General features: G+C 35.4%; 1 protein-coding gene and 1 long non-coding RNA gene across 3 annotated transcripts; both read right to left on the reverse strand.

The window, feature by feature from the left end:
- Positions 1-33,016: 33,016 nt before the first annotated feature.
- Positions 33,017-35,678, reverse strand: LOC141708081 (uncharacterized). 2 transcript variants are annotated; one of them, XR_012569356.1, is made up of 4 exons: positions 35,579-35,678; positions 34,999-35,445; positions 33,683-34,822; positions 33,017-33,409 (listed from the first exon to the last, which is right to left on the reverse strand). It is a non-coding gene; the product is annotated as an uncharacterized LOC141708081 (long non-coding RNA). The 2 variants fall into 2 exon arrangements; XR_012569355.1 differs by having other exon boundaries at positions 33,017-34,822.
- Positions 35,679-42,966: 7,288 nt separating this feature from the next.
- Positions 42,967-43,947, reverse strand: LOC141696470 (uncharacterized). The gene is made up of 2 exons (XM_074500611.1): positions 43,738-43,947; positions 42,967-43,590 (listed from the first exon to the last, which is right to left on the reverse strand). The coding sequence occupies exons 1-2, from the start codon at positions 43,945-43,947 to the stop codon at positions 42,967-42,969; spliced, it is 834 nt and encodes a 277-aa protein (XP_074356712.1).
- Positions 43,948-72,089: the final 28,142 nt, after the last annotated feature.

The following is a 72,089-nucleotide window of genomic DNA, read 5'->3' on the forward strand; positions in this document are numbered from 1 at the left end:
TCCTTTATTCATAACTTCCTCTTGACATTTTCTTATTCTTTCCATCAATTCTGGCTGAAAAGTAATCTCATATAAATGCTCTTTGTTTCTTTCTGGCATTCGAACTTCAATTTCCGGCTTTTCTAATTCCCTTGCGAGTCCTTCAGAAACTTTAATCTCATTCAATCTGTCCTTCCTGCTTAAGGCATCTGCTACTACATTAGCTTTGCCCGAATGATAGTTGATGGAGCAATCGTAATCCTTGATCAGCTCTAACCATCTCCGTTGTCTCATATTTAAATCCTTCTGGGTGAATATATACTTTAAGCTTTTATGATCGGTGTAGATATCACATTTTTCTCCGTACAAGTAATGCCTCCATAGCTTTAACGCGAACACTATTGCGACTAACTCCAAATCATGCACGGGATACTTCTGCTCATGGGGTTTTAACTACCTGGACGCATACACAATAACCTTATCAAGTTACATTAACACACAACCTAATCCTTTCAGAGAGGCATCACTGTAGATCATAAAATTCCATGTTTCATCCGGTAATGTTAAGACAGGTGTTGTCACTAATCTTTTCTTCAATTCTTGGAAACTTTCTTCACATTTTTCCGTCAAAACAAATCGCTCATTTTTCCTGGTCAACTTGGTTAATGGAGTTGCAATCTTGGAAAAGTCCTTTTATAAATCTTCGATATTAGCCTGCTAATCCAAGAGAACTTCTAACTTCTGTTGGAGTCTTCGGCCGTTCCCATCTGTATACAGCTTCAATCTTCGAGGGATCCACTTTAATAGCGTATTTACCCACTATATGACCCAAAAACTGAACTTCTTCCAACCAAAATTCACATTTTGAAAACTTAGCGTACAATTGCTTTTCCCTCAGCCTTTGCAGAACAATCCTTAAGTGTTTGGCATGGTCGTCTTTGGTCTTTGAATAGATGAGGATGTCATCAATAAATACAATAACAAACTTATCCAGGTACTCCTTATACACCCGGTTCATTAAATCTATAAAAGCTGCTGGTGCATTAGTCAATCCAAATGACATCATTAAGAACTCGTAATGGTCATACCTGGTTCTAAATGTAGTCTTCTCTATATCTTCAGGCTTGATCTTCAGCTGGTGATAACCCGATCTTAAATCTATCTTTGAAAAATAACATGATCCTTTAAGCTGGTCAAATAAATCATCAATCCTGGGTAGGGATACTTATTTTTTATGGTTAACTTGTTCAGTTCCCGATAATCAATACACAATCTCATGCTTCCTTCTTTCTTCTTTACAAATAATACTGGTGCGCCCCACGGGGATACACTTGGTCAAATTACCCCTTTATCCAAAAGTTCCTGAAGTTGTTTAGCTAGTTCCTTCATTTCTACTGGGGCCATACGATAAGGAGCCTTTGAAACTGGTTCTGCTCCCGAAATTAGGTCAATAGAAAACTCCATCTCACGATCGGGTGGTAATTCTTGCAATTCGTTTGAAAAAACATCTGAAATTCACTAACTACTGAAATCTCATCCAAATTGGGTGCCTTTTCTCAATGTCCATGACATGGGCTAAGTATGCCTTACATCCTTGTCTCAACAGTTTTCTTGCTTCTAGTATCGAGAGAAATTTCTTTTCCTGCTTCTGTCCTTGGTAAGTTACTCTAACATTATCTTCTGTATACAACATAATTTTCTTTTTCTTACAATCAATATCTGCCTTATGTTGGGATAACCAATCCATTCCTAGAATCACATCAAATTCTCCTAGTTCAAAGGGTATTAGGTTCACTGGAAAGGAATGCCCACAAATTTCTAATTGACACCTAAGGAAAAATTGGCTTACTGAAACTTTATCTTGGTTGGCCACTTCTATAGTCATGGGCTCAGCTAAATCTTCCAACATCAAATCCATTTACTTACACATTCTTTAGATATAAAAGACTTAGATGCTCCTGAGTCAAACAAAACTTGAACATGCATGGAATTAAGAGAAAGCGTACCTGCAACCACATCCGAATTCTGAGCATTAGATTTCCTGGTCATCTTGAAGGTTCTGGCTCTTACTGTACTAGTTGTCGGTCCTTGAGATACACAACCACCTACATTGCCCTGAGTAGCCATCTTGCAGTTTCTAGCAATGTGCCCAACCTTACCACAGTTAAAGCAGGTGACTCCGAGGTTTCCTGAATTATATTCTGACGCATAATGGCCTTTTTGATCACACTCAAAGCACTGGACATCCTTTCTGCATTGACCACTATGCTTCTTACCACATGACTTACATTCCACAATTGGCTTAGTTGAATGGGCTGGGGCAGAAGCAACTGAAGTGACACCGGAACTTGTCTCGGAAAAACCTTGTCCCTTGAATCTCTTGTTCCTATTCCGACCAAATTTCCTTGGGAACTTCTGACTGGACTCTTCTCAATCCGCCATATTAGCACCACTTTCAAACTTTCTCTTCTTATCACTCCTCTCCTTGGAGGCCAACTTCTGATCTGTAACGCCCCCAAATCCAGGGTCAGGAATCTGGGTCGTCACACCATCCTTCAATCATGTGCCTGGTATTGATTCAATAATCCAACAGACCCCAATCTCATACTCACACACACAAGTTATAGCCTTAGAAATGACGTACAAAATGTAATCTTCTTTTATTACACTCAAATGTACTTTACAGGATCTCAAACAATTATTTATAACCTCTACATGAAGTTACAATAATTACGACTGATATCTTATATCTATCTGATACTCTAGCACACCTGAGACAAAGCTGCCAGGGATCCTCCCCATGACTGCAAGCGACTAAGTCCCATACCGGTATACTGGTTATCTGTTGTGTTGTGTCATTTAAAAGAAAGCAAGAGTGAGCTATAATGCCCAGCATAATAATGTATAGTATGAAAATGATTGTATGATAAACTCACGTAAAACATCATATTTGATAGTTACATTTTATTCGAAAATAGTTTCCCTTGGTGATACACACCTTTTACGAAAACAATTCTTTAGTGGATTTTAATATCCTGTGAATACCTTAATAGTAAACCCAACACCTAGGCTTGGGTTACGGTATTGCATCCCAATTCCAATTGGAAGAATAGGACATTCACTGGAGCCACCGCATACGATGATCAGTCGTACTACGGAAATAGTAACCTATTCTACTAGTAGAAGGACGATTCCCTTTTTATTATTGGTTATCATCCGGGCCGCATTCGGGCCTTTTCTGTGTCCATCTCTCTCAGGTACACTTCGCGTCTATCCCTCTCAAGACACGGTTTTGCGTCCATCCCTCTCAGGTACGCATACTCCACATGTTCATCAGTATATAAGATACCTTCTCATGTGGTAGTAAATTGGTAGTCTCCCCAGTCCACGAAGTACTGGAGTGTACCCCTCCCTATCCTTGTAAAAATCCCCTCATATATCTGGAACTTATATTGTTCCCCAAGCATATTGCTTGTTGATAGGTACACTTTGATTTGTACGTATATATATGTACTTCCAAGAATTTTCAGAGGAAGTACTAAGGATGTGAGTTGACCGTTGTCAACAGATTTATTACATAAGGGGAGTTTCTTTTGAAACTATAATAAAAATATTTAAAATAAGTCAAGATAATATTCTCCGACGATCTGAAATTATTCGAATGATATTCCTAAATTAGAAAGTATGTTTTAAAACATGATCTATGATTTTAAATCAAAATAAACTCTTTCATTAAATAAAAGTTAATTAAATGATAATCGATAAATAATTAAACCTCGAATGAGTTTACTCTTCAAAAGAGTATTTAAAATAATATTCCTCAACTAGTTTAAGTTTACGCAATTAATAATCTTTAATGATTAATCATGTATGAAATAAATAATTGTTGGGGTATACTACTCCCATGATAAAATAATAAGTATATAGTATTTATTATTTGCATCAATAAAATATAGTTGAGGGAATATGAACGTTGGGAAATTGTTTTAATAAAAGTTCGAGGTGTTTTAATGTTTCATAAGTGGACGTTGAGTCCCTTTTAAAACGTACTACTATGGACTTATAATCGCCCTATAATATCACCCGAATGATTCCCGGGTTTTATCTTAAATCCCGACCGACTCTCGGTCTTATAACTTATACATCACGCTCTATTATAGCGTTAGTATTCTAATTAAAACACCTCCGGAATACTTCCGGGTTTTCATCAATCTTTACTGACCGATCCTCGGTCTAAAATACATACATGCCACGCTACTCGCTAGCGTTACGTTCTCAATTATAAACTCCTCTGGGATACCTCCGGGTTTTTATAAGCTTACACTGACCGACTCTCGGTCTAAATATAACATTTCGAACTTGGTATGGACATATACTAGAAAATATCAACAATTGCGTAATGTAATACGTCTCAAATTTCGTAAAACAGTTTAAAGCAATCTTATGCATATATCACAGTTTTGTAAAATATTCACAACACAATAGTTCTTAAAAGGTAGGGTTTGAAAACTTGCTTGGGTATCTCGAGGTGGAGGATGCTCTAGGTTCCGCTCGGAAATCTATGACCATAAACATAATTCATCTCGTTAGGTCCCGTTCTAATTTACGGCGACTCGCACTCATGCGCTATTTATTATGAACCCTCTCAGCTTATAATACCCTTATTATTCCTTTAAGTCATTATTTACATCATGTTCACTTCATTTTTCAAAGTATCTTAAGTCCATTTTCATTTTCGTCATCGGCTCCGCTTATGGATTCTTACGATTTCTACTCGCGCGACCTCGGCTCCGATATTTTTATAAAATTGAGAAATCATTATTTTCACTTGGAAATTTTATGGAAGATAGGAAACTAAATATTTTACTCTCTGTAAAAATTTCATGATTTATGAACACTTTTAAATCGATCCTTTATATTATCAAAGTTCGTAATTCGTAGCAGTTTTTATCGCGTACATCACTTTTAGTAAAATGGCCATAACTTTTGATCCGTAAATCAGAATCAAGCGATTCAAGTGCCTAAATTATCCTTATAACATTATATATCATAAACAAGGGTTATTTTTCAAGAAACTACAGTTTACAACTTGGGGACTTTCTGCAGAAACTTAAAGTTACGATTCATTGGTTTTAACAGAGTTACGTTTACGATCGGGGTTTCGTTTACGCCCTAGCTCTTAACACAACCACCATCAATCATCATTTCATCATCAACACACAAACTCCTAAAAAGAACATCATGTTCTTGAGGCAACAATAATCAACCTTAAATCTACTTAACTTAAACTTCAAGATCTCAACAATACCACTTCTTAAACTAAGTTTTCTACCACATACTAAATGGATCAAAATAATGAATCTTAAATAAAGTTGGGCCAAAGATTTTTACCTTTCTTGAAATCTTGAGATGTGTTCTTGAGAATGGTGGAGGCTTGGAAGTGCTTGGTATGATTTTTAGAACCTAAAACCACCATTGAAATCAAGAAACCAAAGAAAGGTTACTATTCATACTATTCACTAGTGAGTTTCTTGATTTTTATTTCACCCATCAAACCTTGATAAAAAGCGATGAAAGATTTTTCTTATCTTAGTTTAATTGCTAGGAAGCTTGAGAATTAATGGGATGATTTTACCATGGCTAGAACTTGAGATTTTGAATTGGATTTCTTGCTTGGAGAGGAAGGGGCCGAATGGAACAAAGAAGAAGGGGGGGTGTTTATACTTGTTTTTCTTGGTTGCTTAGCTTGATTGCTTTTCTAGGTTGCTTATAGGAAATGGGGTGGAAGATCTTGCACTTGATTTTTATTCTCTAGTATCCTAGGATTTATTCTTGTTGCAAATCTGAAGGACAAATCTTTGGTAGCTTCCTAGAAACTACTTGTGTTAGCTTCCTTAGCACATTATTTGGATAGCTTGCTTGATAATCCTATGGTTAGCTTACTATTTGATAAAGTAACCATGGTTACTTTCTTACCATGGTTTAGTTAGTGCGTTACGTTTATTTAATCGTTTACGCGTTCGCTCGGTTGCTTAAACGTTTTCGTAATACTTACTCGTAAATGGTTCACGATGTAATTCCTTTCGTATTTATTCCTTATATTTTTAATTATCATACTTGAATATAAATCCATAGGGTTTTAATCTTGTAATTATATTGTGATTCCCGTAATCCTCGATGAGTCGTAAATACGGTCGTTTTTCAAAGTTCGTTTTCTTCGAAAACTAATAGCATTTACATACACTCATATAGTACGTATAATCGTGATATCAACTCCGAAACTCATTTTCTCATGCACTACATAGTGTGGGCTCAAAAATTTTTCCCGTCCGTCAGGGTTACTATTCATTAAACATTTTACAAGATCTCAAAAATTCAAGTTATTATATTATCATTCATAAAGGTCTTTTACCGATGTCAAAAATTTGGGTTCTTACAGTCTTCCCCCCTAGTCCCGGAATCAGTTCAAAAATAGGTAGGGATATGCTTCCCGCGTGACAACCTCGAGTTCTCACGTTGACCTTGCAGTATTTGATCTCTTCATAAAATTTCCACTCATCCATCCAATATATTTCCGGGTACTCGTCCTTGTAGTCTTATGACCTCTACACGTTACTCGACATACGCTAAGTCTGGCTACGAGTTTATTAGCTCATTTTGAATCATATGTTTGGTTTTGACGGTTAAATTTCCTAACCTTGATTCGTGGTACTCGTTATAAACTTGGTGACCGTTCAATGATGGTGCTAATTTATAAGTCAACTTTCTTAGTCCTTTAATTCTTCAACTGGTCCAATAAATCTTGGGTTCAACATTCCTTTCCCTTTCGAATCTCATCACTCCCTCCTCGGGAGGTACTTTAAACAATACTTGGTCCGCTACTTCATACTTTCTGTCTTTATAGTTCTGGTCCGCATATCTCTATTGTTCATCCTGGGCTGCCACTAGCCGGGTTCTGATCAGTTCTAAGAATTCCTTTGGTTTGTTGACTCAGCTATAGTGTAGTACCCTTCGCTTACCAATTTCTTCCCAACCTAAGAGAGAACGATTCTTTCCTCCATACAAGCTTTGTAGCCGTTCCAATGCACGCATGATAACTCGTTATTGTCGATAATTCGATTAACGTCAACTGGCTACTTTATTTCCCTTAAAAATTGATAACATGGATGATTAGCGCATTTTCTAGTGTTTGGAATCATCCTTCAACTTATTCGTTTCTCCCTACATCGCTCCTACTAGTGCTAGAGTTTCATTCCTTAACGCTTTCCCATTTTGGGCGCATCATCTCTGTCGATTATTCTATGTAAGAAGTTCTCGTCACATTTTTACAAGCTCGTCTCCTGCTACATGCTTAGCACGAGATTTAACATTTCTTCCCGTAGTAACGTAAAGCACGTTATCGTCCTGTTGCAATCTTGAAGAAAGCACCATTTCATACGTAATTTATTGACACATTTTAGGATCGTGCAACATTCAGCTTCCGTCATCGGTCGGACTTCTTTAATCATTCCCCATATAATATCTATAGTACTACGATACCTTCTGAGCCGTACTTGTTATTCTCGCTAGCGCCTTAGACGTATTCACATTTATTGGTACCTGCTACTAGTGGCCTTTATAGGGCGTGTACGATCTTCTTTGCCTTCTATCCGTTCTGACAATGACATCCTTCATTCTTTCACGTTGCCCTTCGTAAGGGATATCGGCGACTATTTTTCATATGCTAAAGTGGTAAGTACATCTACATGAATTATCTGTCAACAATAGGCGATTCCCCAAACCTTTCCAAATAAAAGATAAGCCGCTAGACATATCTTCAATGATCAAGATAGTCCTCTCGTTCTACTTGTCGATTTGAGAACTCTAAGTCATTCCTCTGTCCGTTCTTTTTCGCAAAATATCTTGGGAAATAGTCCGGTTGTGAAATTAAATCTTGGGTACTTGTGCGACGCAGTCGTCACGGGGTCTCTCTGTCCCAATTATCTCTCCCGCGTTCATATCAATTTTGTAGAGTGGACATCTATCGTTTGTATAATAAAGTAAGCGGTCTTATTTAATCTATCACTCAAAATCCTCAAATAGCACGACGGCTAACTTAGTTCTTGATAATCCTCCTTCAAAATTTATTATAATTAACTCCTAACCCTATTTGGGTCATCTACAAGTTGAAATCGCCAAAATTTTAACCCTCGCCTTTCCGTTTTTATTTTCCAACTATGTCGAATACTTACTTACCTACTCGATGACATCCCCTTTTCATATCCTGTCACGACTAATATCCGTTTACGTTTTTAGGCATCTTTAAGTCTTCTTGTTAAGTAATAAAGCGTTCTTTTCATGCGATCCTTCTCATCAGTTATTCTGAGATTTGTCATCCTCAATATATCTTTTCCTACTTAAAGGGTCAGCCACCACATTGGCCTTTCCTTGATGATAATATATTTCTCAATCATGGCCTTTGATCATTTTGACTATATCCTCTATCTCGTGTTCGGTGTAAAAAAAAATTCCAAAATTTTCTCATAAGTAAACTCCTTGTCCCTTTCAGTCCGAACCTTATCACAATTATTCTAGATTATTATTAGAAAGCCTTATGTCACGACCCTTAAGCTGCGTAGACATATCCTTAGACTTCACGCAACATCCTATTTTTATCATTGAGTAATTCTAGCACGGGATTGCTACTCACTTTGCCTTCAATTCTTAAAAATCTTATTCCTCAAATTCATAAATGCTTGGTCTTTCCCGAATTTATTAACACCTATCCCGATAATGTTTCATAGAAGTGTACCTTACTAATCACGCAGTATCCCTATTTTTGTTCTTCTATAACCATCTTAAAGATACTTACGATAATAACTAAACATGGTATTCCCTTTTTACAACAACATGCTCATCATGATGCTCCGATTGCACTATCATAGCACTGAGCTTTCAGTCTCATATTACAACAATCGGTTCTCAACTATACCTCTCTTTGTTCGGAAGACAATTAGCCTTGGAAAAATGATTTTCACGATATCGATGAAATTTAGATAATCTTAACAAGATTTCAAAATCTAACATCTGAACAATTAGTGAGCTCTGAATAAAAGAGTCACAACACTCAGAAAATTTATAACTCGGAAGGAAGAATGCTACAAGGATTATCCTTCCATGTCCTTAGAATTTTATATTGTGATATTATGGAGAATATCCATTGAAAGCAATGATTGCTGAATAATAACATCACACGAATGATATTTGTAAGATTTTCCCATTGAAAGAATACTTTTCTTCCCGAAAAATGAAAGAAATATCGAATAACATCCTCAACCAAAGGTTAACCATTGAGGTCTCAAAGAGATGTTATTTTGAAAGAAGGAATTCGATCCAATGATTAATAAATAAGGAAGTATATTGTTCTTCAATCACTTTGAAATTTTAATTGGATATTTATTATAAAACGAAAGAATAAAATATTTCATGAACAAAATATTTCATAAAACTGAATGTGAATTCTCGTTTGAGTAGGCGACCTAGTTAGGTCTCAATTAAATCATTCTTTGAAAATTTCATTAACAATTAAATCTGGCATATATAATGCACTATGGAATAATCAAAATTTTATTGGAAGTGGAACTAGCAAAATAATAACTAGTCCATATCAAACAATATTATCAACCGGCTAAGAAAATGGCCAGCACAATTGGTTTGGCCCATAGCAACTAGCTAGGACGATTAGCTAGGCTTTAATCGTATTAATTAAAATTTTGACTAGTTAGGACAATTAACTAGTCATTCATGAGAACATATGCAACTAGGCATATTTCGGTTTGTTTGTAAAAATCTCAACATCGTAACTACTGAAGAAATTGTGGCTACCTGGATGACGATTTTGAAATAAATAGTTTTTAAATTTGGGCTGAGAAAGACAATTATAACTCTGAATCGAGTGGTCTTGGCATCGGAACAATCGATAGCCTCTTATCAAATATTTCTTTTCAAATAAAGGGTACACTCATAGGTGCCCTAGTCCACATACTTTATCAGATCTTTAAATAGAATTGAATCGGAATACCAATATCAAATTGATACCCTTACTATGATTTCAAAGCTCAATATATAATTTCATCCAGATTAGAGAAAAAGGATTCCCGAGGAATATATGGATATTAGATCATCCATGTTTTTAACAATTTGTTAGATATTTACAATCTCGACTAAGAAGAGTAAGTATGAAAGAAGAATCAAATGACGATATTCATTATGAATATTCGTCAATGAATTGAGGAAAAAGAAATTCCTTGGATAATTGAAATAAAGTATAAATAGCTCTGAGCCGAACAAGAAGATCCTAATCTGTGAATGAAAGTTCATTGATCAACTAAAAGAATTGAACAAGTCCTGATGCGGAGAAAAACTATTCAAGATGGTCACATCAGAAGTTCAAAGTAGGGAATGAAAAGGATTGCCTGATATGACTTATCAAGGCATTACGAATGATCAACAATTTGGAGGGAGTAATGTGACAGTGAGTAGGTGCCAAAATAATTCACTGATTATCCTAACTCTCGTTATTATCCATCGGAGGATGATCCCACCTCTTCTTCTTCGTAATTCCATGGTTCAAATAGTTTCTCTTTCAACATCATTTTAAAATCTCTTACTAACTTGACTTTCGCACGTATATCTGTCATTCCAGTGTTTTACCTCGAAGAACTTACTCAAAAATATTCCAAAAACATCTGTTAAGCCGATAGTTGTCTGCTACACGCATCCGTTACTAACTATAAGTGGCCAGTTCCCCCTGGGAACAAATCAAAGAGATCTCTTAGGGATCTTAATGCAGTCCATAAGTCCAGTGGCATGTGTGTGTAATTGAACATACGTTACCGAATATATTAGAGGTCTACATGTATATATACGTAGCCTCTGCCATCATTTTTACCGAATAATTCCGCTCTAGACTCACTGGTCTATCCTTTTAAAAGGTTCTAAGATCAAACCATCGCTCGTTGTAATCTTATGCCATTTAATTATAGGCATGCTATCAATTCTCAATGCTCTCGATTTCTGAGCTAAACAATTATAACCTTACATGTTAAGCACACTAATAATATCACATAGTGTACTCGTCCTATGATGACATTCTTATATTACATTCAAATATTCCGTAATAGAATTAGAATCCTCAAGGGTATATTGGACACTATCTCTGGTGAGTTTGTGATTAATACGGCATTCCCATCCTCATTGGTAAAATGACACTGTCAACTAGTTTGGGCCAATAACCTCAACTGTATACTAATAATTAGACTTCATGATCCTCACATGTGATGCCCCCTTCACGGGCAACCTATAAAGAACTACGAGTATCAAGGCTCGTGTTATCAAAATTTACATATGGTGCTGGTAATATTGTCTTTACCCCGAATGCTCTGGAGACTCAGCTCCAATTTCTACATCCATATCCTTGCCAAATCAAATATGATTCTAATTTTTCTCCTCATCATCTTGATAATCTCCAATGGTCCTATTAGTCACGCTTTAATACCTCAAATATACACTTATCCTAACCTACCCATTGGGGCTACATCTGGTAGTCCAATGATGAACTCTATATGAGCTCTTACGCAATCTCGCATCTAGACAGATTCCTAACACTCTCATCTCTAAGTATTATAACTTAATGCTCTGATACCATTTCTGTAACGCCCCCAAATTCGGGGTCAGGAATCTGGGTCGTCACGCCATCCTTCACTCATGTGTAACCTGGTATTGATTCAATAATCCAACAGACCCCAATCTCATACTCACACATACAAGTTATAGCCTTAGAAACGACGTACAAAATGTAATCTTCTTTTATTACACTCAAATGTACTTTACATGATCTCAAACAATTATTTATAACCTCTACATGAAGTTACAATAATTATGACTGATATCTTATATCTATCTGATACTCTAGCACACCTGAGATAAAGCTGCCAGGGATCCTCCCCATGACTGCAAGCGACTAAGTCCCACACCGGCATACTGGTTATCTGTTGTGTTGTGTCATTTAAAAGAAAGAAAGAGTGAGCTATAATGCCCAACATAATAATGTACAGTATGAAAATGACTGTATGATAAACTCACGTAAAACATCATATTTGATAGTTACGTTTTATTCGAAAATAGTTTCCCTTGGTGATACACACCTTTTACGAAACAATACTTTAGTGGATTTTAATATCCTGTAAATACATTAATAGTAAACCCAACACCCAGGCTTGGGTTACGGTATTGCATCACAATTCCAATTGGAAGAATAGGACATTCACTGGAGCCACCGCATACGATGATCAGTCATACTACAGAAATAGTAACCTTTTCTACTAGTTGAAGGACGATTCCCTTTTTATTATTGGTTATCATCCTGGCCGCATTCGGTCCTTTCTTGTGTCCATCCGTCTCAGGTACACTTCGCGTCTATCCCTCTCAAGACACGGTTTTGCGTCCATCCCTCTCAGGTACGCATACTCCACATGTTCATCAGTATATAAGATACCTTCTCATGTGGTAGTAAATTGGTAGTCTCCCCAGTCCATGAAGTACCGGAGTCTACCCCTCCTTGTCCTTGTAAGAATCCCCTGATATATCTAGAACTTATATTGTTCCTTAAGCATATTGCTTGTTGATAGGTACACTTTGATTTTTACGTATATATATGTACTTCCAAGAATTTTCGGAGGAAGTACTAAGGATGTGCGTTGACCGTTGTCAACAGATTTATTATATAAGGGGGAGTTTCTTTTGAAACTATAATGAAAATATTTAAAATAAGTCAAGATAATATTCTCCGATGATCTGAAATTATTCGAATGATATTCCGAAATCAGAAAGTATGTTTTAAATCATGATCTATGATTTTAAATCAAAATAAACTCTTTAATTAAATAATAGTTAATTAAATGATAATCGATAAATAATTAAACCTCGAATGAGTTTACTCTTCAAAAGAGTATTTAAAATAATATTCCTCAACTAGTTTATGTTTACGCAATTAATAATCTTTAATGATTAATCAGGTTTCAAATAAATAATTGTTGGGGTATACTACTCCCATGATAAAATAATAAGTATATAGTATTTATTATTTGCATCAATAAAATATAGTTGAGTGAATATGATTGTTGGGAAATTGTTTTAATAAAAGTTCGAGGTGTTTTAATGTTTCGTAAGTGGACGTTGAGTCCCTTTTAAAACGTACTACTATGGACTTATAATCGCCCTATAATATCACCGGAATGATTCTCGGGTTTTATCTTAAATCCCGACCGACTCTCATTCTTATAACTTATACATCACGCTCTAATATAGCGTTAATATTCTAATTAAAACACCTCCGGAATACTTCCGGGTTTTTATCAATCTTTATTGACCGATCCTCGGTCTAAAATACATACATGCCACGCTACTCGCTAGCATTATGTTCTCAATTATAAAATCCTCCGGGATACCTCCGGGTTTTTATAAGCTTACACCGACCGACTCTCGGTCTAAATATAACATTTCGAACTTGGTATGGACATATACTAGAAAATATCAACAATTGCGTAATGTAATACGTCTCAAACTTCGTAAAACAGTTTAAAGCAATCTCATGCATATATCACAGTTTTGTAAAATATTCACAACACAACAGTTCTTAAAAGGTAGGGTTTGAAACCTTGCCTGGGTATCTTGAGGTGGAGAATGCTCTAGGTTCCGCTCGGAAATCTATGACCATAAACACAATTCATCTCGTTAGGTCCCGTTCTAATTTACGGAGACTCGCACTCATGCGCTATTTATTATGCACCCTCTCAACTTATAATACCCTTATTATTCCTTAAAGTCCTTATTCACATCATGGTCGCTTCATTTTTCAAAGTATCTTAAGTCCATTTTCATTTTCGTCATCGGCTCCGCTTATGGATTCTTACGGTCTCTACTCGCGCGACCTCGGCTCCGATATTTTTATAAAATTGATAAATCATTATTTTCACTTGAAATATTTATGGAAGATAGGAAACTAAATATCTTACTCACTGTAAAAATTTCATGATTTATGAACACTTTTAAGTTGATCCTTTATATTATCAAAGTTCGTAATTCGTAGCAGTTTTTATCGCGTAAATTACTTTTAGTAAAACGGCCATAACATTTGATCTGTAAATCGGAATCAAGCAATTCAAGCGCCTAAACAATCCTTATAACATTTTCTATCCTAAACAAGGGTTATTTTTCAAGAAACTACAGTTTACGACTTCGGGACTTTCTGCAGAAACTTAAAGTTACGATTCGTCGGTTTTAACGGAGTTACGTTTACGATCGGGGTTTCGTTTACGCCCTAACTCTTAACACAACCACCAACAATCATCATTTCATCATCAACACACAAACTCCTCTCGAGAACATCATGTTCTTGAGGCAACAACAATAAACCTTTAATCTACTTAACTTAAACTTTAAGATCTCAACAATACCACTTCTTAAACTAAGTTTTCTATCACATACTAAATGAATCAAAAAAATGAATCTTAAATAAAGTTGGGCCAAAGATTTTTACCTTTATTGAAAGATTGAGATGTGTTATTGAGAATGGTGGAGGCTTGGAAGTGCTTGGTATGATTTTTAGAACCTAAAACCACCATTGAAATCAAGAAACCAAAGAAAGGTTACTATTCAGACTATTCACTAGTGAGTTTCTTGATTTTTATTTCACCCATCAAACCTTGATAAAAAGAGATGAAAGATTTTTCTTACCTTATTTTAATTGCTAGGAAGCTTGAGAATTAATGGGATGATTTTACCATGGCTAGAACTTAAGATTTTGAATTGGATTTCTTGCTTGGAGAGGAAGGGGCCGAATGGAACAAAGAAGAGGGGGGGGGGTATTTATACTTGCTTCTCTTGGTTTCTTAGCTTGGTTGCTTTGCTAGGTTTCTTCTAGGAAATGGGGTGGAAGATCTTGCACTTGATTTTTATTCTCTAGTATCCTAGGATTTATTCTTGTTGCAAATCTTAGGGACAAATCTTTGGTAGCTTCCTAGAAACTACTCGTGTTAGCTTCCTTAGCACATTATTTTGATAGCTTGCTTGATAATCCTATGTTTAGCTTACTATTTGATAAAGTAACCATGGTTACTTCCTTACCATGGTTTAGTTAGTGCGTTACATTTATTTAATCGTTTACGCGTTCGCTCGGTTGCTTAAACGTTTTCGTAATACTTACTCGTAAATGGTTCGTGACGTAATTCCTTTCGTATTTATTCCTTATATTTTTAATTATCATACTTGAATATAAATCCATAGGGATTTAATCTTGTAATTATATTGTGATTCTCGTAATCCTTGATGAGTCGTAAATACGGTCGTTTTTCAAAGTTTGTTTTCTTCGAAAACTAATAGCATTTACATACACTCATTTAGTACGTATAATCGTGATATCAACTCCGAAACTCATTTTCTCATGCACTACATAGTGTGGGATCAAAAGTTTTTCCCATCCGTCAGGGTTACTATTCATTAAACGTTTTACAAGGTCTCAAAAATTCAAGTTATTATATTATCATTCATAAAGGTCTTTTACCGATATCAAAAATTTGGGTTCTTACATGATCACTTTCAATCACTAGGGCGGCTTGAACTACAGAGGTATACGTCTTGAGCTGCAAAGCCACCACTCCACTATGAACCTTAGGTTTCAATCCTTGTTGAAACCTCCTAGCTTTTTGAATCTCGTTATTCCCATATCCAGGGGCTAATCGGGCCAATTCCGTAAACTTGGCCTCATACTCAGCGACACTCTTCTCTCCTTGCTTCAGTTCCAAAAACTCCACTTCCAACTGACTCTGTAAGCAATCCGGAAAATACTTTTCTAGAAATAACTCTGTAAATCTGGCCCAAGAAACATGGCCCTCTCCTTCTAGTGCACTCGTGGATTCCCACCAAAAAAATTGCTTCACCCTTGAGAAAATAACTAGCATAATCCGACTTAGAATCATCACTGACCTGAATGAGGGTGAAGGCTTTCTCCATTTCCTTAATCTAAACTCTAGCAGCAATCGGGTGTACCTCGCCCTTAAACACTGGGGGTTTGACTGACTGAGGAGACTTGAAACTAACAGTTTGGTTTGGCTCTCTGGGCTGGGGTTGTTGTTGAAGCTGCAACTGTTGTTGGATCTGTTAGTACTGTTGTTGTATGAATTGTTGTTGTTGTTGCTGCTGTTGCAGGAATTGCTGTTGCTACTGCTGGAATTGTTCTTGCTGCTGAGCCATCTGATTAGACTGTTGGTGCAGCAAATCTAGTAATCCATCTATGGTTAGGCCCCCATCAGAGTTCCTGCTAGAGGAATTGGACATGATATTCTTCTTGGAAGGCATTCTCCTAAAACACAATAAAAAGGTTTTATATGAAAATTGTGCCCCCGGGTAGAAACATTTTTATGCATCAGGAGAATGCTGTCACAATAAAATATTCCCTTCCTTGTTTACTTGGGGTCCATCCACGATGCATAACTAAATTTAACAAAACCAGCAAAAAAGACAACAATAACAGTAACAGTAATAAGAACAGTGCAAAGAGAATGAAACCAACAACAACTATATAGTAGAAAGAACTACAGTACAACAACAGTACAAATCCATCCAACAACAACAGTACAACACTAGAAATAAACTGAGTGCACAAAAAAATTGGCTGTCATAGCAGCCTTTGCCTAATACAAGCTACAACAACATAATATACATACATAAAGAAAACACCTACAGAACTCCTACCACCAACTCTGAGCTCTGTATCTCACTGCAGCAACTCTGTTCTAACCACTGCCACTGATAGACCCTAACTCAAATACCAACTAGTTCTCTAGATCCTGTACCTGAATAGCCCTGAACTCTGAGCTAATGAAACGGTCAATGGTCCGGGCTCTCTCTACAGCAGCCTGAGTCAAGGATCGCACTTGCTCCTGAACATTGGGTGAAGGGGCAGGGATGCCCTGAAAAGGTCCAACCAGTATCTGGTCAAGCTGTGCCGCTAACCCCGGGCTCTGCTTTCTGATAAAAGTCTGGTTCATCGCTCGGTGAACATGGTAGGGGATCGGGGAAGATGCACCTGAAGGAACAGATGGTGGGACAGGTGGTCTCGAGGTGGAAGAACTGGGACCGCACCCTGGAGGGAAATCCCTAACAGCAGACACTGACCTTCGTACCCAACGATGACGGGCACTAGGTCCTGACACGCCTCTCAGAGCAAATGGGGGAACTCATGGGGGAGGCATGGGAGTCTCGTCAGCTATGACATCCAGAGTCCTCTCAGAGTCTGAATCATCTGAATCTGACCTGTTCTCCTGAGATGGAGAACTGGAAATCACTATAGGCCACTGCCAACAATATAAATATACAGGGAAGATACAACAAGATTAAGGCAAGTCTGTTAAAATATTAATAGATGCCAGGGTAACGCCGTCAGAACCCTCGACTGAAACTTAGGGTTGCTCCTCTAAATGAGTTGCTGACTCACACTTTAGGACACACTTCTAAACCTTTATGACTCAATCCTTAACCTAATTTAGGGACTTGAACCTGTAGCTCTGATACCAACTGTGACGACCTCAACCCCGGGGTCAGGGGCTGACGTCACCAAGATATAACAAACCATGAATATAAATTACTAATTAAACTTTATTATATAAACACGACCCCAAACCAGGATCCGATACAGGTTCAAGTATTATTTAGGTTACAACACAACATCTAATTTATTTCACAACCCGACACTCTAACTTATTATAGCAACTCATCAGACCTTAGGGTCTGACACAAACTACCACAGAGGAGCCGAGACTGGATGGGGCTGACACTCTATTCTGCCCTGGTCTTCTAGACATATGCAATAAATAGATACAAAACAAGCTGCAAGGGTGAGCAATTATTTGCTCAACAGTACCACTATATAAATAACAAGTAAAACAGTGCATATAAAACGGTATAAGAATAGATATCATAACTCATTTATGAAAAACAAGTAAAACAAGTACAAACTGGATATTAAAACTAGCATGCTCTGAAAAATAATATCATCTGTAGTGTGTTGTGTAAAAATAACAGAGTCCAATTTTAGCATGCTATTTACTTTCCAAAACCACTGTCCCATTACAGGAACCATAAATCATCTGTCCCGTTACGGGGACCACAAAACCGTTTGTTCTATTACGGGAACCACTAAACCAAAATTAGATATATAATTGGACGAATCCTAGGGACAGCTGATCAGTCTATCCCACCACAATACTATTCCAGAACTCAAAGACTAGCTAGGTCTCTGCCACGCTGGACTTAGCGGTTTAAATAGGGCGCACAACCGACTTAGCCTCTTACGCAAACCCGCAGGGCCGTTACGACCCTCTTACGCAACCATCCAATATCTGATCCGTTTTTATCCAGTTTTCAAAATCAATTACACCTATCTCTTTTTAAACAATTATCTCACAACACACATTCTAAAATCTTTCCAATTTAATCACAATCCAGAGATAGGCATTTTCAGAAGTTACGTTTTCCCCAAAACATCAGTTAGTAAAAAATATTTAAATAGGGGGAATACGTAACTTAAAACATTTTGTTCCAGTACGTAATTTAAATCAACAATTATTCATATATACTGAACTGTAAAAGATTTGTTCAGGGGTACTTGCCTTGCGAAGCTTTACACTATCACTGGCTTGACTCTAACCGACTTCAACTACTGGGTTCTTCGAATCGAACCTACAAAATCGGAGCAACCTAGGTTAAACGACCGGTTATGCTTGACCTATCCTCACTAGACTAATTACTAAACGATATGATTCCCGACTCGTACACATTCGAATAATAATAATATACACGTAATAATAGTACACGTAGCAAGCAAGGTTCGATTTGTATTTGTTGAGATATATACACTTGATTCGTAATTAAAAGTAATTTTTAGAAAAATTTGGACAACGACTCCTCTATTTATAGACCTACCCGTTGAAACATCAATCGACGTTAATTCCCAACAAATCAATTCGAGTCGTCACATAAATAGTTACTTAATTCTCAAAATACTTTATACGAATCGTTTTATTTATTTAAAATATTTGGGACTCATAAAAAATCATCACCATCCACCGTCCGCTCGTAATAATTCATCACGGATGGCGGCAAAATTTCGCGGGTACCCGATTAATTCTCGGGTTTCCAATGCAAAACTTCGCCGATTAATCCTTAAAAATAATTTTGTGCGACTAATTAATATCATAAATATTAATCAAAATCCTGCAGAAAATCATTAAAATTATTTTATTAATCCAATTCACAATCTGTAACAAAAACAGAACATGAATAAAACTAAACCAAGCAGCCACACACGCGAACGCGCCACAGAACCACAACCAGGAACACAACACAAACGGCATCGCCGCCTTCCACCGCCACTCACACACCCACACTCGAACACACACACATACACACTAACACACACACACAATACAACACGGATGTATATACATATATATATATATATAAATATAAACCGAAAACAGGGGAGGAATCGAAGGAATCGCCAGAAACAAACTCACCAGAAATTGCTGAGAAAATGGAAAGAAAAGAAGAAAATTCAGGGAATTAGTTGGACATAGATATATGAGGGATTAAAGGGAGAAACAAGGAGGTCGAGAGACAGGGAGAGATCGAGTGAGATGAAGGAGAGGAGAGACTGAGATTCTTAGAAAAAATGAAGTTATAATTTCCTTGGTGTGTACACGTATCCACTGGAACAAATACGTGTCCCATTTGATTTATTAGTTGCAGGACACGTGTAATACTCCTCTGTATAACCCCATTTCCGTAACGATTTATTTGGTATAACGAAGTAAAGTGCGAATAAATATTAACCAAAACAATTTCAAATTAATATTAAAATATTAGAAATATCCCAATCTTAATAAAACATAATTTCCGAAATTTTAAAACAAATTTTGAAAGGCAATCTATATCCGCTTTTGACAATTTAACGAAACAACGCGCATGTAAAATTAATCCCAAAAATCTCCAAATATTTCTAAATTTCTCAGAATATTAAAACTTAATAAAATATAAGTTTCGTAATTTTTGAGAAATTCTTGAATTAAATACTGATTTTTCAATTAAATGAACTCAGAAAATCATTTAAAGGGAAATAATTACTGAAATATTGATTTGTAAATTTTATAAAATCCCAAGAACAATTATTGAAATTATAAAATAATAAAAAAAATTTTAGAGACAATCCAAATATTTTTGAAAATAAATTTGCCATAAAATCACTTTTAACAACGAAACCAAAATAATATGGTGCAACAAAGAATCATACAAACAATCCACTCATCCAAAAATCACATATAAATAATAATAAATAAAACACAGAGATCCCAAATCAATATACAATTCTTTATTTTATTAATTACACAATAATTACACATTTAAATATTATAAAAAATATATGAGTCGTTATATGTCGGACACAAACCAATATGGGTACCAAAATATTGGGTTATTTTTGTTTGTTTTGTAGGTTTGTCTCATGGAAAAATTAACGTCAAATTAATGGATTTTAGACAGTGGTGCAACAAGGCAGATGAGTGGAGACAAATCTCAGTTTCTTAGTCTAAAGATGAAGAAGGGTGGTAGTGTCACAATTGGTGATAGTAAGACTCTTCCTATTCTTGGCAGAGGAAAGATTGGTAACAATATTGCATCTTTAAGTAAAGCTCAATATGTTAAAGGTCTTACTTATAATCTGCTTTGTATAAGTCAATTATTTGATGATGGTCATAAAATAGATTTTGGTCAGCATAATTGTACTATACTTGTTGGTTCTAGCAAAATTCCTCTAGTTGCTAGAAGGGAAGGAAATATATATGTATTGGATTTTGAAGAACATGAACACACATGTTGTTTAGCAGTAGTTGATACAAGTCCTGAAATTTGGCATAGAAGGCTTGAACATGCTCATATGGATTTACTTCAGAAAGCTATCAATAAAATAGTTAGTTCGAGGTTTTCCAAAATTGAAGTATGTCAAAATGGAAACTTGTATTGCTTTTTAACTTGTAAAGCAAATCAGAACATCACACAAGGTCAAGAAAGTGGTATCTACTTCTAAACCTTTAGGGCTTTTACATTTGGATTTATTTGGTCCAGAAGCTTATAAAATAATTGAAGGTAAACGATATGTTTTTGTTATTGTTGATGATTATTCTAGATGTACATGGGTATTGTTTTTATCTACTAAATATTGTGCTTTTACTGATTTTGAGAAGCTAATCAAGTTACTTGAGAACAAGCTTGAAACAAGACTTATAGGTATAGGAAGTGATCGTGGTGGTGAATTTCAAAAGGAATTTATTTCTTATTATGAAGAAAGAGGAATTACACATCAATTTTATGCACCTCGTACACGACAGCAGAATGGAGTGGTAGAATGTAAGAACAAATCTTTGCAAGAAACAACTAGGACATTGCTTCAGAAAAGCAAGCTGCCAAGAAGTTTTTGGGCAGAAGCTGTCAACACAATAAGCTATGTTTATAACAGAGTACTAATTAGGCCATTACTCAACAAGACTCCATATGAATTGCCGAGGAAGAAGAAACCTAATTTTAGTTATTTTAAAGTCTTTGGTTCAAAGTGCTTTGTACTTAAAACTTCTAAAAGGGATGGTAAATTCGATTCTAAATCTTGTGAAGCTATATTTTTGGGTTATTCTTTAACAAATCGTGCTTATAGAGTTTATAATGTATCTAAAAATATTGTTGAAGAATCTATTGATGTTTCATTTTAAGAAACTAATGATGATCTGCCAAGGGAAGAGGAAGAAATTGCAGGTACAGGTACTGACAACGAGCTGGCAGTGAAGAATATTGACTCAAAGCAAACTGACAAGTTAAAAGATGCAACACCAAAAGCTAATAAAGAAGCTGGAACTTCTTCACCTATTGATGAAACTTTGAAACAGTTATCTAGACTGACTCTGGAAGGTCCAAGAGGAAATAGGGTTACTGAAAAGCTTCAAAATATGTTTGATGGTGAATATCTTTCACCTCCTTTTAAGAGTCGAACAAATAAAGAAGTCATAGCTCAACATTCTCTACCAAAGTCATTAAAGACATTGAAGAATCATCCTTCAGAATTGATTATCGGTGATAGATCAGAAGGAATCAAGACAAGAAAAGGAGCAACAAACATTTGTGCTTTTGCAGCTTTTTTAAAAAAGGAAGAACCAAAAAATATCATTGAAGCTCTTAATGATGAAAATTGGACTATGGCAATGCAAGAAGAACTCAACCAATTTGAGAGATATGATGTTTTAGGAACTTGTTGAACCATAAAGGATGTATCTGTCATTGGTACTAAAGGGGTTTTCAAGAACAAAGTTGATGAATTTGGAAATGTCACTAGAAACAAGGCTAGACTTGTGGCACAAGGATACAATTAACAAGAAGGCATTGATTTTGATCAAACATATGTTCCAGTTGCAAGAACAAGTAATCTTGTAACTGGAGCATAAGTTTGATCAAAATGCATTCGATCTTGTTGGGTATAGTGATGCAGATTATGCAGGTTGTGAAACTGATAGAAAAAGTACAAGTTGTGTTTGTGCTTATTTAGGACATAGTTTGTTTTTTGGCTAAGCAAAAAGCAGACATATGTTGCTTTATCTACAGCTGAAGGAGAATATTTGGCAGCTGGTAGTTGTTGCTTTCAAATACTTTGGATGAGACAATAGCTTAAAGATTTTGGAATTTCTTGTGGTCAAACTCCTATTTATTGTGACAACAAAAGTACTATCAGTATTTCTGAAAATCCTGTAAATCATTTAAGAACCAAGCATATTGATGTTAGGCATCATTTCTTAAGAGACAATGTTGCAAATGGGAAGGTTAAGCTGATATTTGTTGCTACTGATGCTCAAATTGCTGATATTTTCATAAAACCTCAAGCTTATAAGCTTCAACCGGGTACTATCAGTTTTATTTTTGTTTGGTTATCCAAATGAGTTATTTTTGGAATATATCTAGGTTATTTAGTATTTTTCCTAAAAATACTCCCTTTAAATTTTAAAAAGAACCTTAAAATAAACAGTCACGACTAGTCTCTTCAGTTTCCACACTTCTACCTCAATTAGATCTAGGGTTTTCTCTCTAGTACTCAACGGATACACTTACTGCACCATAGCGATGATTGGTTTGCGCCTTGCGATGAGGAAGAAATTGAGAGCTAATGATAAGGGTTTAGTCGGTGGTCGCGATGAAGCCACTCCATCAGTTTCTTGAAATAAAAGAAAGTTAATTGATGAAGAATCAGAGAACGAGTATGAGGTGGTTCAGAGTGAGAGTGGTGATGAAGGCTCGGTGATACTTCAGACAACTCCTGATGGAAAAAGACTCGAGGTCGTAGGTCTAATTTCTAAGAATTTTGCCATCCGAAAGGCCATCTATGGTAAACTTGTTTTTGAGAAAATTTTTAATCTTGTGGATTGGTTGATTTGTTTTCGAATTTAGGGCTCCATGCATTTTTATTCAAGATGCCTAAGTTTTGTTACTCTAACTTGATTAAATCATTTTACTCAAACTTGCATGTTGATCAATCTGGTAACTATGTGTCTGTGGTGTCGAATGTAAAAATCACCTTGTCTCCGTTATTTTTGAGTGCTATTCTTGAGATTCAAAACCCGTCTTCTTTATAAATTCATAATAAGAGAGGTCGTACAGATTTGGAGGGTTTTTCTTCTTTAGATCAATTAAAATTGATTACTGATGATTCTTCTCTTGAGTTATTTATTCCTCCTCCTACTTCACAAGTGACGCATATGGCTCATTTATTATTCAATCTTTGTATTGATAATATATATCCTAGGTTAGGAATTAGTTCAAACTTTTCTGCTCAAGATGTGTTGGTTGTGGCTATGATTTTGTCGGGAAGAAATTTTTATTTAGCTGATTTAAACTTGAAGAATATGCTTGATGTATTGTGTGCAAAGGGTGGTACTGGGTTGCCTTATGGTTTGTTGTTGATAAAAGTTTTTAAATGGTATAGAGTTGAGTTAAAAGACAAGGGCTGTGTTCCTGTAAATGACTTGTTTGATGCTAAGACACTTAATCAGTCAAATTTAAAGATTGATGAGGATGGACAAGTGGTCCATATTGAACCTCTTGTGGTTGGTGCTGCTGAGGATGAGGAAAGTTTTCATACTTCCATGCATATGATGGCTCTTATGAAAGTGTTAGTCCTAAAGTATCATTGAAAGGGGGTTAAAAATGATACCTACAATCTTTTTCAATTTGTTACAAGTTCTTCGTTATATATACAGAATCAAAATAGACACAAAAAAATTCGAGGAATATATTATTTTATTAATATAAACCTTGAGGTTGCTACAATCTAATCAATATAATGATTAGCTACAATAAATTTGACATAACAACAGTATGTTTACAAGCTTAAATAAATAGATCCTTCAATGGAGCTTCATAAAAATGCAGTTGGTTGCTGAGGAAGATAACTGAATGAAATAATTTCATTTAGCATCTTTTGTAGACTTTCAAATGAATTGGACAGGTGGCACATTTTTGACCACAAATACAATTCATTTGTTTCTTGATTCATGAATTCACCAAGGGTGTACAGGCGACCAGAGGGAACCTTTTTTACTTCTTTTTTTTTCTCCTTACTTGCGACCGCAGTGTTACAATAGTCTCTTGTACAATCTCCTTGACTTCTTACTGGCGACCACAAGAGACAAGAGTTTCTATGTGTTTACTTGTGACTACAAGGCAATGGAGATGCCTTAGAATTCTTTCTTTTTACTGTCGACCAAAGGAGAATTATTCTCCTTAATCAATTTCTTGACACATTTCCTTATCCAACCATAGGCAAGATAACTTTACCTTAGACTCTATTTTTATCTTGCGATCACTAGAAAGAGTTGGTCTCATGACTTGCGACCACTAGTAAATTGACTTAGAACTATTCACCTTTTGAGCTTTAGAAACTGCATCAACAATAAAACTTATGTATAACTGATGCTTGGTGCACTGGTCTGGTTCACAAACAACTAATATGAATCGATTGAATTCAATTTTCTTTGCAATTTTGAACTGATACATCTTGGTTGATTATTCATTGCTTCATTCACTAAACCCCTGATCTTTAATACTTCAAATTAGATCATTTCACTGGCTTTGAAAGTCCTTTGATATTTTATTCTTTATGGAGGCTTGAACATATTAATGAAGTTCTTCCCATGACCTGGTTACGGACTTAGAGCATTAATTCCATCTTTTAATTCTTTGTATTTATCCAGTCTTCATCTGCATGGTTCCTGTGCTTCACAGTTTAATATTATTTATCTATTTCTGTTTCTTATTGAGTTATATTTCCTCGATTACATATTACGTTACATTATCCTTTACAATCTCCCCCTATTTTTCTGTTAGAGTTTGACAAGCAAATCCCTAAGGATAACTCAACTGACATTAAGAAAAAGTACAATATGAAAATAGAGAATAATATTAAATGCATTCTGGATTACATATACAATTCCAGATTTCTTAAATGCAAATTACAAAGAAGTGTTCCTCTAGCCTGAATAGATAATCTAAGTCTTCTTTATCTTTGTCTTCTTTAACTTCTTGCCTTGACTACCTTCTCCTTCATGAGTAGATAGAGTCTGAACAGACTTTTTCTTGGTAGCTTTCTTCCTGGGATCTGATGTCCTTGTTGATTCTGGAAGATATGTTATTTTGCTTCAATTCAGGAGATCATCCTGTTTTGCTTGCACAGAATCACGAGCTTCTATTTCTAGTGCATTAATTGGAGGTGGATTTTTCAGTTTATTAAGCATCAATTGGAGATATATGACCTTGGAGCATTTGGGAATAAGATCAAACAACGATGTATACCTTCTTTCCATTAAGAAGACAGTTATCCTTTTAGGATGTCCTCGTACCCTCTTGGTATCATTGGCAGATTCTTCTTTCATTACATCTTCAAGAATCTCCATGATTAGAATCAGTGCAACCTTGTCAGTTTTACATGTGGAAGCTTTAACATCCAACAAGGCTTTCTTTATTGAATCTGATTCACTTGCTCTGAAGTCTTTGATCTTGATCTTCGTATTGTTAATTTTAAAGACTAGATCCTCTTCATCATCTGTACTGATAATATGTTCACTATCTTTTAAAAGATCAATTTCTACTTCTCCATTAATAAACACCATCTCATAGTATGCTCTGGTAAGCTTCTTCATGCAATCTCAGGTTCTTCTTCATCCAAAGGATCATCTGAAAGATTTTCAAATTCCAGAGATTCATAATCCTTTTCTCTTTAAAGGCTTGCTATCTTGGTATCATCGAACGTTACATTAAGGCTTTCAATCACCTTTTGATCAGCAATCACATAAACCCTGTAAGATTTAAATTCCAGAGAGTAGGCAAGAAATATTCCTTCTTCTGCCTTAGCATCAAACTTTCCCAGATGCTCATTTCCGTTTTAAGCACAAAATATTTAGCCCCAAACATATGAAATTATTTCAGTGTTGGTCTCTTGTCAGCCATAATCTCATAAGAAGTCTTGTCATGATCTTTATGAATCTGGGTACGATTTTGAGTGTAACACGCTGTGTTGACAGCTTCAGCCCAAAAGTTGGTACGAAGTCTTGATTCACTTAGCATAGTCCTTGCTGCTTCAACCAAGGTACGATTCTTCCTTTCTACTACTCCATTCTATTGTGGAGTCCTTGGTGCTGAATACTATATCGAAATACCTTTCTCTATACATAATTCATTAAGAAATGCATTCTTGAACTCTGATCTATTTAATGATCTGATCATATTGACATATAGTTTCGCTTCCATCTCAATCTTCTTTATGTGATCAACTATCATTTGTGGTGCTTCATCCTTTGATTGTAAAAACAACACCCATGTGTACTTCGAGTGTTACGACCGGTATCTTCGTGTAATATTATTTGTGGATTTGGTGTAATATTAAAGCCGAATGAAAATATATTCAATGATTGTACGTTTGTGTGAGTGAAAATTTCTGCATTATAAATTTGCTTTATGTAGTATATGATTTTTCAAAGCAAGAGTTTATTTAATTTCTTTATTTTTGATTTATAAGGAATACTCTAAGCCTTGGAAAAATTTTCTTTTAAAAGGTATTTTGTTCACAAATTTTGAAAATGATTTTATAAAGTCTGTAAAAATCCAAGTTATTTTATGGTATAAATTTTATAATTTTTGAACTTGTATTTTATTTTATAAAAATAAATCATTATAAATTTTAGTTGTCATATTTAGCAAATTACAAGAAAGCCCTTGCATGCAAACCACCCTCTCATTCTTTTCAAGGACAAAGAGGACAATTCCAACCCCACTAATTCTTATTTCTCTAGCCAATTTCCTTCTTTACCCTTGCATGCAAAATGCACCAAGTATAAGTGGAGGGATAGACTTGTCAAATCTCCTTTCCACTCAAATTTTGTCAAATCAAATACCATAAAAACAAGCAAATGTCATGATCATTCTCATACTCCACCCACACCTCACTCTCTCCTCCCTCCCTTCTCCCTCCTCTCGGCTCTCCCCTCTCACTCTCGGCTAAAAGCCGAAACCCCCCTCCCCATTTTTTTTCTTCAATCCTCAACCAAGCTTCCACTCTTTACACAAGTAAATGTTACTTCCCATACCATGATCACTCATATTTCAAAGAGTTTTGAGTAGAAAGTTTAAGTTTAAAGGTTGCATGTAAAAGTTTTAGTGAAACTCAAAATACAACCTTGATTCTTGTGAGTTTAGGGTTGTTTTTGAGAGGACTACAAGGATTGGATAAGTGCCAAGTCTTGAGAAGGAAACTCTTGATGATTAAATGGCCATTCCCATCCATTTCATTCGGCCATGACTATATGGGAGCCGAATGAATGGTCCTTGAGATCATTCTTGTTATTTTGCTCAAATTTTGCATGTTTATGTGATAATGACTTGAATTTTGTGGTGAAAATTTGATAAAACTCCTTGCATGCTAAGTGATCATCTAGATATAGCTTATTCTAGGCTTGCATGTTAATTTTATGGTAGAATATATGTAGAAAATATGTTGTTTTGGTTTGCAAAACCCGAGGACATGCATGCATGTGGATTTCTATTAGAATGTTATAAGATTTTGATCATTTGGAAAGATTTTTTTAGTGAGCCTTAATTTTAGTAGGAATAATGTGTTAATATTGATTTATGCTTCTTGTTTCATGGTAATAATTCATGGTTATCTTTTATAAAATACATATCTTGTGGTTTCAAAAACTTAATGATTGGTGAGTAGAGAAAAGTGATCTCTTTTGTTTTGCCATAATTGTACCTTAGGTAAGGATGATCTCACCCAAGGTTATTTTGAGAATAAGGGAGTTAATTCAGTAGAATACCATGTATAAGTCTTGGTTTAAGTATTGAGTTGTTGTTAGTTGAGTTTGTCAAGTCAAAACCTTGGAAAATGAGAGTTATAGTTTCTGCAGAAAATCAGTTTAGTACTCTGAGGTTTAGAGTGAGTTTTGACCATGTCATTGATGTGCACTTTGAGGTCCAAGATACCAGAAGTTAGTATTGGGAGTATATAAAAGGTTTTAGGAGTTGGTTGGAGGTTTGCATTTCTTTTGGTTAGGTGCACAAGTAGAATAACAAAATCTGTCCAGCAGGGGACAGTTTTGTTGCAACTTAGAAATAGGAAGATTTGACCATGTCATGGGTAGGCCCTCATTAGGCCCTATTGGGCCTTAGTTAGAGGGAGTGTCAGAGAAGTTTTTCCAACCATATTTTATAGGATATGAGTTAGAACCATGTGTCACAAGTTAATTCAAGTCAGGGCGTTTTCTGCCCAGAAAAAACAGGGGAACCTTGGACTTTTAGCTTAGGCCCAAGAAGGCCCAAGCCAGGCCCTTGAGCCACATCAAGTTTGTGAGATGCCCTTAGGTCAGGAGAGTCTTGTGTAAAAGTTTTGAAGGAAAACTTGTAGTTTAAGAGTGTCTAATGCACTCAAGAAACCATAGTTGTCATTTTGAAATTTGCACCAGTGAGCGCTTTCACTTATCACATAGTTTTAGAACACTTAGAGGTGAGTATTAGGTCGACCACCATAGTTATAAGATGGTATAAGGTCAGTAGAGCTAAAGGCATAAGTGAGGGTCAATAGGTTTTGGATAATTTAGGAAAGGCACATCGAGTTAGGAAGCCAAAATTAGAAGACCTTGTCTAGTTTAGCGACCAAGTGACTTAAGTGGTGAGTCGAGATCATCCAAGCCTAGTGTTGCATTATGGTATATATGGTGTTATTTGCTGTTAATATATGATATGTGAATATGTGGCTATGTGTGTACTTTTGTAATTTAAAAGTGAATATAAAATTAAGTACGTATAGGCCTAAGTGCCATCCGTGTTTAATTTCAAGTTGTAAATAGGTTAAGATGGTAAGAATATATTATAATGAGGATTATTATTATTATGTAGGATCTCGAGATGAGGGAAAACTTTCCATAAAAGTCGAGTGAAGCTCCAGTTGCTCCTACCAGTCAGACCAGACCAGCCTTTCTCAAGGCAAGTGATTCAACTTGACCTTCGTATTTACTGCTAATAGTTCATACATTGCTACAACTATCCTATGTCATTTGATATATTAAATCAAGCGTATCTTATGTTTATCTTTGAATTATATAGAGATGCCATGAACCCTCGAGTACGTATTGCAAGTAGTTCAAAAGTCTTTTCATGATAGTTGAATGCCATGATAAAATAAAGAGTTGTTATAATACTTGATTGATCCTCTTGATTAACATGCTAATGATTCCTAAGTATTAATATCTCACCCTGAAACTTGAACCCCTATAAAACCTTACCTTGAACTCTGATAGTCAGATACTTACCAACGTGATTCCTCATTGATTGATACCCTCTTTCTTATCCTAAAGCTTGACAATTCTGATATATCCTGAGTTAAAGATCATTTCTGCATACCCTAACACCCTTAGTATTCATGAAGCCTACCTTCTTGATGATCCAGCACTTGAACCTTGATGAGAAACCATTGCTTAAAGCCCAATTTGGCATTACCCTTTTATAATATCCAAATAGCCTCATTGAATTCCCTTGTTTAAATCTTTGAGATATGAAAACCATTCAGTTACTTTAATAGAGTATAGTTTTGTGAATCATGGCCCTGAGATTTAGTACCATATTTCCCGTGTTTCGAGTTGATCTATATTCCCTTAATAAAAATGTTTACTGTTAAAAGAGATTTTGTTATAATTCGGCATCAGTTTTTGAAATAAATAAAATGTGGGTTTTCAGTCCCAAAGGGGGATAAATGTTTTCCTTGAATAATGGATCTGGACTGAGACGCGAGTCCTTTCCACACTTATATTAGGCTTAAAAGTTGCCTAGGGATTCCCGTTAATGTATTAGAACCCAGCGAGGTTCGGGATTACTTCGTGGCTGATCACCGGCTGTAATCCGTAGCGTCATAAAATGATTTTGATTAAGACATGATTTTAAAATTGTTTTGATACAAGCAAAATGATGCCATCTCACACAGTTTTATCTCTCATTACCATTGGTTATGTCTTTCCATTGTCATTCTTTAATGTATATCTCGATTTATATTTTGTGTCGTACTGTTAGCACTTGTTGAGCATTTGGCTCACTCCTTGCTTTACCCTGACATTACAGCTAGCAGCTATGGTTAGATTCAAGCAGACTGCCCGTAAGACCTGTGATGCTAATGCTTATGTTCGAGCTCAGGTATAATAAGTTATAGTAGTTTGTGTGAGGACTCAGTATTCAAAATCAGATGTAATAGTTGGTAGTGTTGGGCTGTTCCAAACCCTAAACTGTAAGATCTTGGATTTGGTTGTGTCATCTCTTTTAAAATTTTGTAATAGCTATATTTAATTTGCTGTTTAAGTTGGGGGCGTGACATCGAGTAATCATCGACTATCACTAAAGCATATCTTTTCCTTGATAGTGATAACACATTTACTGGACCAAATAAATCCATGTAAATTAACTAAAGAGGTTCAGTTATGCTTGCCATTTCCTTGCTTCTATGTGATGCTTTCCGTGACTTCCCTTTTTTACATGCTTTAACAATACATTTTTGTTACCGCGAGATATATTGGCAGCCGTTATAGTTAGTATAACTAACTATTGTTTATGAGATACAGAGGAATATGCTATTGTTTTTAAAATTACGTTGGCCGATGTGTTTTTTTAAAAATATCGGGCTCTGGGTTGGCTAATCCAATCAATCGTGCTTGCACAAAGAGTCCTTCTTGATATAATTCCATCTTTGGTAAACCTCTCACCAACTCCCTTTTTACCAAAGAGTTCATTATTTTGAAATTCAAGTGCGAGAGCTTCTTGTGCCATAGTCAACTTTGTTATGATGAAGCTTTGCTGTAGAAACACCTCATTACTCCATCACAGGTAGACTTCAAGTCAGCTATAAACATATTGCCTTTCCTCACTCCCTATAAATCAAGCTTCTCATATTTCCTGTGTTTGATCGAACACCTTTCTGGTATGAAGTCAACATTGTATCCTTTGTCATAAAACTGACTGATACTCAGAAGATTATGCTTTAATCCTTCCACAAGAGATACGTTTTCAATAATGACATTCCCAATTTTTAAATTGCCATATCCCGTAGTAAATCCTTTGCTGTTATCTCCAAAGGTAACTATAGGGCTAGTTTTCTCAACCACACCTGTGATCAGGGACTTTTCTCTTGTTATGTGCCTAGAACACCCACTGTCCAGAATCCACATGATCTTTTCCTTTCAAACCTTACCCTGCAAACATAGATTGATTAAGAAGACTTTGGTACCCAAGTTTTCTTGGGTCCTGAAGGTTTACGGGTAGAAACATAATCAATAAATGAAACCTTAACAGGCTTAGATTTTACTTTGACTGATTTCTTCTCAGTGCTAGTCTCAACAGTATTTTCAGACTTAGAGACATGAGGTACTACAGTCTTTGGCTGTGTGTGCTCATTACTCATGCTTGTTTTAGTGACAGTGCAAGTGCTAGCAGTTGCATAAAAAGCTTTAAAATACTCAAACATGGTAACAAATACACATGGCATACAACCAACTATGCCACAGAGCTCATGAAAACTAGGCATGTTAGGCATGACACGCACACTAGAAAATGTAACAGATTCTACTTTAACTTTAGTGCATGCATGTGTAAGGTATGCAACAAAATTATAACTATTACATAACTTTCTAGATGCAGATGAGGACACTACGCCATAGATGGCTTTAACCAACACAAAAAATGTGTTGCTATAGACCCCTAAAACTGTTGTTATATGCAAAAATAGGTCTATTGCAACACTTTTTCGGTGTTGGGTCTAAGGTCGTCACTATAGGTATCTAACCTTATAAAAGTGTCAATTTATAGCAACACAACAAGGTATGTTGCTATAGATATCATTTGCAACAGGATATTCAGAGTATAGCAACACATACTTGGTATTGCAAGAGATATACTAATTGACAAAAAATGGGGCCCACTGGGGAGCCCTTTATCATCTATTGCAACACACCTATTTTAACATCTTTAATGTTGCAAAAAAGAAATTTATGTGTATAATTAGCACCCTATTACAACCTACTAATAGGCTATTGCAACACCTAAACTGTAAAAAATTGAAACATACTTTTTAAATACCTGATTTCCCGTAAATTCAACAACATTCACAACCAATTCTGGGGCCCACTAGGGGGCCCTTTATCATCTATTGCAACACACCTATTTCAACACCTTTAATGTTGCAAAAAAGAAATTTATGTGTATAATTAGCACCCTATTGCAACATACTAATAGGCTATTGCAACACCTAAACTGTAAAAAATTGAAACATACTTTTTAAATACTTGATTTCCCATAAATTCAACAACATTCACAACAAATTCAGTTCGTCCAACCAGTCTTAACTACATATCCAACCATTACATTATGTCCAACCATCCATTATAATCCATCACACCGAAACATAACGTAAGAAATACAAGTAATCTTGCTAAGAACTAAACGTGCAAGATAACGCAAAAGTATACAAGTCATTGAAAATAACATAGAATAGAGATAATAAATGGTCTAAGTGCTACGGCCACCGGTAAGAGGAGTACCATCAGCTCCCGTGTCACCTGAAATTGTCCCAAAAATCTGAGCTATGTCAATATTCAACCCGGGGTTTGCTTCAAGTAATTTCTGCAGGACCAAGCTCACGTTTTCTTGAACCTTCTTAACCCTGACAACTTCATCATAGAGCTTCCTGTTAAAGTTTTTCTGCTATGTACACCGGCTTCTGAGAAAATTCAATTAGTCACCGTACTTAACTTTATGAATACAAAATATAAGATCAAAAACCTAGATGTCTGAATAACAAATAATTACCACATAAGAAATAATCCCTATGTTGTATCCTTTCAGAAATCTACCAATATCAAGTGACAAAGCTCCATGTACAAACAAAAAAAATATATAAAACTCAATTCTCTCTGCAAGCCTGATGGCTTTTCATATTAGTATAAGAATCTAATTTCCTAAATTAATTGTAAATCAAAATAAGAAAACATACCATCTTTATCGTATCAGCACAGAACCCTAGAGTTGTTCATGGATTTACCAGGTTCTTCAGTTTGCTTTGGGCCTGCCTGGCCAGAAACATCCTGTTTACAGATACTTTATGTTACAATATATAGAAAATAGAACAACATAAACAAACTTAAATTTAAAGAAAAATTATTTTAAACCGTATATTAAATTAAATAACTCATCTTATACACTTTTTGCTTCTTTCCATTGTAAATGTAAAGAATTATTTTTTTTTGAAGATTCTTTACCATCTGTTTATCATCCTGAACATGTATAACTCATTTAAAAAGAATTATTTATTCATGTTAAAGATTTATTTTCAAGGACCAACTACCTAACAATCTCTTATTTGTAAACATAAGTATTTCTTTCCCGTAAAAAGTATACATATATTTTTTTATTTCCAAAAATACAAGTACTTACTCTTAGTTTTTATATATCATTTTATCTTTAATACCGAATTTTGGAATTTTACATATATATTAAAAAAATATCAGTAAATTTAACAATATAGTCCAAAGATAACTAGACCTGAAAAAGTCAATTGAGATTATTTAAACGGGCCTTTCAATAATCAAAGCTCTTTCTATGCTATAACTAGGAAATTAGAAGCCCAGACCAAAGCTCAAATCTAAACCTTGTACTATACATCTGTACTTATTTTAAATTTTACTTGTAAGCATTAGCATGGGATATTTATGTGATCACTTATTCTATCCCATCTTTATTATATCAGCACAGAAAAAAAGATGTTAAATTATACAAATATATGGTCTTCATCTACACAAACAACTATGTGGAAATATACAGGTATATATATGAAGATCAAAAGTTACCTTTACAGAAAATTTGGAAAAGGCTGATCACAGACCTGAAGTTGGAATGTTGGTGAATTATATAACATAAGCTGGTTTAAAAATGCACCAGATATTTAAATATGTTACACTAATTTCACCAAAGCAATAAGTTAGGCTCAGATTGTATGCTTCTGATTCTATGATTAATTCCTGTACATATAAGCTTCTGATTTTATTTTCCTAGACTTGAACTTTAAAGTGTAAAGCTGAGAGGGCCCCATAATCCAAGGGAGTTTTAGATTCATTCTAATCATAGGCTCTGTAATCTAAGCAAATTATGATTGGCTCATCTCTATGCAACAGGGAAATGAAATAATCTTCTTATTCTGTGTTTCTTTATTATTTGCTTTGTTATTTCTGTGGCCTGATTCGCTTATCAATTTTGGTATATCATAGATTATAAAAAATCACACAAATGCATGGGATAGAATAAGTGGAACACCTTATAGGCTATTGAAAACACCTCACCGGAGTTCCACTGTTGATCACTGGACTGTAGTGTCCACTCATACCCACCAAGTACTCATCAGGAAGTTGTAGCTTAATCTATATTTGAACATCAATGACGATACAATTGCATGGAATGAAATTCAAATTATGCCTAAATAAATTAGCTAAAGCGCAAGCCTGATAAAAGTTTAGTCAAACGAGTCTTAAATCGTTAAGCATGGAAATATTAAGTGAAACTGAAAACTTAAAAGCAAAACAGCTTTCCATGTTTGTCATAAGTCACACGAATAGAAACTATGGAATTATCGTATATGAGTTTGATTTCTCTGACTCAGCTATGAACTCCATCATCCCAGCTTGCACTGCCACTGCCTCCCCAGGGTCTAGCTACAAATCTTATCTTCTTTCTATTATTACTCTGATCATTCCCACCAACATCCTATATAGATTAAGAGATTAAAAATATGTCGAAGACAAAGGATCAAGGGCAAATAGACAAAACCTTATAGTGTAATAAGACTCAGTGATTCGTAAAATGAAAATATAATTGATCGACAAGATAGAGTTCTTACCATCATAATCTAACCAAGAAGCGAAGACAGATATAGATGAACAGAAGGGATGATTGGTAGCTTAATGCAACTTGCTATATGTAGGCATGTGTGCATAGTAAATAACAGACACACACTTGATTTACTGAAATGGATAAACTGGAAAAACTACTTGAATTAGAAGTGCATACAGATTACATATAATCAAAAACTAACAGCTATCCAAGACTCCTACAAACTAGGAACTACACTGCTACTTTTCCTCCACTAGACTCCAACAACTCGCCACCTCTTGATGACTTATTCTTCTGAGCGATATACACGCTGCTTATTCATTACATGAAGTGGACTTGGACTACGTTTAGATTACTAAGCCCAGCAAAGCCCAACATACTCTCCCTTAATCTAAACGCATTCCTGGACGATCAGTAAAGCCCAGCTCCTGCAGTATCTTTGACACCGAGTAACTTCCTCATTTTCTCAAACTTCCCCACTGATAACGCCTTTGTGAGAATGTCTGCACGTTGCTCATCAGTTTTAACATGCTTAACGATTATCAATCCTTGCTCCACGCATTCTCTTATAAAGTGATATCGAATATCTATGTGTTTGCTTCTTCCATGGAACACTGGGTTTTTCGCCAAGTCGATAGCTGATCTATTGTCAATGTACAGAGTCACAGGACCAATCTTCACATTACAAATTTGATTGAGAACCCTCTGCAACCATATTCCCTGGCATGCTGCAGCCGTTGCAGCCATAAATTCTGCCTCACAAGAGGATAGGGCGACACAGCGTTGCTTCTGAGAGATCCATGTGATAAGACTTTCATCTAAATAAAACGCCACTCCACCCGTACTTTTCCGGTCATCAACATTCCCGGCTAGATCACTGTCGGAGAATCCTGATAACAGATAATTACCCTGGCCTTGAGTGTATGTTAAACCAAAATTCAAGGTTCCCTTCACATATCGCAAGATCCTCTTTGCTGCATTTAGATGTGTCACTATTGGACGTTCCATGAACCTGCTAATTACGCCAACTGAATAAGCTAAATCAGGACGGGTGTGCACTAAATAACGTAGACCCCCAACAATAGACTTGAATTCTGTTGGGTTTACTGGTTCGCCATGTTCATCCTTAGTCAGCTGTAGCTTGAATTCCATCGGGTACTTCACTGCATTACAATCTCGCATACCAGATTTCTCGAGCAACTTCTTAGCATACGCAGTTTGCTTAATCTGAATAAAGCCTTGTCCCTGTTCGACTTCCAACCCGAGATAATATGAAAGCTTGCCCAAGTCTGTCATATCAAACTCCTTGCTCATTTGGTCCTTGAATCGCACGATGTTTGTAACAGTGGTACCGGTAATGAGGATATCATCTACGTAGACTCCAATGATCAATGAATCTCTCCCTTCCTTTCGAGTACATACAGCGTGTTCGAAAGGACATTTGACAAAACCTAGACGTTGCAAACATTTATTCAGCTGTGCATACCATGCTCGAGGAGCTTGGCGAAGCCCATACAATGCTTTGAGTAGTCGATACACTTTGTTTTCTTGCCCGGCTTTCACGAAGCCTCGAGGTTGTGAGATATATACTTCCTCCTGCAGTTCCCCATTCAAGAAAACAGACTTGACATCGAGGTGGTGGACTTCCCAGTTGCATTTGGCTGCTAAAGCAAGAAGTAATCGCACAGTCTCCATTCTTGTTACTGGGGCGAATACTTCTTCATAATCAATACCGTATTTTTGAACGTAGCCCTTTGCAACCAAACGGGCTTTATGTTTGATTACCTCTCCATTTATATCCTTCTTGAGCTTATAGACCCATTTCAAATCAATGGCGTTGTGGCCTTGTGGTAGGTCTGTTAGCACCCAGGTGTCGTTCTTTTCAATGGCTTCAATCTCACTTTGCATTGCATCTCGCCACGATTTTTCTTTAACTGCTTGATCATACGTGACCGGGTCATTAACTCTCAACAGTAGCAGCTCATCTGCTAGTTCCACTATTTCAGTATTATCATATACATCGTGTAATGATCTGTATCTCAGGGGTGCAGTACTTTCAGTACTGGTGGCAGAATTTACGTTGCTAAAACTCGAGCCTGTACTTTCTGAGGTAGGTGTTGTTGTTTTATCTGAAAGACTCGAGTTTGGAGACTCTGGTGTATTATTATCGAATGAAGTGTGGCTGGAGTTTCGAGTGATTTCATTACTGCCAGATTCTTCGTCAATTAGCTCTGTGTCTACCAATGTGAAAGCACCAGTGTTATGTGCAGCACTCTCTGTTGTCGAGTCATTCCATGGCCACTCCTGTTTTTCATCAAACACTACGTCCCGACTTACATTTATTTTTCCTGTAGAAGGGTCGTAAAGGCGATATGCCTTTGTGCCGGGTTCTCTCCCCAAATGCACCATTTGTTTGCTCCGATCATCTAACTTGGCAACTTGTACGCTGGGCACTTTCACGTGGGCAACACAGCCAAAAACTCGTAGGTAGTCGACAAATGGCTTTTTCTGAAACCAGGCCTCATATGGTGTCTTTCTTGTCAAGCTTCTAGTGGGAAGTCTGTTCAATACATATACCGCGTGTCGCACAGCCTCTCCCCACATGATTGAAGGAACATTCATTTCTTTCAACATACTTCGAGCCATAGCAACCACAGTTCTGTTGCGTCTCTCAACAACTCCATTTTGTTGAGGAGAGTATGGTGCGGTATAATGACGTGTAATCCCAGCTTCTTCACAGAATTTAGTAAAAGCACTTGAGCAAAATTCTCCTCCTCGGTCAGTACGCAGCACTTTGATCCCTGGGAATGTGGTTTTTTCAACTAAGGCCTTGAATTTCTTGAACACTGTAAGTGCCTCATCTTTGGTTTTGATCATATAAACCCACATCATGCGAGTAAAGTCATCTACAAGCAATAGGAAATATCTATTTCCAGCTGGGGTAGGAGGGGAAATGGGACCACAAATATCTCCATGTACTAGTGCTAAGGGAACTTGTGTAGAGAAATTTGATTCAGAAGGGAAAGGCTTACGTGTTTGTTTTGAGAGAAGACATCCATTGCACAATTCATTTGGTATTTTCAGCACCGGTAGTCCATTCACCATTCCAGCTTTTGACATGTCCGTCATTGCCTGGTAATTTACATGACCAAAACGTAGATGCCATAGTCTTGTACTATCTTCTGTCTTCGTAAGTAGGCACGCCTTTTCCTTTACTTCTGATATATATATTTTATATAGTCTGTTCGAGGAGCGTTGAACTCTCATTAACAGTCTATGCTTTGTGTCATGGACTCGCAGCTGATCACCATCAATAACTACCTTGTTGCCCTCCTCAGATAGCTGCCCCAGGCTAATTATGTTGCTTCGAAGATTGGGAATGAAGTACACATTTTTAAGTTCCTTCTCTTCACCATTTTTGTAGTGTATCTTTATCGATCCAACCCCCTTTATGTGCACCGTGGAACCGTCTCCGAATTTGACTTGGCCAGTCACTCCCTCGTCTAACTCAGCAAACTTTTCGCGGTGCCCAGTCATATGATTACTTGCACCGTTGTCTAAATACCACATGTTTGCTTCGATCTTAGCCTCAATTTCTTTACCCACGTCAGTCACGGCTCGTGAGTCACCAACATGCAGCATCACCGTTTCCCTTGTGTTCTGCTCAATCTCTGCTACTAGTAAGGCTGGCTCTTCATCATTTATCTGTGCCAAGTTGGCCTCTCCTTTTTGTTCTCGATCTCGTTTAGGCTTCCTGCATTCTGCAGCGTAGTGCCCAAGGTTGAGACAATTGTAACATCGAACTCTGCTCCTGTCACGAGTGTTTCGACCATCTTTGCTGCAGTTTTCATAGACTCCACTCTTATTCGTTCTTTTCAACCATTCATCTCTAGTAAGTAGCAGTTTTTTCTCAGTCCCTTCCCGTTTAACCCATTCATCCTCGGTTAACAGGAGCTGTTGGTTATTGTTGTTGTCATCTTGTCCCTTGATTCGTTCTTCATGTGCTTTGAGCGATCCCACGATCTCCTCAACTGACATGGATTCCAGATCACCAAACTGCTCTATCGCTGAAGCGATTTGCAGAAACTTAGCCGGTACAGCTCTCAATAATTTTTTGACTACATACGTTTCCTCCACCGTCTCGCCCAATGCACGAATATTCGTCACCAGGCTGTTCAACCTCATACAGAAATCATCCAATCGGTCTGTTTCTTTCATCATAATTGACTCAAATTCTGCTTTAAGCGTCTGAGCTCGTGCCTTCTTGACCTTGTCAGCTCCCAAACATAACGTCTTAATGGCCTCCCATGCTTCTTTGGAGGTCTTCTTTGTGGCCAGAGACAACAGAAGATCTTCAGGTATACCCTGATAAATTATGGCCAAAGCTCTCTTGTCCATCTTTTCTTCAATGGCAGCTTTGGGATCCTTTGGTTCAATGGCTTCCCATACTCCATGCGCTTGCATGAACACAGTCATTTTCAGCGCCCAAGCAGTATAGTTGGTTTTTGAGAGCATTGGGTAGCTCAGACCGAATGAGGAGGATGTCTCTTTAGATTTGCTGGGTTCCATGATCGATCTGCTGTGTTGGATGTTGAAGACTCAAAGCTCTGATACCAAATGAAGACAATATACGTAATAGTAAATAACAGACACACACTTGATTTACTGAAATGGATAAACTGGAAAAACTACTTGAATTAGAAGTGCATACAGATTACATATAATCAAAAACTAACAGCTATCCAAGACTCCTACAAACTAGGAACTACACTGCTACTTTTCCTCCACTAGACTCCAACAACTCGCCACCTCTTGATGACTTATTCTTCTGAGCGATATACACGCTGCTTATTCATTACATGAAGTGGACTTGGACTACGTTTAGATTACTAAGCCCAGCAAAGCCCAACATATTACGTGTATAAAATATAATGTGGTTGGGGAGTGAAATATGGTACCAGATGTCGGTAGAGATAAGATTCAAAGTGTAACAGAATATGATTCTAGCTCAAAGGCTAGCCAAAATTTTTGCAAACAGTGTTTGACACGTTCGGTACAGAACAACCTGGATGTAATATCTTGTGAACATTTGTTGAACCAACATGACAAGAATAAAAGAAGAAATGGCACAAGGGAATTACCTGCTTTTGCCCTTACCATATGGCCCAAAATTTTAAGCAATTCACTATCCGCTGCTTCCAAATCTTATGCTTTGATATAGCAAGCAATGATATTATGCTTTGATATAGCAAGCATTATTAGGAACATGGCCTATAAAGAATCTAGCATCGCCTGAAGAAAATTTAATTAATAAAAAGAAAATGAGTTTCATTTGATTCAAAAATAATTAAAGGTGTCTTTGCGGTTGGATAAAAAATGCAATAATTTAAAAAAAACACCAAATTACCTCAAATGTCAAAGACCAACATCAAATTAAACATATAAAGAACAATCCCATGTAAGTAAATATCAAATAAATTAAACCAAAGTATATAAAGAGTGGATAGATGAACAAAAGAAAAGCAAGAAAGAGAAAAAAACACAGAGAAAATTATTATCTCCGAGCAAAAAATTAAGAATTAACAAGTATATGCATACAAGGACATAAGAATCAAGATTATTATGAGACATATCAAGAACTCCGATAAACTATAACCCTCTAAAACTAGAAGGAATGCTTCCAGTAACATTATTGTGTCCCAATTTTAACACAAATCTTTTAATGTCGTAGATGCACCAGGAGACCAGCTTGCATCATCTTGCTTCCCACAACTAAATTCCACAACAAAAAAAAGACAATAAAGAAGGCCAGTGAATGAAGAAGGAGAGAGGCGAGTTTTTCCAAATAAAATAAAAGTGAATCCCTGAAATTATTTTCCACTTCCTTTTGTCTGAATATTTCACTTCCCACCTCTATCTATCTATCTAAAATTTAGCTGCCCAATCCAATTTTTTAGCAGCCCAGCCCAATCCAATTTTTCAGCAGCCCAGCCCATATCAATTTATTTTTTAATTTTATAAATTTTATAATATTTTTTAAATCATACATATTATGATTATTATTATTAATTTATTAAATTAATTAATTTATGAAAAAGTAATAGTAATATAGGGTGTTATTTTTTTATAAAATATTTTAGTGATATCAATTAATTTTTTATTTTATTAAATTAATTATAAAAATATATTCATTTAACTTTAAATTATAATAAAATATTTCAATTTCTATAAATATAAGAATAATTTATTTATATTTTGGGCTTTCACTTTCCAAGAAACTCTACAAACTATTTTATTCAAATATACTACTTTTAAAGATAACTTTAATTTTAAATTCAAAATAAAAAATATATTCAACCACTTATGGCAACACAGTCTCTGTGTTACAATAGAGAAGACATCTATGTCAACACCAAAGATTTATTCAGCTATTGCAACATGTTACTATGCCTATCGCAACACCAAAATGTGGGTGTTGTGATAGGGTCATAATTTCATACCTATTACAACGTTTTCTAAGGCAACACCAGGAAAAAACGTGTAAATAGGTCATCTATGGCGTAGTGGGAAGATGCAAAATCAGATTTCTTATTCACACTTACCTTACCATTCCTGTTCTTTTTAGCCTTAACATTAACACTCTCACCAGTCTTAGAGTCATATATGGTGTCTGGTTTTTTAAGTGTGTCCGGTCCTTGCTTATCCACCTTGTTACCTAGGTCAGCTTTGGATTTAGCCTTACTAGCTGGAACCTTAGGAGTCTTAGGGGATTCATCTACCTTCTCTTTCTCTCTGTCCTCAGCAATCAATTCCTCATTGATTAGCAAACTTACTTTATCCAAAGGTTCCGAAACAGACTCAGTGAACAACGGAGATACAACATCCTTAATAACATATGGTACCTTTTATAAGACAAACATGTTTATCTCTGATGCACCACTATGTTTCTTACCGGCTAACTTAGAATAGTCAAGTCCTATTGAAGTCTTAGATTTAACTCTTTTACTATCTATTATCTCCTTTGGAGTCAAAGCTGCATTCTTAAACACCTGTAACTTATTTTCTAAATCAACAATTTGGGTTCTAAGAATGGCTTCTATGTCTGTGTTGCACTTAACCTTATTCTCTAGGTATTCATTCTTTTTCTTAAGTTCGTCTATTCTAACTACAAGAAATTCTAGTTCTTTATTTCTAGAGGTTAAACTCTCAGCCATAAAAACTAACTTATCATTTTCAAGTTTATATGCAAGCATGCTTATATGAACATTATACAATTCTAAAGTAAGTTCATGCATAGTAGATTTGTATTCAGATTTATACATATCATAGTGCTAAGTTCAGGAACCTGAGATGATTATGGTGATTCCTCTGCAGAGTCTGCAATAAGAGCTAGATTCACATACTCTTCCTCTTCATCCTAATCAGTATCATCTCAGCTTTTTCCTTCAGAAATATATTCTCGTCCGTTTTCCTTAACACATAAGCATTCAACTTATGTTTCAACTTTTTATTCTGCCTCTTCAGATCTTCATAAGTTTCTTTCTTTTTATAAGAACCTTTTCCTTTTACTGCCTTGGGATTTCTGCAATCAGATACAAAGTGTCCCAACTCATTGCAGTTGTAACATCTAATCTTGCTCTTGTCTATACATCTTGACTTGTAACCTCCTCTAGAGCTTGACCCTGATGAGTAGCTTCCCTTTTGAAATCTCCCAGATGAACACCTTGATTTATAGTTGGGTTTTCCTCTGAATCTAACATGACTAAATTTTGCAGCCATGTATGCCATAGATTTATCCTCCAACTCTTCAAGTTCTTCCTGAGTGTAGAACTCACTTTCATCTTCCGGCTCACCATGAACACTTTCATATTCAATAATTTCCTTGATTGTTGAGGAGGGTGCAATCTTGACTTCTTGAGTTTCAGGTTCACAAGCAACAAGTGTTGTGGTTTTTGTAAGTGTCGTACTCTTACTGTCAATAGAACCAGGGCCATAGATAATAGCTCTCTGCTCTTGTTCCTATTCATGGGTTCTCAGCTTTCCAAAAATGACATCCAGGGACATGGTAATAAAATAAGCTCTTTCCCTGATTGATGTAATCTTCTATTCCAAGTGAACTGGTAGAGTCAGCATAAACATTCTGTCAGACTCTCATATCATACAAACTTTCCCTTGTAGCTTCAATTCACTTGACAGTCTTGCATATCTTTCAAAGAGTGAAGACAGTGTTTCTCCAGGTTGAAGTTTAAATACTTCATACTGAGTTGTCAGAATATCCATCCTATTTTCTTTGACTTCTTCTGTACCTTCCATCAACAGCTCAATGGTTTCCCACATATTCTTCACACCATCACTTCCTAAAAGTTGATGACTCATATCATTGTCGGTCTATTCCACTAATATGAGTTAAAGGCTTGTGTCCAGATTTATCAACTCCTTGTCAGTCTCCGTATATTTACACGGATCCCTGGAAATGGATGTGGAAAGAATTCTTACACCAGCTGGGGAGCCGATTTAGCAATCACTTCCATCGGAACATAAGGACCATTCAGTAATATCCCAATATATAATGGATTCGAAGCTTTCATAGACATCATCATCTTTTTCTTCCAAAGGTTGTAATTATATTTGTCAAATGGGGGAACTTTGATACTTCCAATTCTTTATTTGTTCATCATCTTGGCGGAATTAAAATTATTTAAGATTCAAAAATTTCAAGAAATGAAAATTTTGATATTAAAAAATTTAAAGAAAATTTTCAAGAACTTGTTTCTTTCTCCGGATCTTGATTTGTATGTCAATCAACAAGCCTGATACCAATTGTTAGTCCCAAAGTATCGTAGAAGAGGGGGTTGAATACGATACCTACAATCTTTTTTGATTCGTTACAAGTTCTTCGTTATATATATATATATAATTAAAATAGACACAAAATAATTCGATAAATATATTGTTTTATTAATATAAACCTTAAGGTTGCTACAATCTAATCAATTTAATGATTAGCTAAAATATATTCGACAACGCAACAATATGTTTACAAGCTTAAATAAATAGACCCTTCAATGGAGCTTTGTACAAATGCAGTTGGTTAGTGAGGAAGATAACTGAACGAGATAAATTCATTCTACTTCTTTTATAGACTTTCAAATGAATTGGATAGGTGGCACATTTTTGTCCACAAAAACAATTCATTTGTTTCATGATTCATGAATTCACCAAGGGATTACTGGCGACAAGTGGGAATCTTTTTTACTTTATTTTTCTCCTTACTTGCAACCACAGTGTAACATAAGTGTCTTAGCAATATCCTTGACTTCTTACTGGCAACCACATGAGATAAGAGTTTCTATGTATTTACTTGCGACTACAAGGCAATGGAAATGCCTTAGAATTCTTCCTTTTACTGGCGACCAAAGGAGTATTATCCTCTTTAACCAATTCCTTTACACACTTCCTTACTTGCGACCATAGGAAAGATAACTTTTCCTTAGACTCTGTTTCTGTCTTGCGACCACTAGAAAAAGTTGCTCTCTTGACTTGTGACCACTAGTAAACTTGACTTAGAATTATTCACCTCTTTACCTTTAGAAACTGCATCAATAATATATCTTTCGTGTAACTGAATTAAATCCTTTCTGATATGTTGATGCTTGGTGCACTGGTCTCGTTCACAAACAACTAACATGAATTGATTAAATTCAATTTCCTTTGCAATTCTAAACTGATACATCTTTGTTGATTATTCATTACTTCATTCACTGGACTCCTGATCTTTAATACTTCAAATTAGATCATTTCACTGACACTAAAAGTCCTTTGACATTTTATTCTTAATGGAGGCTTGAACATATTAATGAACTTCTTTCCATGACCTGGTTACAGACTTAGAGCATTAATTCCATCTTTTGATTCTTTGTATTTATCCAGTCTTCATCTTCAGGGTTCCTGTGCTTCACAGTTTAATATTATTTATCTGTTTATGTTTCTTGTTGAGTTATATTTTTTTAATTATATATTACATTACATTATGCTTTACAATCTCCCCTATTTGTTTGTTAGAGTTTGACTAGCAAATCCCTAAAGATAACTCAACTTACAATAAGAAAAATTACAATCTAAAAATCGATAATAATATTAAATGCATCCTGGATTACATATACAATTCTAGATTTCTTAAATTGCAAATTACAAAGAAGTATTCCTCTAGCCTGAACAGATAATCTAAGTATTCTTTGTCTTTGTCTTCTTTAGCTTCTTGCCTTGACTACCTTTTCCTTCCTGAGTAGATTGAGTCTGAACAAATTTTCTCTTGGTAGCTTTCTTCCTAGGATCTGATGTCCTTGTTGATTCTGGAAGAGATGCTGTTTTGCTTCGATTTAGGAGATCATTCAGTCTTGCTTGCACAAGATCATGGGATTCTATTTTAAGTGCATTAATTGGAGGTATATTGTTCAGTTCATTAAGCATCAATTAAAGATATCTGACCTTGGAGCATTTAGGAATAAGATCAAACAACAAAGTAGACCTTCTTGCCATTACAAAGACAATTATCCTTTTAGGATGTCCTCGTACCCTCTTGGTATCATTGACAGATTCTTCTTCTATTACATATTCAAGAATCTCTATGATTGGAATCAGTGCAACCTTGTCAATTTTTCATGTGGAAGCTTTAACATCCAACAAGGCTTGCGTTATTGAATTTGATTCACTTGCTCTTTGATATTGATCTTCTTTTTGTTGATTTTAAATACTAGATCCCCTTAATCATCTGTGCTGATAATAGGTTCACTATCTTTTAAAAGATCAATTTATGCTTCTCCATTAATAAACATCATCTCATAGTATGCTCTGGTAAGCTTCTTCATGCCTCTCTCAGAATATCTGATCATTTAGTCTGTAAGGATATAGAATTTCAGCAATTGAGCTTGGATAACAAGGGTTCAGGGAGTTAGATTGATAGAGAATGCTATACAGTTTGGTATAGGGCTTAGAGAGCAATTCACTCAAGAGAACATGTATTATTAGCAAGCTGCTATCAGGAACAAGGGATAAAGGGAGATATATTTTTGAATCTTGTAATCGTATTATTTCAGTGATTAATATATATTATCTTACCAAGTTGGTAAGAGACCAGGTGGTAAACCATTAGTGATAGGGGTCGAACCTGACTAAAAATCTTTGTATTATTTACTTGCTGTTATTTATTTTCTAAATTGCATATCGAGTGTCAGCGTGCTGATAATATATATTTGAACTTAATAGCAAGCTGTCTGACAGTTTGATAAATATTTGGTAACTTAAAATCGGTATTAGTTAGTCATAACACCCATTCACCCCCTCTAGGTGTAGAATTTCAATACTTGTAAAAAATACACATATTAAGAAATATTTAATTCTTTACTTTGTTTCCATGTTTGCCTCATTTAAAGGTGAGTTATATGTGTTTACATTAAATATAGAGTCAACTCGAAATGGATATACAAGTGTATAAATGGAAAAAACTCTATAAAAATGTATTGGAATTGGAAACGTGACAACTAATTATGGACAAATTATTTTTTTTTGCAAATGTGACAACTAAAAAGGGACGGAGAGAGTAGTTTATATTATTTAAAAATATAATTTCATTTTGTTTAATTTTATGTTTTTGCCGGTAACCCAGCCCGATTTCAATAATTCAAATATAATTTATATTATATATAACTTTACACTAAATAATATATATTATGTGTATATGTAGATTTATAATTACATTTTAATTTTATGTATATATTTCACGATCTATTTACATTACTAAAATTATATTGTTATTAAAAAAATAAAAGTTAGCCTTAATTAGATCGTATCATAAGTATTTTATTTTTTTACATATAATATAATATTTTAATTTTTTAGATAAATTTTTAGAACTCATTCAAGTTGAACAAACCAATCCAAACTGAAAGGGTTGGGTTACAAGTTTATTTTTTATGGGTTATTCTAGAAAAACTTTAATCAGTTTAATTAGATTTTTTGTAAAAATACTTTTAAATCAACCAATGAATGTCCTATTATATGATTACCCGGTTATAAATTAAATAAACACACTGCATTACTAAACATTTACAATAATTACATACTTAAAATTTTAGAATTGAATTCTAGATCGTACATGTTGTCATAACAAATAGGAATTAGAGTTAATTGGTGTAAATAACGTTCGAAAATTAACTAGATAATTGGAGATTATCAGAAACAATTAGTTGGACATTAACTGAAATCAATTTAATATTATTATATATAACTATTTTTTTAATTTAATTGTTCATATATATTTATCATATAATAAAATATATTTATAAATTATATTTAATTTTAAGAAAAATAAATATTATATATAAATTGTACATACTTATAATTACGTTACCAATGCAATTATAGCATTTTTATGTAAAAAGAAAACAATAAGACAATCCCTGAATTGATCTTTACATAATATTAACTAATGATGTGTTACTGATAAAGTATTACATACATTATTATTTTTATATTATAGAACTATGTTGTTATTTTCTTAAATCACACAAGTTTACATATGTTTATGTTCTTATCTGTAAATGAGAATATTCGGGTTCTGAACAAGTTAACAACTAATTGATACCAAATTGCTATCTCATTTGGATTGAACTGTGGTGGGTTGTTGGGTCCAGTGTGCATGCGGTTGTGACTTGAATGTTTTATGTGAGGCCTTTAAGTATACTGTAGAAGGGGGTGAATGCAGTAATAACAATCAAATCAGATTAAGTACTCAACAGTGAAGAACGGTTTTTATATTAATGAATAAAACGTGATTACAATACTCTCTTAAAGAATGAATATATATCCTTGAGAGCTGCTAGGTTATCTGTATAGTAAAATAATGCATGACACTTATAGTATTAACCTAATATGTGCTTATATACTGCACAATTATAAAATCAATTAGTTGATATGATATACATGAATAAGGAATTCTAATACATATCCCACTACTGATTGCTACAAATAAGTAAATTTCTACACCGACATATCTCTATAAATCAAAGTATTTCAGAGAGAATCAATTACTTCCTGCAATCCAATCTTGACAGATGCTAATAGAAAAATGCTAATATTAAACTCTGATCTGTCAAATACTGATAAGCTTGATAAACTCTGATTTTTTTCCAGTCAGCAAACTCCGATGGCAAACTATGATGGTAAATACCAATATCATCAAATCATATCTAACAATCTCTTCCAACTTGTGCATTATGGAAATATGTACAAGTTTCTATTTGATAATATCAAAACTATCTAAATGCAGAAATATAAATACATGTACAGTCTTACAATCAGTATATCAGACTTTATCTTTAGTCTTCAACTCTGGCATATCCAGTAGCTTCATCAAAGAATTTTTTAAGCATATTTTCTTCAACTACACTCAAATACATCTTCATCCTCTGTTTGATATCTTTCAGCTCTTCAGTAGATTCATCATTTTGATGTATAACTGCTCTAAGGTCATGAATGTTGGATCTGGTCAAATGATAAATCATCTAGCTCCAGAAATCAAACCTTTTTACCATTTGGATTAAAAGTGAGAACTTTTACTCCAATATAAATATTTACCTGAGCTCCTCCTATATACATATCTACAGTTTGATCATCTTTATTATGTACTTTGGGATGTACTTGGATTTGTTTACCATTCATGTTTGCTTTCCATAAACCAGGTCTTTCAAGAATTCAGACCATCTTGACAACATTTTTGACTTCCAACAAACAGATAACATACTCCAATTCTTGTCATGGTTTTTCAATCATTTACTCTTGTGAAATCCTCAGCCTTTTGACTGACTCAAGAAAGTAGACAATCTTTTTCTTTGGCTTATTTATATCAAACAAATCAAGCACAATTTGCACAGACACAATCTTACGAAGGTATTCAAGCTTTACATTTTCTCCAATTCCTGTAAGGTTTCCTGGCTATATGAGAAGTAAGGCATTTCCTGTATAAGTAACAGCATTTGGAATAACCAGACCACTTCTTCTTCCAGCCATTCTATCAAGTGACAAGTTTGACTTATAAGCTTATAAAGTATCTGTATCAAGGTTTATGTCATCTTGAGGAATGGGGTGATCAATTTTTATCCCTTGAGCAGTTATTTCTTCAACATGAGTAGTATTAGAGGTTGAGACTGGTTAAGTTTCAACATTTATTTCTTCAACTTCCTTAACTTGAGCAATGTCAGAGGTTATTTTCATACTATCATCAGCTTTTACTGGAATGTCTTCAACTTGAGCTTTGTCAGGGGTTGAGACTTCTGAATCAGAGTTTAAATCTTCCAGTTCAAGCTTTAAAGATTCACCAACTTTTTCTTTCCCATGATGCCTCATGTCAGTATTTAGAATAACTCGAGACCTTAGAATAGGTCTTTCGATATCTGAAGTTTGATTGAATTCTTTGATTACAATTCCTCTTCTTGGTCTTTCTTGTTAGGCCTTAAATCAACTGTCGAGAGGGGGTGAATACAGTTAAACAATCAATTCGAAATAAAGAACTCAACAGATAAGAACAAATTTTATATTACTGAATAAAAACTGATTACAATACTCTCTTAAAGAATAAAAAATATCCTTAAGAGGTGCTAGGTTATGTGTATGATTGAACAATGCACGACAAATATAGTGTTAATCTCTTCTGTGCTTATATATTGCACAGTTACACAATCAATCAGTTGATATGATATACATAATAAGGAATCCTAATACATATCAAACTATTGATTGCTACAATAAGTAAAGTCATACACCGAATAATCTCTGTAAATCAAAGCCTACACTTGTAGATAGAATCAATTACTTCCTGGAAATCAGCTCTTCAGTAGATTCATCATTTTGATAAATAACTGCTCTGAGGTCATGAATGTTGGATATGCCAAGTGACAAGTCATCTGGCTCCAGAAACCCAACTTTCTTGCCATTTAGATTAAAACTGAGAACTTTTATCCCAATAGAGGTAGTTACCCCAACAATGTGACCATCTCATTATTGTATTTTAGAATGTACTTAGATTTGATGAGCATTCCTTTCTTACTTTCTGGATACCAAGTTCTTCAGATAAACACATGTTGAGTGGCATTTATGACACTTTATTATGCTCTAATAAGCTTTGAATTGGTGTATTTATACTCAAGTTGTTAAGTGTTTTAATGTGTTTTCTAGTGTTTTTGCATTTCAGGCACTATTGAGGTAATCAGGTGAATTAACATTATTTTGGTGCTAATTTGGTGTCCATGTGGTGTTGGAATAAAAGCTCATGGAAAGCCAGCTCGAAGCAGCAAGATTTAAGAAGAAATATGAGTTTTTCCCAGTGGGACGGCACGCCCGCGCTGTGATAGCGCACGACCGCGCCGGGGTTGCAGAAATGCAGCGCACCCGTGTTGTGATAGCGCGCGGCCGCGCCGAGGCTGAATTTTAGAATCCTGTTTCTACTATAATTCTAGAAGGGTAGGCTTCTAGATTGTTGAGGGCTGCTATATCAATAACTTTAGGTCGTTTTTAATATATATCAAGTCAGAGACGGACCAGAGCGCAAGGAGAAGACGATAAAAGACCTTTAGCACAATTCAACAAAGGCGAAGACGATCTAGTTTATTCTTGTGAATCTTTTTTTTTGAGTTATAACTTGGATGCTTGTTTCTTGTTTTGCTGAATCTATACTCTTTTTTGTACTTGGTTTTGCTATATCATGTTTTCATTGGAACCCACGTTAATGATGAGTCCGATTATGGGCTAATCGTTATCGTGGGGTTCTAGCGGATTTATTTATCAATTTCTTTAGTTAAATTTTTTGATGCCTTAGTATGTGGTGATTGTATGATATCCTATTATTGGTTGTGCGTATTGGTCTTATGAGCGTCGTGAACTTATAAGATAGTGTGTTAATTCTTAATGAAGCGAAAGTGAATTTAAGGATTTAGAACTTGCCATGCTAGCATAGGTTCATGTATGTGCTATGCATGATTCATAGGTTATTTTAACCATCTTACTTGCCCTGTGTAATCACGATAGATAACTTGTGCATTTAACAATTATGTTGTCAAATTCTATAGATATATAGGGTCTCAATATAATTGGTACCTATTCAGCTTCTATCTCTTTTGTGGATGTCTGGTAGAATGGTATTCATGCAACGAAAGTTGGCGTTTATCAGTTTCGTGTTATCTGATTAGTGTCATCACCATTGTATGCTAAGGTTAAGAATAATAAAGCTATTGAATGAAGTATTTAATGAAGTTAGAATCCCATGTTTGTCATATATATCGATTCAGTCAATCTTATTCTCGTAGTTATAATTGTTAGAGTAATTCTTAGTTATAAACAATCTCAACTTGTTATAGTCTTAGCATTGGATAATAACCATACATTGATGCTTAGGTGCATAAATTAAATAGTTAACCAATACAGTCTATGTGGGAACGAACTAGAAAAGATTCTATACTACTTGCGAACTCGTATACTTGCGTGTATTATTAGCGCGTGTTTAGCGACTAACAACAGACCACCTAGCAGTTGTAGAGTTGATTAACTTCAGCAAAGTTATGATATATTCCAACTCTTGCCATGGTTTGTCTCTATTCCTGTGAGATCTTCAACCTTTTTCCTGACTCAAGAAAATATAACATCTTCTATTTTGGATTATTTGTGTCAAACAAATCAAGCACTATTTTAATTGATATGATCTTTTGTAAATCTTTAAGCTTCACCTTTTCACCTATTTTTTTCAAATTTCCTGGCTCCCTTACAATTAAAGCATTCCCTGTATAATTATCATCATTTAGAAGACCCAAATCCACCTTTTCTGCCAGCCATTCTGGATTATGAATTACCACTGTAGACCTTGTTAATGGTTTGAGAAGAATCTCTCTTTGGTGCTGGTGTCTTGCTTCCCCACAGTAGCTTTTTCTTCTCTTCAAAAATAAGCCCTATCTTATCAGTTTTTGAGCCCTCTATATCTCAATTGGAGTCTCCTTCAGGATTGGTATGATCAGCTTTCATGTCTTGAGCAGTATTATCATCAACATGAGTAGTATCAGAGGCCGTGACCGGTTAAACTTCAGTTTCTTTACTTGAGCAATGTCAGAGATTAATTTTGCAGTTTCAGCAGCTTTTACAAGAATGTCTGCAAAAATTTTGAGTCTTCCAGTGCAAGCTTTGAGGTTTCACCAACTTTCTCTTTCCCCTTATATCTCCTGCCAGCATTCAGACTGGCTTGGGTCCTTAGAATAGGTCCTTCAGCATCTGCCGTTTGGCTGACTTCTTTGATTACAATACTTTTTGTTGGTCTTTTTCATCCTGGAACATCATCATATATTAAAACAACATCAGAGTTTATGATATCAACTTTTAGCAGTTTGAAATTTTTTTCTAGCTTCCTGATCTGTTCAATATCAACATCTGGACATTCTCTTTCAAACACTCTTCTTAATACTTCGACATCAAATTCTAGAAATTGACTTGCCTTAGCACTAGATTCTAACTCCAGACTAGCATGGTCTTCATCAGTATTTGTGACTGTAAGAGTTTGCTTTTCAGTAGTTGTAGTCACAGTTGTAGTGAGTTCCTTTGTAAGCACAGTCTTTCAGACTTACTATTTTTCACTTCTTCTTCCATCTCCTCTACCTCCACCTCTTCCAGATTGGCTAGTGGTTTTGGAGACACCGCTAGATCCAATAAGATCTCCACTAGTACTCCTGTGTGATTTGCCTCCCTTATTCCCACCATCAGTAACATCATCTCTATCATCAGTATTTAACTATTTGAGTTGCTTGCATTTAGATTTTGAAATAATTTGCCCCTTTTTGGCATCTTCACCAAGCAAGAGAGAGACTATCATCTTTAGAGACTCATGAACCTCATCCAATTGACCAGAAATTTTTGCTTAAGTAGCCTCTAATCTTGACTGATTAGCTTCCAATTTATCTTGTTTGGCCAAGATAGGCTTTAGTTGATTTTTAACTTAAAACTCACTCGTTACCTTAGCTTCATGGAAAGCATCCTTAAGTGCATCCAACTGAGTTTAAGCTTTAGTCTCTGTGGAGTGAACAGACTTTACCATAAGAGTGGTTTCCTTGAGATGAGAATGCAAAAAAGGATTTTTGATTTGAGATTCAGTTCTCTGGAAGTGTTGAGAAGCATTTTGAAGGGAAACATGATATGTATAATCCTTCCATTTGGAGTTCCATTCTTCAGATTCTTAAGCTTTTGTGACTTCAACATTTCTTACAGCTAACAGTCTTTGCCTTCCCTCTCTGGCATGTCTTCAGGAAATGTGATTTCATCTAGATCTTCTTCAGGATCTGGATCTACATTGATCTTAGAGAAAATAATATAATCCCCATCATCAGAATCATCTTCATCACTATCAGCTTCATTATCAACTACTAGTTCATTTAACTTCTGAGCTACTTCATCTTCAATATTAGAGTTAAGTTGGTCAATGGAGCAGTATGAGAACCAACAGCTTCAGAAACTTCCATGACTTCAACATTTAAGTCTGGTTCAACATTTTCATGAATAGTGGCCATGGAAACTGGAACATCAGGATTTAGCTCTAAAATCTCAGTCCCAGTTGATTGAGCAGGAGATGAAGCAGTGGACTATTCTGCAACTTCAGCCCGAGTAGCAACAGGGAAGGTTGAGGATGGAATAGAAGTATGAGTGGACTATTGTACTACCTCAGTCACAATAGGGATTGTAACAATAGGTGGTGTATAGATATGAGTAGACTCCAGGACAAAATCAGTAGTTATACCTGCAGGGAAAATATCAACACTTGCAGAAGATGCAACATTATTTTTCTGAGAGTCTATAGGCTGCAAAACAACACCTGTTTCTGGTATACTCTGAGTACCTTCAAAATGAAACATGTAACTACTTAAATATCTATGTTCTTTTAGAATAGTCTCACTACTCCTCACACCACTCATATCTTGACTTTTGAGAGTCAAGTTTTTCTCACTAGGATTAACTTAATCTTTTCCCTCGACTACCTCTCCTTTTGCTAGGTAAGGATCATGCCTTTCTAAATTTTTGTTTTTCTCTAAATTTTTTCTCTCAATCTCACATGAAAGGCTCAGAAAAGGTTGTCCTACAGAAATAAGAGGTGGCTGAGAAGAGTACGACATGTTCACATGAACAGGGGTATCCCTAAATAAAGGACTGTCCATGGTCATCCCATCAGACTTTAAGGTAACAATAAAATCTAATACAATATCAGTATTTAAAGTAGATGATGATAATGAAATAGGTTGTAGTTGGAGCATCCAGAGGCATGTAAGAGATAGGTTGAACTTTAAGAATGGCATCAATATGTGTTCTACTGTGAACTTGTCCAACTTCATCAACCAACATTTCCACTTCAGTTAGATCAACATTAAAAGCTACACTTCCGAGAGGCTTGATTTTGTGAATCTTTGGAGGAATAAATAGAGCTGCTATTGCAGAAGTATCTTGAGTTGTTGTAGTAGGTACTTGTGGGCTCTCTTCTGAAATATCTTCAGGAACAGTCACAAAGTCCTGATGTGCTGCAAGTGAAGAGTTTAGTGCAACATCAGACTTTACTGGATCATCAACATCTTAAAAAAACCTTCACCAGTATCAAGATCAACATGTAAGTCTTCTTCAACCCTTTGAATTGAAGGTTCTTCTGGGACTGGACCTTCAGTAGTTGTTGTATCACTTTGAGATACGGGTTCTTGTGTGCTTGGTCCAAAGAGAGATTCAACAATTCTCTCTTATTTTGATACATGGCTTTTCTGCTTCAATCTTCTAACAATCTTTCCACCTGCTCATGGGTAACCTCCCTTACTTTTCTTTTGAGCTTGATAGGGGAATCAGAGATTATGACAGGAGCATCAGCTTTTGTTTCACCCTTATGACTCCTTGGCTATTTTTATGATGCAGCTATGCTATGTTCATCAATTTTTGTCAGCATGGCCTTCTTAGAGGAACCCTGGCCAACTATTACTATTTCAGACTTGAGATTTATAAATTTTGATGAAAGAGGAACAATGTCTTCATCATCAGAGTCTGATATAGTAGCCACAAACTTTCTTTTGGGAGTGGTAAAAGGTTTAAAAAATTGAGAGATTTGAGGCTGCTTTCCACCTTGCTTCTCTGTAGATTTGGAGTGTGGTTTCTGAGAAGACCTAAGTCCTAATCCTTGAGGAGCATCAGACTTTGCTGCCTTCTTTGTTTTTACAACATATGACTTTCGAGAGACACCTGAGGAGGGTTGTGTTTATGATTCTGTTTTGGTTGTAGAGCTTGGGTTAGCTACAAGGGTGTTCCCTACAATACAGTAATTTCCTGTAGCTTAGTTCTTTGCACATTTTATTGTGCATAAGTCTCAGGGATCCTTGCAATTAGCAAGTCCCTAAAAGAAACTGAAATCCTCAGAGGTGCAAGAGTAGTCCTCTTCTTATCTTTGGAAATTAAATTAAAGAAAGCCTGTTGGAAAATATCTAAGTCAGAAATCAGGATTTGCTGGGATCAGGATCAGAAATTGCTAAAGTCGGTCAGGATCTGTTATATCCTTCAGGATCTGCTCAGGCATCAGCATCTGCATGCAATCAGTATTTGTATCAGGATACATGCTGTCAGGATATGACTGTACTACTAGATAAATCAGAATTTGTTGATTTATACAGTCCCAACATTTGAGGAGTTTTATATAGTTGGTTCCTGACTTATAGGATCGAAGCTGTTAATTTAGATATGTATAGAAACTAGATAAATTATACTACAACATATCTTGCAATTGATAGAGATTTGTTATGTAGCTATGTGATATATAAACACATAGTAGATTATCTTCTAAACCTAGCAGCTCTTAAGAATATTTTTTTCTTGAGAGAGTTCTACAACAGTTTATAAGAGATTAAATAAACTGTTATTTGATTTTATTACTTGCACTTTACCTCTTGATAATCGAATTGTTTAAATAATTGTATCCAACCCCCTTAAATAATTATTCTTTACTGGGTAACAAGTGGTATCAGAGCATGCTAATTGATTTTTAATAAGAAAATATAAAGATGTCTTGAAGGAAGTATGAAAGCATGAAAATCCCAATTCTAAAAAAGGCTGAATACTCTTCATGGAGAGTTAATATGCTTATGTTTCTTGAAGCCATTAATGATTCTTATGTTGATATAATCCATAGTGGACCTCCTTATCCCCAAAAGGTTGTGGCCATGACAACAACAGTTCCTGAGCACTACATCAGGAAAGAAAACTCTAAATGGTCAGATCCTGAGAAACTGTAATGCTTAAGGATACCAAGGTCAGGAATATTCTTCACAACAGTTTGGACAATGTAATGTCAAATAGGGTGATTGCTTGCAAGACTGTCAAAACTATATGAGATGCTTTAGAAACTCAATGTCAAGGAACATTGACAATCAAAAGAATGGGAGCTGTTCTTGTGCAAGAGTATGAATAGTTTGATTCTAAACCTGTTGAGACCATCACTGCTATCTATGACAAATTTTTGACATTGTTGAATGATCGGTCATTCGTTAGAAAGGAGTATGACAAGGAGGACTCAAACACCAAGTTTCTAAGAGCTCTTCCCGAGGAATGGGGTACACATGCATCCATTATCAGGCATCAATATGATCTTGATATACTGTTACTGGATAAAATCAATGGAATGTTAAAAACCCATGATTTTGAGATTCAACAAAGGAAGAACAAGAAAGGTCAGAAAATGAAAGATGTTGCTCTCAATATTGAAGCTCACAAAGGCAAGAAAAAGGTTAGTGAGAGTTCAAGAAGAAGGAACAAGGTTGAGGAGTCAGATACTAATGAGTTATCAGATCTTGACACAGATGCTGATGAGGATTCTAAGATTTAGTTGGATGATCCTCAAGTAGTTCAAATGGCTTCCATTTTGGTGAAAGGCTTCAGGAGGATGAGGTATACGAAAAGCCATAGAGAAAAGGTGGTTTTAACAAGAAGTACTCTGGTGATGACAAAGGAAAATTCAGAAAGAATGAGGATCAGTATTCAAAGGGAAGAAGGTTTGATAAGGCAAATGTGACTTGTTACAATTGTAATGAAAGGGGACATCTAGCTATTGAATGTCATAAGTCAACTGGAAAAGCATTGTTCACCTCAAGCTTAAACAAGGACTAGATGGACACATCAGGACCTGATAGTGATGATAAATGTTATGCACTGTTGGCAATTCGTAGAGAGGATGTGCCATTATTCTAGGGAGCTAAGGTCCAAAATACCTTCCACTAATAAGGTACAAATGACTTTCTTTCCTATAGATACTGATAACCTGTATGAGTTAGAAAGTTTCTTATATTTTTTGCATGTCTAGAATTAGTCATTTGAGAATGTTAGTTTATTTGATGAGAATAAAGAACTTAAAAAGAGAAATAATCACTTAGAAGCTGAGCTTATATGAATGCATGAAAATGAAATGGCATGTAAAAAGGCAATACATAGTGAAGCTCAGATGCACATCATATATGTCATGCTAGAGGAAGTACTAGAAAAAGAAATAAAAATGTTTAAGACTTGGATGACTCCAGGAAGAAATGTTCACAACTTTATAGATGATAAAAACTAGAAAGAGTGTTTAGGTTACAATAAATACACTGATAAAAATATTTATAAGAATATTACCAACACAACACCAGTTAAGTTTGTCAGTACTAATCAAAATGAAGTCAAGTCAGTATATTAAGTAGGATCTACCTCTAGAGTTCCTGAAAAAAGAAAGTTAAATTTAGAGTTAAGGAAAAGAAAGGTAAAAACATAAGTCTTCTCTCTAAAAGTCAACTAGAAAAGAAAATTTGTGAAGTAACTGCAAGGCCTCACAAATCTAGTGTAAAAAGAGGTAGAAATAGAAAACAGGGTAAAAATGAAGCAAACAATTATACTACATTCCTGATGCTCCTAGGAAAGTTTGTTTTAACTGTGTAAATACTAATCATATTGCTATTTGATTGCAGGAAGAGTAAAAAGAAAGCAACTGTTATTCCTGAATCTGATATTAATGGTAGATCAGTACTTTATAAACCTGTTATTCCGACACAATCTAACAATAGAATTACAGAAGGGGGGTTGAATGTAATTCTTGGTTTCTTTTGGAAATTAAGAAAACTATTTGCCAAAATATATCTGTGTTTGAATATGCAAGTGTGCGAAAATAAAAAATATATATATATTCAAGACACAAAGTAATTAAACACAAAAATTTAAAAACTTTCTAGTGGATTGATATTTTTCAACAGAGATATATATTGATTGAGAACTCGGTGATGCAGGAATGTACACAGCTGCTTACAAGTAAAGTTACAAGGAACAGAGAAATTTCTAACAGATGTAGCTTTTTCTATTTCTCAATGCAATTAATTAATGATCTACTTGCTACTTTTGGTTTATATATCACAAAGTTACAACTGAAAAAGACAAACATATAAAGCAAAATGCTTAAGTCTTAATCACATGTTTCTTCATCTCTTCATCCAACATCTTTGTATTTCTCCAAGTAAGCATGAAAATGTTTCTTTGTTCTCATAAACCTGCAATTAGGATGCCACATTGCTTTTGTATACTATCAACCCATGTGATTGTCAAGTCACTATTAACTGCTATTTGAATTTGTTATCCATCGAAACTTTGTAGATTATACGTTGAGTCTCTATTGGATCATCCGTTGACAGTAACTTGGGTCATCCGTCAAAACCTTGTACAATCATCCGTTTAAAGTATTTAAATAGCAGTTGACACCATTTCATTTGTGTTAGATATATTTGTGATGTCATGACTAATCTGATGTGTTTAGTTTCAGAACTTAATATAAGGACTTATCAGGACTCAGCTGGAAATCGGGATTTACTGAAGACATGAAGATATCAGAAATTAAGGTATCAGAACTTGTGATATTAGAACTTAAGGAAGGATATGCTTCAGAAGTAAAGTGTGGTTGATTTATAGGAGAGAATCTGGATTAAACAAAGGAAGATATGCTTTAGGAGTTGGACGATTAGAAGACTTGTAAAAAGATAATATCTGATTGATATATTTTAGGAAGAGATATATTTCATATCAATTAGAAGATATCTTGTAACTGTGTACTATATAAACACAGCTTAGGGTTTACACTATATGTGTTATCATTCATGAGAATATTATTCTTTGTAACCCTAGCAGCTCTTAGTGATATCATACATCACTGAGAGAGTAGATTAAACCTACTGTAACAGAGTTTGATATATTGAATAAACTTGTTTTCTGTTACATACTTGTGTTTATAATCGAATTGATTGAGATACTATATTCAACCCCCTTCTATAGTATCATTGAGGCCTAACAAGTGGTATCAGAGCCAATCTGTTAAGCTTACAAACAGTTAAGATCCAAACAAATAATCAATCATGTCTGAACAAGCAAAAATATCAGACCCTCAAGAACCTGCAAAGGTTCAACCCATTCAAAACACCAGTAGATATGAAACCATCAGGGTTCCTTTGCTCAGGGTGTCTGATTACCCTGTATGGAGTGTGAAGATGGCCATGTTTCTGGAAGCTACAGATCCAGTTAATTTAGACAGAATTCATGATGGTCTACACAAGCCCACAAAGCTTTCTGTTGCAGTTGGGAATGACCCACATATGATGATTCCCAAAGAAAAGAGAGAATACACCGCTGAAGACATCTCTTCACTAGGCAAGGATGTAAAAGTAAGACACTTGCTTCATAGTGCACTTGACAATGTCATGTCAAACAGGGTGATTGCATGCAAGACTGCAAAAGAAATCTGGGATGCATCGGAAGTGAGATGTCAAGGAACCAATGCCATCAAAAAGAACAGGAAGACAATACTCACACAAGAGTATGAGCACTTTGACTCAAAACCTGATGAGTCACTAACTGATACATATGACAGATTCACAAAGCTCTTGAATGATCTGTTACTAGTGGATAAGGAATATGATCAAGAAGATTCAAATATGAAATTCCTACTTGCTTTTCCTGAAAAGTGGGATTTTAAAGCTACTACAATAAGAGACAACTATGAACTTGCTGATATGTCTCTTGATGAAATCTATGGGATGCTCAAGACTCATGAACTTGAGATGGAGCAAAGAAAGAAGTGGCATGGAGGGAAGTCTAAGACAGTTGCTTTAAAGGCTGAAGAAAAGCAAATTGTCTCTAGGAAGGCAAAAGGAAAGGCTCTCATCATATAGTCTGATTCAGAGTCATCAGATTCTGATGATGATGATTCAGAACCTGAAAATTTATCTGAAGTGGATGTTGATGCAGAGATGATGCAACTGTGTGCTCTTATGGTGAAGGGTATCATAAAGATAGCCTACAAGAAATTCAGAAAGGGTAAGAAGTTTTCCAGGAAAGGTGGAAGTTCTGACAAGAAAGGGTTCAGAAAGTCTGAAGGCAAAGGAGGAAAGTCTGACAGAGGAGACAACTCAAATGTCAAATGCTACAATTATGGTGAAAGAGGCCACATTTCTCCTGATTGCAAGAAAGGAAAAGGTGATAAAGGCTAGGCACTTATCATAAAGAAGAAAAACTGGGCAGACACTTCAGAATCTGAAGAAGAGGTGAACTATGCCTTAATGGAAAATGGTTATAGCATTTCTGATGCTGCTAAACTAGAGGTACCTCTATCAACCCTTGCTTTTGATACAGATGATATTACTGAGTTGAGATTATTTCTGAAAAACATTTATATTAGCTATAGAGATCAGACTTTAGAGAATGAAAGATTAAAATCTGAAAATCTAAAGTACAAAACAGAAATAGCTATCTTGAAGAAGAGTTAGTCCACCAGAACACTATTCAGACACAGAGAGATAATGCTGGGTATGTTAAGAACGAAGTGCTTAAACAGAATGATTATCTTAAATCTGAATTAGAAAAAGAAAGAGAAATCATCAGGACTTGGACTAACTCAGGCAAAACAACTCAGAATATTCTAAGTAGTGGAAACTGGAAAGAGGGGTTAGGTTATAAAGATGGCAAAAGTGAGAAAGGGACTTTGCCAATTAAGCCAAAGGTAAATCCTGTTAAATATGTTGTAAAAACTGTTGTGTCTGATTCTGAAAAGGTGAAAGACTCTAAGACAGAAGTTCAAGAAAAGTCAACTTCTGACAAATTAAAACAGGTAAACCAGCTGTAGTAAACATAGGCTTAATGACAAAGAAGCAGCTTAAGTATAAGCTAAAGAGATTAGAAATGTAAACAAGCTAAAGAAAGCTAGGAAAAATAGGAATGGAAAAGAATGTGTGAATAAAAGTAACAATTATATGCATGTTCCTAATGCTCCTAGAAAGAAATGCTATAATTGTGGAAACTCTAACCATCTTGCTTCTTTTTGCAAGAAAAATAAAAATATAAACTCTTTACCTCCTAGATCAGGAGTTAAGAGTCAGTCTGTTAGGTTTATACCACAAAATCCTTGTTTTCATTGTGGTAGTTTATGGCATTCTATTTATTCTTGTAAGGAATATCATAGTTTGTAATATGATTTTTATGAAATAAAACCTTCTTTAAAGAAAGTTAGTGTAATTCTTTCTAGTGTAAATTCTGATGCAATGTCTGATATAAAGTTTGATAAAAAGCATGTTAGCATAAACTCTGAAACTAAATCCGCTGTAAATGCTAACAAACTTAACAAGGCCAAAGGATCCAAGTAAGTCTGGGTCCTTAAAACTAATCAATAGTGGTCTTTGTGATTGTAGGGCAACAGGAAAAACACCCTAGTTCTGGACAGTGGATGTTCAGGACATATGAATGGAAACAAAGCCCTGTTATTAGACTTTGTGGAGAAAGCTGACCCAAGAGTTTCTTATGGAGATGTTAACATGGGAAAGACTCTGGGATATGGCAATATCAATCTTGCGAATGTCATAATTAAACCAGTAGCTCTTGTCTCAGGACTTAAACACAATCTGCTAAGTGTGAATCAAATCTGTGATAGCGGTTATCATGTGGATTTCTTTGAAGAACACTGTGAAGTTGTAAGTAATTCTACAGGCAAATTGGTTCTAAAAGGTAACAGACATGGTAACATATATGAAGCCAGACTTTCAACAAATTCTGATGGTTCTGCAATCTGTCTGTTAAGCAGAGCATCAATTGAAGAAAGATGGAATTGGCACAAGAGACTCTCTCATTTAAATTTCAACAACATAAATAAGCTAGTAAAGAAAGATCTTGTGAGAGGACTGCCAAAATCAATATTTGCTCCTGATGGTCTTTGTGACTCATGTCAAAAGGCAAAATAAAGAAAATCTTCATTCAAGAGCAAAACTGAATCCTCAATTCTTGAGCCTTATCACTTACTGCATGTTGATCTATTTGGTCCAGTCAATGTCATGTCTATTGCAAAGAAGAAATATGCTATAGTTATAGTGGATGAGTTCACAAGATACACTTGGGTGTATTTCTTGCACAAAAGAATGAAACCGTATATAATCTAACTGATCATGTCAGACAGCTGGATAAGTTAGTCAAAGATTCTGTTAAAGTAATAAGAAATGATAATGGCACTGAGTTCAAGAATTCAATCATGGAAGAGTTCTGCAAAGAGCAAGGAATAAAGCAAAAAATTTCTGCACCTGGAATTCCACAGCAGAATGGAGTTGTAGAAAGAAAGAACATGATTCTTATTGAAGCTGCACGAACTATGCTTGATGAAGCAAAGCTACCAACTTATTTTTGGGCTGAAGCTGTGCATACTACTTATTTTACACAGAATGCAACACTCATAAACAAGCATGGAAAAACACCATATGAGATGGTGAAGAAAAAAAAAGCCAAATCTGAAATACTTTCATGTATTTGGATGCAAGTGTTTTGTTCTTAAGACTCATCCTGTACAGCTGTCAAAATTTGATCTAGGAGCTGATGAAGGAATTTTTGTTGGATATCCACTTTCCACAAAAGCCTTCAGAGTCTACAATTTAAGAATAAGGGTTATCATGGAATCTATCAATATATCTTTTCATGATAAAAAGATTACTGGACTTGAAGGTTTCAATGATCATGATCAGCTGAGATATGAAAATGAAGATGTAAATTCTGATGACATAAATCCTGATCTTGTAAGTTCTGACGGGTTAAATTCTGATGTCATTGAAACTGTGGTAACTGCTCCAAAGGAAAATGCACCTGTTAGGGGGAGCAAGCTGATGATCATACCATATCTCAAGACTCTCAAGAAGCATCAGAACCAGTCACTGGCTCTTCAAGTTCTGATTCATCAAGTTCTGATGAGCAAAATTTTGACAATTCTGGAAACTCTAATTCTTCAATTCCTAAAGGATCCCACTCAAATTCTGGAATCTTAGAGAGCATAACTTCAGGGGGAGCATCAGAAAATACTGATGGAGATAGCATGGATCATGGGGGAGGATCCAGTTCTAGAGATCAACTTCCATCTGTAAGGAAGTGGACTAAATCACACACACCTGACTTAATAATTTGAGATCTTGAAGTAGGTGTCAGAACTATAAAAGCAACAACAAATGAATGTCTCTATCATTCCTTTCTATCTCAGACTGAACTTAAGAAAGTGGAAGAAGCTCTTCAAGATGCTGATTGGGTACATGCAATGCAGGAAGAGTTAAATGAATTTGAAAGAAATAAAGTCTGGACCCTAGTGCCAAGACCAAAGAACAGATCCATTATTGGCACAAAATGGGTGTTCAGAAACAAAACTAACAATGTTGGCATAATTATAAGAAAGAAAGCAAGGATGGTTGCTAAAGCTTACTCTCAACAGGAGGGTATTGATTATGATGAAACATATGCTCCACTTGCTAGATTGGAAGCCATAAGAATCTTTTTGGCTTATGCTGCTCACAAGAAGTTTAAAGTCTTTCAAATGGATGTGAAAAGTGCTTTTTTCAATGGAGAATTGGAAGAAGAGGTATATGTTGAACAACCTCCAGGCTTTGTAGATCCAAAATTTCCAAATCATGTCTACAGGCTTGACAAAGCACTTTATGGCCTTAAGCAAGCTCCTAGAGCATGGTATGAGACTCTGACTCAATTTCTTTTGGAAAGTGGATTTCACAGAAGCACAATTGACAAGACTTTATTCTACCTCAACCATGGAAATGACTTACTTTTGGTACAGATATATGTTGATGATATCATCTTTGGCTCTACAAATTCAAAACTTTGTGAAAGATTTTCAAAGCTAATGCAGTCAAGATATCAAATGAGTATGATGGGAGAACTTAGCTATTTTCTGGTACTTCAAGTCAAGCAAACTGAAGAAGGTACTTTCATAAATCAATCCAAGTACACCAGAAATTTACTCAAGAAATTTGGAATGCAAGACAGTTTAACTGCATCTACTCCCATGGCCACAGCCACCAAGTTAGATAAAGATATTGGAGCATCAGTAGATATTACTAACTACAGAGGTATGATTGGCTCTTTACTCTATTTAACTGCAAGTTGACCAGATATCATGTATGCTACCTGTCTTTGTGCAAGATTTCAGGCTGATCCAAGAGAACCTCATCTAATAGTTGTGAAAAGAATTTTTAAGTACCTCAAGGGTAAAACTGATCTAGGATTGTGGTATCTTAGGGAATCAGATTTTAAGCTAATAGGTTACTCAGATGCAGATTTTGCAGGATGCAAAATAGACAGGAAAAGCACTAGTGGAAGCTGCCAATTTCTTGGAGGCAGATTGGTTTCTTGGTTTAGCAAGAAATAAAAATCAATTTCCACATCAACTGCAGAAGCAGAATATATTGCTGCAGGAAGCTGTTGTGCACAGATTCTTTGGATGAAGAATCAGTTACTGGACTATGGGTTAGAATTTTCTAAAATACCTTTTTACTGTGATAATCAAAGTGCTATTGCCATGACAAAAAATCCAGTTCAACACTCAATGACAAAGCACATCAGCATTAGGTACCATTTCATAAGGGAACATGTGATGGAAGGTACAGTGGAATTGTATTTGTTCCAATAGATCAACAACTAGCAGATATCTTCACAAAACCACTATGTGAAGCTACTTTTACAAGACTGGTAAATGAACTTGGAATGGTTTCAGGTTCTTTCTCAAAATCTGTTTAGTTTTTGTTCTCATACATCAGACTTTATGATCAGTGTTTACAGATTTTCTTATCTCAATGTAATATGTGCTTAAATCGTAACATATTAAACACTGCTTATTATCTGATGTAATTCTATAAACTCTGAAAGTGTTTTGAATGTTCAGTGACTATTCAACCAATGGGGATTATCTTGTTAGATGTTGACTTAGTAGTCTTTAACAAACTATGTATCCCATGTTTGAATTAGTTATTTATATGGAAATCAATAACACAAGCAAATTCTGATTTTGATCTTAGTCAAATTTACTTTGTGTATCTTATTACTTAGTCACAAACTAGATTATTGCTTCTTATCTGTCAAATTATGATGTCATTAAATCTTAAGGATGAACTACATGCTTGACAATCCTCACTTATCTGAAGAAAATAAAAGAAAAGAAATTGAAATCAGGTACTCCTTTGAGATCTAGAGTAAATATGTGAAAGGGAAGATCCAAGTGCATTGCTGGTATTAAGTTATATGCATTAGAAAAGAAAATTTTTTCTTGGTGAATTTTCACATTCTCTGATTACTGGAGAAATATTCTGATAACAGCATAAATTCGGATGGTAGTTGTAACTCACTTACACTGAGGAGCCATTGTCAAAAGAATTTCAAAAGATGCATAAAATGAGCACAAACAATTGAGGTAGATTCTTGCATAAATTTATTCTATAGTAGACTTCAAAATTAAAGACTGTTTTTAAGCATTTTCTTAGTTATACCTTATTTCTAAGATATACTGAAGTTTATCAGACTTTATTCTTTATCTGATCATTTGCACATACACACACTATCACTCCATATGAATGATGAAAATTACTGTGGTGATTAAATTGTTTCTGATAAATAGTTAAGTATTATTTGCATAAATTCTGAGGACAAGTTCTGATTATGCTCTGATGATTAAACTCTGAAGAAACCAGTCAGTATTTGTGTGAAGAATCACAGAAACAGTCATTCATTTTTTTTTGAGTACAGAAGCCATGTTCTGATGACCGTTAAATTCTGATAATAGTCAAGTTCTGATGCGAATCCTGATGCTTGCGTGGCATTATTTATTTACTTGACTTATTTTGATATTTACTGTAATGGTCATATTTTTAGAAAATAATTAAGTGAGATAAAAACAGTGATAATCATTTTATTAATGAGTTGCGTGTTGGTTTTTGCATATGCATGTGTACAATAATTACTGCACATTTCCCGTGCCCACTAATTACTGCCTTGACTATTTACTGCATGACAGGTATAATTATGTCGATTTTACTTCCAAAAAGAGCCGTTGAGTGGAAAGAGTATAAATATTAGAGATAAAAGATTATACAAATATTTTAACTTCTCTCTTACCTTATCTCTTATTTTTGTTTTACTCTCTCTCTTTTTTTTCTCTCTATTTTCTGACGGACTTTCTTACAGGCATTTTATCAAACACCTTGCGAACACACATTATTTCACTTGATTTCTCACAAAAATGGCACCAAAGGACATTATCTTTAATGGAGCCAAGTTCGTCCCCAACAACTATATGGTTATTCTCAGCAAGGATGATGCTCCTTCAGATCTTCACTTCATTCAAGATTTTCTTGCTCGCGGTGAGATTGGGTATGCTCTGACCCAACCACAATCACTCTCAGGAACACAAATACTGGAGTTTTGGAGGACTGGAGTCTATGATGATGGTGGTAAAGATGGGTCTCCAAGCATCATTTTCACAACTAGGGAGGATGAACACCTGGTTACCCTGTCTACTATTCGACAAGCTCTGCACTTGCTAGAAAATTGTACTTTCAATGCTCAGATTGAGGATCCACTTCTACAGAGTATGATGGCCAATCTTTGCTATGAGAAAAGTCTGTCCAAGCTGGGACAACTGAAGAGGCCATACATCAGAAGGGAGTTGAGCTACTTTTTCGATTGCATCACCAGAGCCTTAGCCAACAAATGCTCCAATTTTGATGCTATTCCAATTCTGAGTCAGCAAATAGGGTATGCACTTCTTAATCAAACTCATTTTGATTATGCTACTGCTATTTTGGGTTTTATTGGGGATAGGTTGAAAGAGGACCCAAATACTGTTTACTTTTCCAGGTTCTGTCATCTTATTTATAGTTTTTGTTGTTTTGATAAGTGCCAAGCCTTTAGTGACTTGATTCAACCTTTTAAACTTCATAAAAGGGCCTTCACAGACTTGTTATCTACTGATAATAAGAAAGACATACTAGGACCTCTTCAAATTCCTCAATCTGTAAAATAGTTCTTAGTAAATTCTGACCTAAAACATACACAACCATATATCCTGATGTTGCACCTACACAGGCTACTACTCCTTAACCTCCATCAACCCAGCCTTCCAATACTCAACCACAGCCTACTATTAGAACCTACTATCAACCAGCACAATCCTCTCAACCACAACCATCAGCACCTACTATTAGAACCTCACCTCTCACATCAAAAACCAAACCAACCTCTGGTACTTCTCAAAAGGTGCCAGTTGTAAAATCTGACACATCCTTTAGGCCCAAAACCAAAAGAACTATCTCTGTGCCTAATTCTACACCAAGGAGAAGAAGAAGGATGATCCTGAGAGATGAATCTGATGAGGATGAACAAGTCCAGGTTCCTGCATCAGAACCTGTGACATTAGAAGCTGAAGAGTCAACCCTTCAGAAGGAGAATGAAGCTGAGGGTTCTGGAATTTTGAAAAGGAAAAGACCTTCAAGTTCTGATACAGATAAAGTCACTCCTCCATCTAGAAGATCAAGGAAGACTAGAGCAGGTGTGCATATTGCACAAATTCAATATGAAGATACTGAAGATGCTGAGGAAGGGGATCAGGAATCTCTGATCTCATCAGAACCTAAAGTCATTGAAGCTTTGACAACTCCACCTCAACCTGAAGACACTGTTCAAGACACAGTCATCACACCTCCTATCTCTCCATTCAAAGAAACTGCTCTAGTTGAAGATTCATGGTTAAGTCCTAAAATTGACATTCACAGGTTGAATATACCTTCTGTTCTCTATTTGGAAGCTCCACCAGCAAAACAGCCAACATCTCCTGTTTCACCAATTCTACAGGCTGAAATTCCTACAACACCAATTCTGAATTTGGAACCTGAAGATCAGAATTTGGAAACAGAAGCTCCAGAATCTCCTTCAGTAACACACACTCTGGTGTTATCAGAAAATGATGAGATTTTATCAGATTCCGGAGATAGTGCTCCAGCAAGTGCTCCAGTAAATGCTCCAATTCTTGGCAAGGAGGCACTGCTTAAATTTAATGTAGAAGATGCTCCTGTTCCATGGGAGGAAACCTTTAGAGGAGTTAAATGGACAAAGAAGTGAAATGAACTTGACTTCATTCCCAGCTCACATGTTCTGTCAGAACATATTTCAAAAGCTAATGAGTTGCTGACAAGTTCTGATTTAAAGCACCAACTAAAAGTCACTGCTCTCATTAATTAAAATCTTCAAGGTCTACACTCTAAGACTCACGAAAAGGTTGATAAACTTCAGGAAGCAGCTGATAAGCTAGACCTGAAGACAGAACACTGAAGAAAAAGGATGATTCTGAAGATGACCAGGGAAACCCCTGCAAGGGAAAAGGTCAAAGTCAAAGCAAGCAAAGCAGCAAAGTTTCTTCAAAGAAACTAATTCCTGATTCTAGCAAATCTTCTACACTGAAGAATACAAGTTTTGAAGCTGTGAATGCTCAAACTTTGATATCAAGTTCTGATATTTTGATTCAGTCTGGAAGTCAAGACTCTCAGAAGTTTTTACAAACTCTGAAGCTTAAGGGAAGGGAGACTATTGTCTACTATAAAGATCCCAAGATTCAGACTCTTGATGAAGAAATTGCTAAAAGATTATTTCTCAAGCATAATCCTGGAATGGATTTAGAGACTCTAAAGGAGGAAGAAGCTAGATTTGCTGCTGAGAAGACAAATCCTAAATCTAAAGCTTCTAATGCAAAGAAGCCTCCCAGACCTAAGGAGAAAGGTATAGTGATAAAAGAAAGATCTGCCACATAGATTCCTACATCAAGGACTAGATCTCAAACTACCGCTGATCCCAAAGACAAGGGAAAAGGAAAAGTTGGGGAGACAGTCAAGAAGCAGAAAATGAAAATTCCTCAAATTCTGATGGATCCTGTGTGCAAGATGGTTCAAGTCTTTGATGATACAGCTGCTGAAGATGAAACTGTTGAAACTCTGAAGAGAAAGAAGATGACAGAAGAATCTAAGACAACCTCTGACATAACTCAAGTTGTTCAGAGTGAAGATATTTCAGAACAGTAAGCTACAAAAGAATCTGCAAATCCTGAACAAGTCATCAAGACATCAACCTCTGACAAAGCTCAAGTTGATTTGAACAAAATGACAATTGTTGATAAGAAGAAACTCCTTTGGAAAAATGTTAAACCATTAGATCCTAAGAAAAGTCAACTGCTATCTGATTTCATGACTGTTGGATTGAATGCCATAGAAGCAAGAGACATATATGGGTTAGGATCAAGTGAAGCCAAGATCAAAACAGGAGTTGAAGTACCTATCAAAGATCCATTTTTATTAACTGACAAACCACTTGAGGAAGTTACACAGAAACACCTTGACAAGGTTATATCTGCTCAAGTGGTATTGGATACTCATGATAAGAGTAAAGTCAAGGAAAAGCTGATTCTATTTCTTAAAGATGGAAGAACATACAGAATGTCAGAATCAGATGTGCTGAACAAATCTCTTAAAAAACTTCAATTAATTCATTATCTTTTGGAGATAAAGTCTGAGGTTACCAGAAGATGGTCAAATTTCTTAATGAAGACCATAAGGGATAAAGCCAGAATCTCTGGATCAAGGGTTGCAGAATTTATTCCAAAGATAGTTGAAGATGATGGAAGAGAAATTCCTATGAGGAAGAATTCTGCAAAGGTAGAAGTAATTCTGAAAGGAAGATGCTTATGCTACAATGAAGACTCTTCACATCCCAGAGTTATCAGACTTGGAGATGGACTTGAAAGAACATCAATTCCTGCACTCAGAGCAGCCATTTATCAGATTGGTGATAATGAAGATAAAGAACTGATGCAGGTCAAAGCACAGTTAGTTGAAGTTCTGAGAAATGCTGAGGACAAGCTGGTAACAGACTTTACAAGGAATCACTTTCGATTCAGATTGATCCAGTGATATTGGTAAAGCTATATGTACTGTAAGTTATATTTAGCTGTTTTAAATAATATCTCATTGCATTTGAACTTAAATGTTTTTGATATCATCAATTCTATTAACTTGTATATTTTTCATAATTTAGAAGTTGGGGGAGATTGTTAGATATATTTGTGATGTCATGACTAATCTGATGTGTTTAGTTTCAGAACTTAATATTAGGATTTATCAGGACTCAGCTAGAAATCGGGATTTACTGAAGACAGGAAGATATGAGAACTTAAGGTATCAGAACTTGTGATATCAGAACTTAAGGAAGGATATGCTTCAGAAGTAAAGTGCGGCTGATTTCTAGGAGAAGATCTGGACTAAACAAAGGAAGATATGCTTTAGGAGTTGGACGACTAGAAGACTTGTAAAAAGATAATATCTGATTGATATATTTTAGGAAGAGATATATTTCATATCAATTAGAAGATATCTTGTAACTGTGTACTATATAAACACAACTTAGGGTCTACACTATATGTGTTATCATTCACGAGAATATTATTTTTTGTAACCCTAGCAGCTCTTAGTGATATCATACATCACTGAGAGAGTAGATTAAACCTATTGTAACAGAGTTTGATATATTAAATAGACTTGTTTTCTGTTACATACTTGTGTTTATAATCGAATTGATTGTAGATACTATATTCAACCCCCTTCTATAGTATCATTGAGGCCTAACAATTTATGCAAAATTAAGGCATCTAATATATATAATTATCCAACCAATTTTGCATATCATTCTAGTAGTCAACATAACTTAGAATATCCTACAACCTCTAATTCTCTAAGATATTACAGTATAGAAGAATGTGCTACAAAAACTTATTTAAATATAAGCTACTCTTTCAACGGATGACAAAGTAAGATTATCCGTTGAAAGTTACAAAAACACTTAATTAAATTTACTAAGGTGTTTTGGTGAAATATCATCAAGCCTACAATATATTCCTAACAATCTCCCCCAATTTATGTCTACTAGAATTGTAGGCATAAATTTAGGAGGACTTAATGATAACATAATACCTTATACAAAATGATCATTCAATAGTAGATAAAAATGATAAGTGGTGCAATTTTATTGAAAATCGATAGAAGAAAGTTCATAAAACTCTCACAAGCTTT

Source organism: Apium graveolens, chromosome 2, assembly GCF_009905375.1.
Source record: "Apium graveolens cultivar Ventura chromosome 2, ASM990537v1, whole genome shotgun sequence".
NCBI classification, from domain to species: domain Eukaryota; kingdom Viridiplantae; phylum Streptophyta; class Magnoliopsida; order Apiales; family Apiaceae; genus Apium; species Apium graveolens.

What these genes read in the sequence shown, in the direction of transcription:
- LOC141696470 (XM_074500611.1), bottom strand. Translation starts at nt 43,947, where the DNA reads ATGAGTCATCAACTTTTAGGAAGTGATGGTGTGAAGAATATGTGGGAA. An exon ending in AATTGAAGCTACAAGGGAAA is followed by an intron (nt 43,591 to 43,737) that starts GTTTGTATGATA and finishes ACCCATGAATAG; the next exon opens with GAACAAGAGCAGAGAGCTAT.